Source organism: Chelon labrosus, assembly GCF_963514085.1.
Source record: "Chelon labrosus genome assembly, chromosome: 8".
Classification (NCBI taxonomy): domain Eukaryota; kingdom Metazoa; phylum Chordata; class Actinopteri; order Mugiliformes; family Mugilidae; genus Chelon; species Chelon labrosus.
In genome coordinates, this window is record NC_140358.1 from 26,069,579 (window position 1) to 26,141,667 (window position 72,089).

Consider the following 72,089-nt stretch of genomic DNA (forward strand, 5'->3'; position numbering starts at 1 on the left):
ATTAGCTGAAAAGATGTTAAAAACAGACAGACGGGGTTGGTTTCGACCTGGGAGAAAAAAAGTTGCACGGTCAACAGGACGACAATGCAACGGTTAGGTCGCTAGTTGGATAAATCCGATAACTGCTGGAATCATTGCACTGTTTTATCACTATTGGGATCTTTAAACCAGAAATGTAAGCTCTTGGGTGTAAAGAGGGCCACCAAAATTGGTATGATGGATCATCTGGCGGCCATGAATGTCTTTGCCACTCCATAAAGTAGACAGTGTAGGCTTTATATGACACAATTTATCCTCTGGGGACCTTAAATATCGACCAGTTACTAACAATGTCTTTAAAATCATCCACTTGTTTTAATATTTCTCCAAACTGGTGGATCGACTCATCTAAAAACTTCTTAACATGTCAGTATATTTTTGGCCTGTAATTTATATTATGTTGAGTAGCATTGCATTTTTTTTTTATCAACTGAGAACTTGTGTGAGGAACATAGAAATAATAAATGAGTCCCTAGTCCGTGTTATGTTTTTTTAAGGTAAAAATATACCCGACCAGTGTATGAAAATGTATTAGCTTTGCCACCACAGGGAGAAACTCTAGATCTCCTCCTGCCAACCGTGCAGATCGGTCCATCCTGCTCCCCTGGCACTTCTTCTTGGTCATTCATCGACAGACTCTCCCTCGGCAGGCTGCCATGGTTCCTAATGAGGTCACGCTGCTGCCTGCTCGGCTGCCCTGATCGCCGCTATGTGTGTCAATATGTGAGGGTGTATGCTGGAGACGGGGATAAAGCAAACAGAAACTCGGAGAGCGTGTCAGGGGGAAGATGGGACGGAGGGTATGCGTGTAGGGGGAGTTCTCTATTTGCCATAGGTAATGACCTGGAATAGGGTTCGTGCTAATGAGGAAAGGGAGAGAATGACAGAGAAATGTGAGGGGAAGTTCAGGGTTGCCAGGTCAGGCCTAATTCACATTAAGGTGGGTGGGGGTGTGGAGGGGTGTCCTCATTTGAAATGTCATGCACCGCTTGTGTTGAATAGCAGCTACTTTCAAGGACTGGTGTCACACACAAAAGCCTGGGCGGTGATTTGAATGGCAGCCCGTGAATGTCCAGGGGCCAGAAGCCCAGCGGCAACCTTTACTAATACTGTAGCAACGGCGTAGCAACTTAAAGACTTGACTGTACAAAAGAGTCTCTGAGGTAAACATTCTAATTAAAGCTGAACACACATTGAATACACAAATAGTTGTGTTAGTTTATCCCAAATGGTCTCCACTTTAAAACATCTCACATATGGAAAGGATCAGCGCATTGTGTTAGCCACTCCGCTAGCATCTAGCGTCTGAATGCAAACGTTAGCACAGATTGCACCGAAAATAAATTATGCTCTTTTAGCATCTAGCATTTTCACCCTTGACAAAATGTAACATAACTAATATATGACAAGATAAACGTGCCAGTGTGTTGCCCTTATCACGGAGCTAGCATGAACTTTTAGCTACGTTTTCATCTGTTTAGGGGAATATCTGGCAAATTAGGCAACTAAATGCTTCACTACATTCACCAGCTACTCTCTTATTATGTCCTCCTGCTGTTTGGACCTGGGCAGATGTATTATAGTCTTCTTCGAGATTCTCACCGAAAATTAGGTGTACTGGCCCGCCACCATAAGCGTAATACAATGAAGCCTAAAGGGAATTAGCTGTTGATGTATCTTGGATTAAAGTGGATTTTCTTTTGGTCGAACCGATGTTGATGGAAAGGCAGGGTTACCAAAGGGACTAAGGATAGATTTCATGTAAATATATTCAGTAGGTGTTGAAATATTTCAGCCTAAGTGTTGGAGAAGGCAGTCAACATGGCCAGCATTACCCTCCCCGGAGAAATGCTGCTAGAATAGTGAATCATACCGGTTGAGTCCAGTTCTTAATGTTGCAAACCAAGCAGACTTTATTTTTGCTGCTGATTTCCTTTCATGTTGTTGTGTCACTGTCATGTCGTCATTGTTGTGTAAAATCCGACTCCTTCACATTTCACCCCTCTCGTTCGCTGTGCGCAGAAAAGTCTGAAGACACGCCGAATAACATCTGCTGCAAAAGTCAAATCAGGTCAAATCTGTTAAGCACTCTTGACAAAACAAATTTAAATATTGGCAGAAGCAAGGCGGTGCAAACAGATCGCAAAATTGCAGCCAAGACGGTTAGATTTGTGCCAGTTTGTTTTTTTTCTTTCTTCCTCATGCGCAAAAAAAAATAAAAACAGTTGAACTGCATCAATTTGTGATATCATGCGGGACCACAGTCTTAGCCTGCCTTGTCATTTCAATATTTCTTCCTATTCTTTTGTGTTGCCAGTGGAACTCGGAGAATGTCTTTGTTTTTTTTTTTGTCTTCACTGTTCTCCGTCTGTCCCCGGGCCCCGTTACACCCAAGACATTGATTCGACAAACGGTGCGTGTGCAGCAGGAGCAACAGCAACAGCAGCAACAGCAGCAACGGCAGCGAGCTTTTGTCCTGAGATGAACCCTGCAACAGCCGCGGTGAGGGCTGCTCGCTGCTGGCGGGGGGAGGAAACGGAGGGAGGGAGAGCAAAAGGCAGGGGAGGGCGAGGAACAGACAGAGGAGGCGGACATGACAAATCGGAGAAAGAAGCGAAGTCTGAAAGAGAAAGAAAACAAAACTCGTGAATGATCGAATAAGCAGCACATGAGTGAGTGACACAAGCAGAGAGAGAGAGAGAGAGACTGAGCCACGAAGAAGCCGAACAACAGGAAAACAGTACAGAGACAAAGAGAAACACAGGAAAAAAGGAAAAGGATGGGGGTATTGGAAAAAAAAAGAGAATGGCCGAGACAAGGAAAAGGAGAGATAAATCAAGATGAAAGGCTGGCAGGGGGGTGAAAAACACGACGGAGAGTGAAAAACAAAGACAGTGATCAGGGAGAGAATGACAGGAAGAAATCCAGAGACTGAAAACAAGTAGACAAGGCTTGAAAAAAAAGAAAAGAAGAAGGGAAACAGAGCCAAGGAGAGAGAGAGAGAGAGAGAGAGAGAGAACAGAGAGCCAGGTAGCGAGAGGAGGGAGCGAAAAAAGAGAAAATCTTTGCCAAGGCAGAAATTTCCTCAACTCCTGGCGATAATAGCTGTGCATAATAAGCCGATTTAGCAGCTCAGAGCCAATAAAACACCCAGGTGGTGCTCACTTTTCTCAGCTTTACGGACAAACACTGCATTTAAGCAAATCTGCTTCTCATTGTTCTGTTTGTGCTGAACTCGTAAAGTTCACCTACAGTAAAAGCAAGGAGGAAGGGGCTTTGGGGGGGAGGGTCATATGACACCAGTGACTACACCAGCTTAGATGAAAATGAACATTGTGCTGTTGTTGTGTTTACTGATCTGTCTAGGTGTTTGATAAAGTACAACCAAAAATAAATAAATAAATAAATTACATTTAAAGGAAATGTCAGAATTTGGCCAAATTCGTAATAATCTGAGTTTAAGTAGTTCCTCAAGGTTCATCCTTGGGTCCCGTTCTTTTCTGACAGTCTGTTATAAACAATGGTTGTTAATGGGTGTAAAACTTGTATCCAGTTGGTTATATTCTGCACAGCAGCAGATGGAAAACTCAAACAGCATACAAATAAATAAATAAATAAAGCTGCACTGATGCAAAGTTGGGAAATTTCATTCATAAATATCGTACTCATTAAAAGGGGTTGAAAACAGCCATTTGCCTTAGCGGGCTACTCGTCACTGTGCCCTAAAATCCTTCGAGCATGTTTGCTAAGGACACTAAAATGTCTCACCATGTGGTTAATTACTGATAAGATCATGCTGATGTATTGCTAGCCACATGGAGTTAAGTGCATTTCCTGAATAATGACTGGAGTCTTTATTTACCTTTTTTATTTTATTTTTTTTTGCCACCGGTTCAAACAACACAGCAGTGAATATGTGGCCTGTATGGAAGTTTTTTAGGGTTCAGGTTATAATCTGAGATTTGTGCAGGTCTGTAAAATAACTGATGTCATGTTGGAGATCAATATATGAAAAAGAACTTAACATGTGCACATTTAGTGAGAGACAGCGTCTTCACAGCTAGCTTAAAAATAGCTAACATTTCCCCAAGTCATGACGCACACACAACAAACAGCTGTTGGTGGTTCAGCTAATATTTTACTGCGCCCCAAATGATGTTGGTGTCTATTTGCGTACAGAACCTGAAACTGAGATTGAATCTCAAGTGCGGGTTGGGGACACATTATAATGCCAGGAGTGACTGCTAGCATGCTAACACGCTTATACTGATGACGGTGACATTCTGAATGTTTGCTATCTGAGTTTAGCATGTTAGCATGCTAACAGACCTGTTGATACTGGAAGACAAGTTCATCATCTGTGGTCAGCGTGAATGTCTGTGTCAAATTTCACCATCTCTTCATTATTATTCAGACTTTTTAATCTGAACCTAAATATTTCAACCTGGATTTGTCCCTACGTTAGCCAGGGGATCACTAGTGGCATTAGGACACGTTGCCTGCGGCATTTATCCCATATTTAATTGGATGAATATTATCTTGATTTGAAGAAAAGCCAGAGGATTTAGTGTCTCTACTTAATTTTTTGGCAATACATTCAGTACGTTCATAAATGCCACAAGTATTTGGCACTTTCATTGGTTCATTGAATCTCTGTCAGTGCACTGACTGACACCGCCAGAGCCAGCCTGCTAAAATATTATTATTTTTTTTGTCTTATTGGTGCAAATAGTGCTGCAAACCCTTCCATTTAAGACTTCCAAGAAAAGCCATTTATTGCATCTTACTAGACTCTTTCACTTCTAAAGTTTAATGTGACTGCCAATTTCAGCAATTTGGAAATTCTTGGGGGGTCGTGGAAAATTGGCTTTCAGTTTCTTTGTCCCTCAGAAATGGAATAACAACCAGAAAGCTATTGGACCTGGCACGTTGGGTATCTCACAGTCACTGAAACATTGCCTCAAGCCAATCGTAGCCGCTTTCATTTTTATTTCTCTGCGTTTTCGTCTTTAAATAATACGTTCACTCTCTGGTTTGTAATGCTTCTTCTTTCAGTCTCGTAGCTGCATCTTGTTTACCTCTCAGTTCCCAGCTGCTTCTTTCGGATTCCGCTTTTTCTGCATGTCATCACTCCCAACAGTTATGAATCGGTGGGGGGATTACATGCCTTAATGTGTTGGGAAAGTTTCTGACCCCATGGGTTTTAGGAATTCGACACAAAAGCCCTGACTGTTCTCAAAGCTGGATTGTCTTGCTATAAACAATGTCATTTTTCTTACTTCTTCCAAAGCTGACATTTTGGAGATGCAAGGTTTGCATGTGTAAGTGACTGATGGAAAGAGAGCGTGAAGCTATGAAATACTTGACTCTGAGGTTTGCAGGCTTTTGTCTCCTACCAGAATATCTCAGTGTTTGGAGCTACAGGTTTTTGTTTTTTTTTTAGTGTAGAGCTTGAGTCCATTTATTGTCCTTGGCTTTAACCGTAATGATTAATGATGCTTTGTATGCCGGTGCACTTAAGCTCAAAGGAGGGGCTGTGTTTCAGTGTTTTGCCTCTGCAGAGCCAGGCTTTTTTGACTTGGAAGATTTTTACTGTCAGGTGTTGCTGCATACCCTGTTCGGTGTTTAGTGAAAGTGGAACACCTGTATCCACGCCGGGGCCCCTGGGTTGAGTTTCAAAGAAGAAAACAGGTTTTCCACGGAGAGCTGATGAAAGCTTTTCATCCAGCCTCCTTGATGAGAGACTAGGGATTATGTAAACAGGCAACAAAGAGGAATACAGTATGGCGGTAATCTCTCATTCTCCAGCTTTGTTGCCACTGAGTTGCTGCATTGTTGTCGAGCGGAGGCCGCTTTCAAAGCCGCTTTTTACCCTCAAATTTTAATTCAACTTTTTTACTTAACGCTGCCCTGTGGCTGATATTGGGGGAAAAAAAAAAATACTCTTTGAAATTCCTCCTTGTGTATAATGTGCAATTCTAAAAGTGCATTCAGTGATTTTGAGGGATCTCAGAGCTGTATGTGCGTTAAACCATGTTATATACGGATCCGGGAAGGCCCCTGAATGCTCCCCGTCCCCACCTGCTGCGTTAAACTGACACAAATCCAAACTAGAATGGCCCCGTTCAACTCAAATGCTCTCTGTTTGAACTGTTGCCAGTAAAGAGCATAAAATTCAGTAGGCCGGCTGTCACAAGAGCATCTGAAACCGACTCTGTGATTACAGCTTGTTGGCATTGTGGGAGTCCAAAAACTTTATAGGTAGCTATAACCCAGATTTATGCTGCCCCGCGGCATTAAGTGATCATAATGTATCTGCAGGATCATGATGGGGTTTTAGATCAATACCGGTGGCTCAGTGGCTCAGTGACTACGTCCAGAGGTTCAGAATTATCAGGGTTTTAAAGCCTCTACAAACTCTACAAGTCCCGTTGCCTTTTTTTGAACCTTTGTTGGATACAAGATGGGATGCGTTGTGAGTTCCCAAATCTCACAAGAATCCAACTGACTCACGAGTTAACAGGTTCACAGAAGCCTTCTTTCCAAAGAGCTGCAGATGTGGCTGTATAATTTTGTAAACAAGAGAAGTTGGAATATTTGAACTGACTTGAACAATCTACTAAAGGACTCTCATTACAGACTTGTGATTTAGATTTGGGACAAAAAACAATTCTTTTATTCTGACTTAATCATCACCGCTCCACAGGTGGTATTTATCAGATAACTGTAAGCTAATAGTGGTGGAGCTGGAGAGTTTGAGGGATCAATTTGTCATTTTATGCGAATCAATGAGTTGTTTCTTTCCTTAGTTGTTATGTAATGTCTCGTTAAGAGCAGCTGCTTAGTGGAAAATGTGTGAATTCGAAGCAAGACTTTGCTAATGGCAGGTTAACAGAATTCAAAATAGCATCTCTAAAGGATAGGACTCTAGCCTAACTTCTAAATAGTGTATAAAAAATATAGCACTCTTATAACACCATTCAAGTCCAACTACATGTAACTGATGTGACTTTATTTAGTTCACAGTTTGAACAGCGGCTCCAGCCAATCTAATTTGAAAGCCGGTATGATGAAGGGCTCTGCATGGCTGCACTCGTGTCATTATAAAAATGGATGGACAGATTTAAATACCCCTTTATAAAATGTCTCCCCGAGTCTGCCACTTGGCTGCCTACTCACCAAATCACTGCTGGCAGCGATCCCCTGAATTTGACCATTTATGCTTGTACAAATGCCCGTTTCCCAGAAGAGCCGTTAACGTTGGGAGAATAAAAATGTTCTGACAAGATCACTTTTATGGCCAATAGCAAAGTTTTAACTTCTCAAACTCATAAACGCTGTCAAAAACTGTCAAACCGAGTGGACAGATGTTCATCTAACTGATTAGTATACTACATGAATAATTATTTGATGTGTGACAATGTCATATGCATATTTTTTTTTGCCCCATTTAACAAAACTTTCCAACTATCACAAGATTAAATCTGAAAACCCGTATTCGAAGAAGGTATTTTTGAAAATCCAGGTCTCATACCGAAGCTGCAGTACAAACTGGCTTGTCAAAACGTCTAAATGTACTATTGTCTTGGGATAACATCTGTACCGGGATCAACTAAAGCGCAGCACATGTGATCACAGAGCAGTTTAGGAGTTTAGAAGATGCCAGAAGCACAGGCCTGCCAAACTGAGACGAAATCCTTTCAGTGTTTGCATTCTTGGGAAGATCTTCCATCCCAGGGGAATCTGGAAAATCTGTTCCACACAAGGACACGAGAATCAACTTTGTTTTTCTTTTTTTTTTGATTTGACAATTAACTTACAGCTGCCAGCTCAGAATCATACACCGATCAGCCACAACATTAAAACCACTGGCAGGAGGAGTGAATAACATTGACCATCTTGTGACAACACAATGTTATGTTGGGAAACTTCTAGACCTGGCATTCATTGGTGTGGATGTTCCTTAGACATGTAGCACCCACCTAGACCAGACCAGACCAGGCCCCCCCACCCCATAGCAATGACACTCCTTGATGGCAGCAGCCATCCCCAGCAGGATGCAGGCAAAAAACTTTTAAGAAAGGCAACTGGACTCATCCAAGTAGCTTCTTCAGGTCTAAGGGACTGTTGGGAAGTTGTGGTCTAAATAGGAACATCTTAGCCCATTCGAAATTTGCTTGACTGTTAATGACCAGAAACTGGCACACCTAGTGTCCATTTATGGCTAGACACCTATCCTCCAAATTCACTAGATCCCAAACTGATCAAGTATCTGTGGGATGATCCACAGAGGCCCCTCCCCTCAAAGGTCCCCCCACTAACAACATCCTGTTCCCAGACACCACAGGACCCCCTCAGAAGTTCCCATGTCCATTCTCTGATGAATCACCACAAGGGAAACCTACACAGTATTTGGCAGGTGGTCATAATGTTATGCCTGATCGGTGTAAAAGGCAATTTAAGCATAGCTGATTTGGGTCACTGGAATAACTAGTCTATTCAGAAAATTGTTTGACACTAGATAAAGAAGCTAAGACAAATTCCACCTAACGTGTGTGTCTTGAATTTTATTTTAATCTCAGATATGAGGTGTTTGTGTGTAAAGCCTCATTTTTAATTTCAAGAAGAGCTGTCCGGGTCTTGCTTGATTCCCTTTCACAACAGAAGTCAACAAACTGTTTTGGAGGCACAACGGAGACCTGCAGCAACATTAGGAAGGTGGTCATAATGTTATGCCTGATTGGTGTAGTATTCCAACATTAAATCTGCTGGCTAAAGTGCTAATCAGATAAATCTAAATCTTTCCCTCAAGTGTTTTTCTGGATTGAGACCCGGCGCACAGACGAAGGCCACCGGGTTTTAAAAAAAACCAAAAAGGCCTCTGGAACAAGCTGGCCGCGACCGTCGCCACGCTGTGTACATCGCGAGGCAGCTTGTTAGCGCTGTATCCAAAACAAGGGCATGGGTGGAGAAGAACCAGATGTGGCCATTGGCGGCGGCGGCGGGTTCAGGAGCAGATCCTCCAAGCTTGGACAGTGCACACTACATGACATCAGAACCAGATGGCTCGCTCATTAACACCCACCCTCTGAAAACATAGAGAGGAAAAGAAGAAAAAAATAAAAAAAAAGGGGGGGGGCTGCGCCGAAGGTCCAAGAGTATAAACGCGTCCTCGACTGCTCCGTGGTGCTTTTATGTCATGAAATATTGGGTGGTGGAAATTAAGCCCAATTAGTCGATCTCTGTAACTTTGCCAGGTTTTCAGTCAAATGCAGCTAATTCAGTTAAATGCTTTTGAAACACAGCTGAAGATTGTCCCTAAATGCTCTCCGTCTATTTTGAATCTTAATAAGGATAATTCAAAAGAGGAAGCCCGTAAAAGTATCCTGAAGTGTAAAACTATAAAACACAATCTCCGTTTGATCTCTCTTGCAGCCCTGCTTTCGACTCAGATGAACCGAGTGAACTGGAGGGAAGTGGGGGGCGGGGGCAGCGACGGCACTTGGCACACTTGTCTGTTCCACTTCAGTTTGATCCATGTGTTGTGATGCCTGCAGTGTCCTGGTATGGCCCCCGCGCGTCAAGTGACCAACGGTGGAGTAAGTATTAACGGCACAAGCTGTGGTTTCAGAATGCATTGGGGTTGGGTTATAAAAAAAGAAACATTTGCAAACACTTATATGATTTGTCAGTTCCTGGTAGTCGTCCCTCCCCCTCCTATCTTTCTTTAAACGACCATTTTATTATGTGTTCAAAAAAATCCCCTCAACTGTTGTTGCTAACACAACACAAGTCAGTCTGACGGCTTTGGATTTAAAATCTCAGGCAATGAAACTAGAAAGAGACTAGAAGAACAAACATTAACTCAAATGCCTCCGTAATTAAAAAAGAATTAAGCCGCCATAGCATTACATCATTGCCGTCCTTGGTTCTATGTGTTCAGACATAGACTGTATATAAATATGGACAATGCATCCCCGCGTCCTTGCATTGGCCAAACTGACGCTACTTTCCAGGGGATACTGTCGGCGCAATCTTGCAAGTTTGGAGACTGAGTCTGATCAGTACGGTCCGAGGGTGGAGCCATGAGGAGTTGTAATATCGATGCCCCGCCCACATTTCCTCTAGACTCACTTGCGTATTTGTTTAATTATTATAACGCTCTGCTCTACCTCCACCAGTTACAAGGAAATGTTGGATTATACACTGTACTTATTTTTTTAAAACACTCACGGGCTTTACGGAGCGGTTGGCATAGCAACTGGTAGTCGCCATTATGTCACATCCTGTTTACATACGGTCAGATAACCAACTAAAACGAAACTTATCCAAACGATACGATACTTCCTAAAATGACAGAAACCATCCTTGAAAACAAATTGCTTGACGTGTATTTTAGTGTTTTAGTTTGGCCCAAGTCCCGCCCACTAACATGGAGGGGGTGGAGCTTATGACTTATACTGCAGCCAGCCACCGGGGGGAGCTCTACTTGCTTTGGCTTCACTTTTTTTAGAGCAGCTCCGCCTTCCATATTTATACAGTCTATGACTTCACATCCATCTTTGTTTAAGAGTCAATAAATTACAGTTTTTCCTTTTTTTTTTCAGCAGTAAAGCAAATATGTTTATTAAGCACTTTAATATACATCAGAAAATTCCACTTCATATAATACAGGAATTCTTTTTAAATGAAAGATGAATGTACATGGGAAGCTATTTACAATCCAAATCACTGACAGTCAAATCAAAGATGACGGACAAAACACGGTCAAGACAAACAAAGAGAACGGCTCTATAAGACTGTACAGTGTGTTTCCTCCCAGCACTGCTTCTAGACCTGCCTTGAATCCTTCTATTGACCCTTTTCGCGGCATACGATTGAGCTACTGTAGTACTGAAGAGCTGTGAGCTTTCACTAGGGTTTAGAAGTGTTTGTGCATGCGATAGGTTTCTACTAACTCCCCCCCCTCCACCCTCCCTCCTCATGATCCCGGCTCTTGGCAAAAAATAGCTCACTGTTAACATTATGAAAAGCCTGCAAAAATATGACACAGCCTGTAAACGCTAACGCAGCTCCACGCAGTTCATGAGAAACAGATGTTACAGTTCCCCTCAGTGTCACAGCCGAGCACTCCGTCCTCCAACCTCCGTCTCCCGCGGGAGTTCAGTCCCGTTCAACTGATACTCGTGGGGGCAGGAGGTGGAACGCAGTATGTTGTTTCAACTTTGGCTTTACAAATCTGCATTTCAAACACTAACAGCTAGGAGTTGTCTTAATGGCTGAACCCTTTTTTTTTTTGTGTGTGTGTGTGTGTGTGTGTGTATATGCATGTGTGTGTCATGCCCCTGAAAAGTCCAGCAGGAATTACTGTAAATGAACCACACGACAATAAGGAAAGCTCTGGTTTTGTTTGTTGCGGTGCAGTAGGCTTATAACTCTGCAGACAAATGCATTTTTAAATTTTTTTTTTTTAAATCACTGCTTTCACTTGAAATCATTGCGTTTAGCACCAAACCTCTGCCGACGGTACACGATGAGTTATTTAAATATTCTTTATGCACACGCGGAAACATAAACACACAACACGACAACTGAAAAATCCCATAGGGACAAAATGAAAGTTGTTTTTTTTTTTCCTTTTCTCTTTAACATTTTCAATGAATGTCCCTCTTTCTTAGATAATAATACACAAACGCACAAAGCCAACAAAATCAGGTGTCCGAAAATAACTGCAGGCAACTTCTGAACACAGCACCATGGTAGAACGTAATGCAAAAGAAAAAAAATGCAACAAAAGTGGCTTTTTTCCAAAAAAATAAATACGCTTGTATATACTCGTGAAGTAAATTGCCATAGCTATTAACATATCACACACAACATAGGTTTAGCACACTGATCAAAGTTAACACAGATTATTTGGGGTCTCTAGAAAGGCAGACTATCAATGCGCTTTAATTCTTTTGCCATGGCATCGGTTGCTGTTAAGTCCTCTGTATTGTGACAATGTACGCAGTGGCACATCGCTGTCAGTGTTAAAAAGACGACAGAACAAACATAATAATAATATAAAAAAAAAAAAAAAAAGCATTGGTATGTTTCAAACTTTGATAAAACATGGATGGGATACAAAGTGAATAAAACAAATGCATGTCTGTCATTTTTGCTCTTTTAAAAGTGCATACACTGTTTATTAAATAGCATTACATTAAATTAAAAATGATAGTTTGCATGAATACATGAAGAAGGCTGTAACAGATGTAGGCACGTCGAAGTATCAGTTCACATAAGCCTCAGGCAGCGATCAACAATCCTCCCTAGGTATTATTTTTGAGGTCTCCCACAGATGGAAAAAAAAAAAAAAAAAAAACAATGATCTAGGATATTTATGCAGATGAAAACAGTTGCTTTGGCACATTCCCTCCAACGTCTGCATGACGAATGGCATTCAAGACATCTGAAACAGCACAGGAATGATTTGGGTTAAGGTTTTGTTTTGGAGGAAAACATCTGCTTGTCCAGATTGAAGCATTCTTCACGTAGGTCTGATTTAACTCTTCTAATGACGGTTCTATAGAGTGCAACTGTATTTTTAGACTTATTAACCTGTGAATGACCAGACAAGCCAAAAGCGTACGCTATCACCCCTGCATCGATTTACACGTCTATACACATGCTTGATGTATTTCAACAACAGCCCATACTGAAGGATTATTTTTTTGAAAGCGTCTCTTACCAGCTATAATGGAGTCTCCTTTTTGTAGTTAAACCCAGGGTCCGATCCTTCAATCTGCAGTTTCAGGGCTTGTTTAAGGCTTAGCTCTGTTTCCCCTATGGGATAGTTCTCTAGAACATCCTGGTGGCCTCTGTTCTGCACAGTCCGTGGAACTGACACCCTACTCAAGAAAACCTGATTGCCCTGTAGGTGATAGTTGGGGTTGGTCATGATCCCATTTCTCCTCTTCTCAGAACAGCTCTGCTGCTGGATGAAGAACTGATCTTGGCATTGCCCCCTTTCCTGCTGAATCGAACTACCGATCATGATCTTACAATGAGGGTCCTTTACTGCAATGTGGGCTACTGATTTGTTCAGGGCGATCCTCTTGTCAAACTGCGTCATCTCGTACTCCAAAACCTGACCTTGGGTTGAGCCGCTGTTCTTGACTTTCTTCTTGTCTCCCAGTGCTGCTTTGCTATTCGACGTCCCGTTGCCGGTTTTAGTTCCCTTTGCTGACTTCAGACTAGGTTTCAACTGAGACCAGTCAAAGTCACTGGATGGAGATGACGGTTGCTGACCGATGGATTTTGTCGTAGAGGAAGGGGACACAATAGACTGTCTGCTCCGGCTGCGAGGCAGTGAGTGCTGCTGAATTTGTTCTGTAAATGTCAGTCCATGAAAACTGTCAATCGGCACAGTCTGCGCTGTGGCTGTAGACGACGTGGTTCTCAACGACGAGTTCTTTGAGCTCTTGAGGGAGTTATTTGACAGGGAGGATTTCTGTCTATCAACGGTTGAGTCAGGAGATTCTGATGGTGAGCTGAACGCATGGACAGGCCCGTTGGTTAGACCGCGTCCAGTCGACTGCATATCTCCTGCCCCAGTGCTGCCAGAACTACTTGATTTGATGGTGAGGGACTGCATTTTACCAGTCACTGCCAATGGTGTTTTCTCTTCCATGGTATGTACTGGGGAGGGGTTGCAGCCGTTAAGGGTTGTGGCTCCATATTTTTCCAGAAGTTTTATGATCATTGAATGGCCACCTTTGGCTGCCACCCTCATTGCTGTTCGTCCAAACTGATCCGCGTGGTTGGGGTCTGCGCCGTTTTCCAGAAGTATCTGCACAACTTCGATGTGACCCTCCTGGGCAGCTATGCCTAGTGCTGTCGCTCCCTGGTTGCATGTATGATCCACATGGGTGCCATTCTCTATCAAAAACTGCACGACTTTTGTGTGGCCTTGCCACGCAGCCGACTGGAGGGCAGATCGCTTCTCATTGTCACAGGCATTCACATCAGCATGATAGTTAATCAGCAGCCTCGCCATTTCAACATGCCCTTGCCAGCAGGATACGTGGAGGGCTGTTCTCCCCTCAGTGTCACAAGCCTCCACATTTGCTCCATTTTCAAGGAAATACTCTGTCATGGCCAGCTGATTTTCAAGTGCCAGTATGTAGAGTGTTGGGCGTCCGTCTGCATCTTTGTAATCTATATCAGCATCGTGGCTCAGTAGCAGTTCAACAATGTCCCTGTGACCTTCTAGTGCAGCTACCCTGAGAGCATTCCTCCCATCATACCCCCTCTGGTCGATGCATGACTTGTTTTCCAGAAGAATTTGCACACAGTCGTAGTGTCCCTCTTGTGCAGCTAATATCAGGGGTATTCTACCATCATTATCTACCTCCGTGCAACGAGCTCCTTGTTCAATAAGGGCATCGCACACTTGGCGGTGGCCCTCAAACGAAGCCATGTGTAGCGGGGTCCAGCCTGCATCGTCCCTGTGATTCTCATCCAGACCTCTGTCCAGCAGAGTTCTGACCACCTCCACGTTTCCCTGAGCAGACGCAATGCTCAGCACAGTCCTTCCCTCACTGTCGATGCTATCAACAGCAGCCCCCCAGAATAGTAATGTGTTGACGACAGATGCGTGGCCCATTGACGCTGCAGCCAGAAGAGGGGTGCGGCCATTGTTATCAGTGTGATCAACATCGGCTCCACCTTCCAAAAGCAGATCTACTACATCTACATGTCCTTCATAGCCAGCCACGAGGAGAGGAGTCATGCAGTCTTTGTCACAGTGGTCAACCTCTGCTCCTCTGTCGATCAAAAGGCTCACAACTGACGCATGGCCTTTACTAGCGGGAACACAGAGAGCAGCGACTGAAAGGGCAGTCCGCCCATCGACATCTTCATGATTAACTTCGGCCCCGTGGTCCAGTAGGTGCTCAACAATCTCTCTGTGTCCCATGTACGCTGCAGCAATGAGAGCTGTTCTTCCTTCATTGTCTGCTTTGTTGACCTCAGCTCCATGCTGTAGAAGGTTCAACACTATGTCTTCATGGCCCCCCCAAGCGGCAGCTCTCAAAGCAGTTCTACCGTCAGCATCGGCACAGTCCACCTTGGCACCGGCATAAAGCAGAGCGGACACAACTTCTGAATGTCCGCCCCAAGCTGCTGAGCGCAGGGCGGTCCATCCATCGTGATCGGTGTGGTTTATGTTGGCCTCACAGCCAATTAAGCAGTTGACCACTTTGGTATGGCCCTGCCTTGCAGCAAGCGTAAGTGCCGTTTGTCCGTGGTTGTCTTCCAGCTCCATGTTTGCCCCTCTAGATATGAGCAAGTTAACCACGTCGAGGTTTCCACTGTACGCAGCATTGCCCAGCAACGTTCTTCCACTGGAGTCGCACTGATTCACAGATGCCCCGTTGTCAAGTAATGTCCGTATTGAGTCCTCTCTTTCTAGGGCCTGCTGTACAATACATGAAGCGTGGTCGTCCTCGTTGTTGACATGAGCTCCAGCTTTGACCAGAAGTTGCAGAACCTCCTGTTCTCTTGGTATAGAGGTGCTCAGGGAGTCTTTAGCAGGGGTCCCATTCCAAACCATCCAAAGAGCCAGATTAAATGGCTCAATCTGCAAATTAGAATTGACAAGGTGCAGTGCAAATTCCTGCACTTCGAGTGGTTTGAGCTGCTTTGCCCGGCAAGTGTAACTCATGGCCAACATTCGGTGTCCCTCTGCTGCATTGCACAAGTACTTCTGGGTGCAATGCTTAACATCCAGTAGCCACTCTGCAAAACTGTAGTGAAAAAGGATTTTAGTATTCCCAAGGCCATCAACCAACAACTTGGAGAGAATGTCCATCTTTTTCTGAAACTCTTCCATAGTCAGTGTCATGTTTTTGGTCCAGACTGCGTGGTACAGTTCCTTGACTGTGAGCGGCCGGCAAGTTGCAAGGATTACGTTGAGAATCGGTTGGACTTTGGCAAACTGTTTTCTGACAAATAGTCTCTGGCAGAGCCACAGGTAGAGGCCGTTGAGAGTGCCAGGGATGTCACGGATCTCGCGGAGCATGATAAAGTTCTCCACCACGCCGTCCAGCACACGCTCCAGGTACAGGAAACACCCGCTGCTTTTAATGTGAAGTTGGTTGAGCATCTCGGCTGTCTCCTTGGTCAGGTGCTGCCTCAGGGCCTCCTCCTGATCCAGCCTGTGAAGGATGTACTGCTGCACATCCTTGACGATGTAGGCCTTGCGCAGATCATCAAGGCTGATTTTGCGGAATCCTGAAATAAAAGAAAATTGCATTAGACGAGTCAGACAGAGAAATAAATTGGTCTGTATATATAAGACTGCAAAGGATAAATTTACCAATGACAGTGGTTGTAGTAATAACTGATGAGTACCGCTACTCTCCCCAATGCTGGGCACGTCTGACCTTGAGATCATACCCGGTATTTGTCCACTGATCATGTACCTTTGGATAATTAGGTTAAGCCAATTTTTAATTTCCTAAGCCATAAGATAATTAACAGTAAAGCCATGTTGTTAAAGGAAAGCCTTTCAGAGGAATTGAGAGCATAACCTCGCTGGCTGCTGGAAGCAAACATGATCAGCAGGTGTTCGCTATCAGCTCAGACCATAAAAACACAACGAAAACTAAATCATAGCAATTAGCGCACTGTACTATGTGTGCTGCAGGAGATATTGAGTTGTACTAATTTAGAATACGCCTGAGATAGGATTAGAAAATATATATATAAAAACATGAACACTGAATTTATGAATATTACATTAGGCTCTTCTTGGCTCACGCTCCCACTACACAAATGTATCATACTCATTATGAGAGAAAAAAAGAAAAAGGGAGCACCGGCCTTGGCAAAATGCTTACTAAAATAAATCAGAAACTGTCTAAAAGATAAAACATATAGTTTATTTCAACACTGAAACCAGCGTGATTGGTCATTCATTAACCGTAGAGTCGTAGAGTCAATCTGCTGTAGGCACTGAAGAACCAAAATGGAGGCGAGCAAGGGAGATATAATTTCCATGTCTGTAACACATCAGTGGGCTGTAAAACATTTCTCCAGTGTCTCACTTATTGTGCTACATGCTCCCACACAGACCTCTAGAAACCCTAGTGCAAAAAATAAATAAATAAATGATCACAGACGGTCTTAATGAATGATCTTTAATGGGAATTCCTCTCAGACGTGGAAAAATGGCTCCGTAATGGCCTCGGCTAATGGGCATAAAGTGAACTTTCCTCCATATTAAAACAATCTGTTCATGGTCTGTGCAGCCTGCAGCCCCGAGGGCAAGGACAGCATTTCTGCATACTTTTATTTACAGTTCCCATGGTTCTCGGGGGTTACTGGGACAGGAAAAAAATGTCACTAGAGGCCCTCTCAGTGTTGTTGACATACCGATTTTTTTCAAGCGGTCTACTATGGGAAAAGCATTTACTCCCAAAAATGGTGTGCTTCACCGCCATGCAGAGTTATCTAAACCAAGGTAATTACACATTTAATTTCTGGCTTCCTTATTATTCTCTCAACATTTTATGTACCGACAGGAGAGCCCTCGAAGATTTAGTTGGCAAGTAATGACAGGATTCGACACCAAGAACTTCATCGTCCTCAAATGTGATTGCTTTGATTATATAACAACTTATTCCCCCCGTACATAATATGAATCAGAGCCCATCACCGAGCCCGAGGCGCTGCTCTGTTCATCCGACTGCTATTGTGTGGGCCGAAAAGACTGTGAAATCTTATTCTGCACGGGCTCAGTGGTAACCACACACCTGGAAGCCAGATAACAAACCTGATGCGTTTAACAAGAGTTCCCAAGCAGGCGCTGACAGTTTGGACAACAGATCCTAGTAAACAGAAGGAGAGGTGGGTTTTCTTTATCACCTGCTTCTGAGTTTGTTTAAGATAAGCACACTCCCCTCACTAACAGCGCCTCACTATAATCTCTTTCCCTGTGTCCTTGGGGCCTTTGCTATATTTCAAACTGTGATGTGGAATTGGTTCCTAGATGAAATTAAAAGCATTCACACCTCAGATAAAATGAACATATTGAGTTGTAAACTCTGATACGTGACAAGAAGACAGAACAGTCACAGGTTGGACTTTAGGATAGGCACCGTGTAATAAAATATTTTATGTCGCAGATACTAGCCACAAGGGAGAACATATTAGCGGCTAATGACTTTATTGTTCTAGTACACAAACACATTTAAGCAGGATCTATGATCGACAAAGGGGGTTAATGGGTGTCCTGCCATCGGATGTCGCCCACTGATGTTGTACATAAATCAGGTTGTTTTGTGCTTTACATTCTCCACGGCAGCTTTGTCCACATTCTTTGTGGGCTACGCACAGATTTATTGATGTGGAACTACATCAAGTGACTTATAAGGTTTTTACCTGCGTTTGTTCCTACTGTTCATTCATTCATGCACACCAACAATCAAAGAGAGCAGGCGGTTTGCAGCGAAACAGTAAGATATAACAGAGAGTGTTCCTTAATGTTGCCCACGCTCAACAAACGCCACCACTTTGGGAAGGAAGTCAGGGAAAACACAGCCAGCCAGAGTCCTTGTTGCCCCCATGTGACTGTGCATATCCTTGACATTAGGCACTTTCGGACCACAAAGTTCGAGGGAACCTCTGAGGATAATTATCCACTGGGGAGATCCCCTGAGGGGGAAAAAAATAAAACATCCCTTCAAGGCCTACTGGTTGCTTTTGCACCACCAATAAGAATGCTTAAAAGATAAGAGCGGTTGTTTACACGGCTAACTGTTCCCAGTGTTTACACAGATATTTAAAGATGTGTTTGTCCAGTCACCAGACACTTATGTTACTCAAGGTTCCTCTTCTGCCTATTCTTAAATATCTCCCTAAAAGACCCTAAAATGGTCCTGCAGTGCAGACACACAGAAAGTTGAGTACTTTCCCCAAAATTTACACATACTATAAAAAAGTTACTGCAGTCTAACAAAGACCCTTAAGAACTACAATCATTCTCAGTTCCTGCAGTATGGACACAGAGAACAAGGGCTTTCTCCACACCTTACAGGAACTATGAAAAAGAAGTTTGTGCAGTCTAAAAATACACTGAAGAACTACAATCATTGTCAGTTCCTGCAGTATGCATACACAGAAATCAGGGGTACTTTCTTCACACCTTACCGGAACTATGAAAAAGTTCCTGCAGTCTACAGGATCCCAAAGAACTACAATCATTCTAAGTTCCCACAGTATGGATACACAGAAAAGGCGTACATTTTCCACACCCTACAGGAACTATGAAAAAGTTCCTGCAGTCTAAAAAAAGCTACAATAATTCTCAGTTCCTACAGTGCAGACACGCAGAAATAATTCGGCTACCTTCCCCAGATCTTACAGAAACAATGAAAAAGTTCCTGCAGTCTTAAAAAAAAAAAAAAAAAGCCCCCAAAGTACAACAATAATTTCCAGTTCCTGGCACATAGAAAGGGAGGTACTTTCTTCAGACCTTAAAATGTACTATATATTAAAAAAAAAGTTCCTGCAGTTTCTGTGGTCTAAAAGGACCTGAAGGACCTGAAGAACTACAATCATTCCTGCAGTATGGACACAGAAAAGGGGCTGCTTTTCTCAGGAACTATGAAAAAGTTCCTACAGTTCTACAATCTAGACTAGAACGAAATGTCCCAGTCAAAATCATTTTGTTAAAATATTTATATCTAGAGGCGTGAGTGAATATACCAGAAAGGATGGCTGTGGAAGTGGTTTGAACCAGTAAAGCCATAAAGAATCACTCCTGGCATTGCACCATGTAACTGCCTGATAATTACAGCAACTCAATGACCCTAACCCACTTTCAGTCTGCCATTGTTTTCAGCGACCGTGTGGACTTTGCACACTCCCTTCACCTTCTCTTCTGCAGCTACATGACCTCTTGTGCCAGCTCCCACTCCGACCCTGGAGGAGTCACTGACACTACAAGAAGCAGCTTTCACGGTGAGCATGCAAAGCACCGAGGTTGGTAAAATGACTGCAGCAGGAGTACAAAAACAAAAACAACAACAGTGAATATTCGGTTCATATTTCAAACCTTTGCTTTAAAACCCCGACTGATTACTCATCTTGACGGATCCTGGGAAGAATTATAATGGGCTATCACAATGTCTCTGAGGTTACCTTAAGTTTTATTTCAAAGGAAACTGCAACGATTGAAGGCACCACATGATCCTAAAGTGCATTCCAGCTCTCTGTGTACTCACTTCTCTGGCTCAGACTTCAAGCATTAAAGATCAAATTTCAGCCTATCACACTATCATCAGAGGATTTCTCTCCTCGTTTTCTCCACGCCTCGGTTTGATGTCAGGTTCTTAACGCTGTTTTGTTTTGCTTGAAGGATAAACCTGCTTCCTTCCCCGTTTATTGACACACGGTATCAAATGTATTCCAGCCTCTGTTTTAAGGCAGACATCTGAAGTTTTGTGCTATATCCTCGTCTATGACTTTCAGATTCTGACGTCAAATGGCCGGTCCTCACGCTTCTTCTGAACCAAATCCTTCTTTGGACATTCTGGGTTTGCTCCAGCTGGGACAGGAAACTCGCTAGCTCGGAAGGGGAAAGAGGCCACTAAAGGGAAAACTAAGGACAAAAAAAATAAAGACCTAAGGGGTGCAGAGGAGTACCTAACTCTAGCTAGTGACTCCAGCAAAGTGTGACATCTAATATCTTGTCTTGATTCCGATTTGTTTTATTTGCAGTGGGACAAAGGAAAAACATCGGGTGTGCATTACAGCCCAATTCTGGCGATGCTACTCTATCATGAATATTTTCTCTGGGGAACAGCAGAAAAATGCTTCTGCACTGTAGTTTATGATAAACAGTGTCTCCTACATTCCACGGTCGCTGACACACCAATTATGAAGATACAGTGAGAAGGAAAGCTGGAGGAGGAGATAGAAATTTGACTGCAGACACCATGAAATAAAGCACTTGCCTGGATTTATAAAAATCTATTCTACGGACGGTCACGTGATGACGCCGAGTAAGATGGCTGCTTAGGCTGAGAGCTGCGGCACCACCCTTTGACATTTTGTGTGAATATATCGGCTTTTGCATTTTTTTCCCACATTTTTCTCTCACAAATTGCCGATTGTAACTTTTTCCCACCACCGATATGCCGAATAACCGGAAAAATGATGCAAGTGCATCTCAACAACAACAGAGCACCAGGGCTAACGCTAGCCTTAGAGCTAACCCGGCCTCTCCTGTTGCGCCTGCCCGGCAGCCCGTGGATGAGTCAACTTCCATTGCTAAAATACATGAGCTTCTTCAGGAACTATCAGAGTCTCAAACGAAAATCCTCAACGACCAAACCAAACACTTTGCAGACATCCGCAAAGACGTGTCAGAAACGAGAAGAGCTGTCGAGGCGGTCGAAGCTAAATTAGCTGACGTGCTAACCAGGATGACTAGCGCCGAGGCTCGTTTGGACATGCTAGAAGAAGCAGAGAGGCAGCGGTGCGACTCGCCCCCGGCTGCGGCTTCTGAAGTTGAAAGGCTGAACGCCAAGCTAACTGAGTATGAGGACCGGGAAAGGCGAGTTAATCTACGCATTTATGGATTCCCAGAACGGGTTGAAGATAAAGATGCTATATCGTTTTTGAGAGATACCCTCCCTGAAATCCTCCGAGATGACTTCCAAGGGGGTCTGGATTTGGAGCGTGCCCATCGATCGTTATTGCCAGCTAAGCCCGGAGCCCCCCCAAGGCCTTTCATCGTGCGCTTCCTGAGGTTTCAACAGAAGGAGCGGGTGAGACAACTGGCGAGAGAAATCGGAGACGTCCGTTGGCAGAATCACAAAATAAGCTTCTATCAAGATTTCTCCAAGGCCACGCAGGAGCGACGACACTCCTTTCTGGAGTGTAAACGTCTGCTTCACTCAGCTAAAATCCCGTTTGGCATCGGGTATCCAGCTGTGCTTTCATTCACAACAGCAAGCGGGGTAAAGCATCGTTTTGATGACCCCAAGAAGGCTCTGAGATGCATCAAAAACCTGTAAGTGACACTGACTTCAAATGACCCCCCCCATCCCCCGTCAGGGTGACCTGGGTAAGACAACGTGATTTATGTTTATCTTCATATCTTCAGCCCCCTCTCTGATGGACATTTAGATGAACATTTTTCGTTTCATTATATTGAAGATGGGAATGTTTTGTTTTGTTTTGCTCCTTCATCCCAGCGTCATCACTATTGTTTTTATTGGCATAATCTATAGGCCATATGTGTACATCAGTAGGTGTGCATTCATACTGTATCTGTGCCTAGGCTACAAGTGATGTGGATCCACGGGGTGTGTATGTGGGATGGGGAGCTTGTCCAAAGATGTCACAGACTGCTAAAGGTGCCACATAATGTTTACAAACCAGATGTGTTATTGCTAGAAGAGGGGGGAAAAAAAAAAAAAAAAAAAGTTCACACTGCTGCTATTTTTGATATTTGATAATTGGTGGTGTTGCTGCCTTACTTGAGTGGCCAGAAACTCATAGTTCTCTGAGTTAGTTGTCCGGTTGTGGACTTGTCAGGAAGGTTTGAAAGTACTTTTCTTCTTCACCTTCCTTTGCTCTTTTTGGTGTTTTTGATGTTTTTTGTCCTTTCTTGTTTTGGGGTGTTTTTTTTTTTTTTTTTTTTTTTTTTTTTGGATCCAGACTTCTCTCTTACTACTATGGAGGCAACTTCATCTATTTTTTATTTTTTACAACTTCTTTTAGCGTATGACTGCTCTTAATCTCATTTCAGTCAATGCCAGGGGTCTTAACATTCCACATAAAAGAACTACTGTACTAGATTTTCTCCGCAAGAAAAATATAGATTTTGCTATGATTCAGGAATCACATCTTTTATCCAAAGATGCGGGTCGCTTAGCTAATAAGTTTTATCACCCCATTGCAACTTCTTCTGCATCTACTAAATGTAGAGGAGTAATGGTACTGTGTAAACGAAAACTGAAATTTGATATGATTGACTCTTGGGCAGACGATGCGGGTCGGATGGCCATTGCCAAAATCCGTATGGATGGGAAAAACATTGCACTTATTTCTGCTTATGCCCCTAACGCATTTGATGCCGCTTTTTATGGATTATTAACTAAAGCTTTGCTTGATCTCACAGGATTTCATTTAGTTCTAGGGGCAGATTTCAATGCGGTTTGGGACAGCAGTATGGACAAAACGGGCGGCATTGAGACCAGAGACCAACGTCTTGCATCCGAGGCGCTACGCCAGTGGGCAGCTGATACAGGCATGGTTGATATTTGGCGTATGTTAAACCCTTCTCTAAAAGACTTCTCATTTTACTCAGGGAGACATAAATCCTTTTCGAGGTTAGATTTTATCTTCGCCTCCCAAGATTTATTTCAAAATATTCAAAATGCGCATTATATTCCAGTTACCTGGTCTGACCACAAACCAATACATTGTTCGGTTACTGTTCGTCCATCTTCTACTAAAGCCCCTAGGTGGCGCTTTAACTCATCCTTACTTCGAGATGAAACATTTAAAACTCAGTTTGAAAGCAATTTTAGCGAATTTCTGGAGTTTAATGTCGGCTCTGTTTCTGATCCTAGAATACTTTGGGAGGCAGTGAAGGGCTTTATAAGAAGCAACACCACCTTATATGCCTCAACACGAAATAAGGAGCGCTCGGCCAAATTGGAGGCTTTAGAATTAAAATATGCAACTCTTGATGCCACCTTGCAACATAATTTTAATGATCATGCAGCCCTACAGAAAGAAATGATTAAAAAAGAGATTAACTCTCTTCTGAAACGCCGTTCAGAATTCCTCATGCACAAAACGAGGCAAACTTACTATTTTAACTCCTCTAAACCCAGTCATCTCCTAGCAATGAAGCTTCGAAAGGATGAGCACTTTGCTGATATTTTTTGCATTAAAGATAAAGATGGCATCATACAATCTGACCCAAAAAAAGTAAATGCTTCTCTTGCCTCCTTTTATCAGGAGCTGTATAGTTCGGAAAATCATTTTGATAAACATGCCTGCAATAATTTCTTAAATGACATTAAATTATCTCGCCTTAGCGAAGATGACTCTGTAAAACTAGATGCCTCTGTTACTTTACAGGAGTGTGAAGCAGCCGTCAGAGACATGCGTAAAGGTAGATCACCAGGGCCGGACGGAATCCCACCCGAATTTTATCTTACTTTCTGGCCTTTGATTGGTCCACTGCTAGTGGACATGATCCAATATTCAATAGAAGTGGGTTCATTTTCGAGAGATGTTAATTCGGCTTTAATCTCACTCCTTCTTAAAAAGGGAAAGGATCCGGTCGAGTGCTCCAGTTACAGGCCCCTTTCACTTTTAAATGCAGATTTAAAGGTTTTTGCCAAATTACTGGCCCGGCGGCTTCAAGGCCATATGACAGAGTTGGTTCACAGTGACCAAACAGGGTTTATAAAGTCTAGATTGGCAACGGATAACGTTAGACGACTATTGCATGCTATAGATGGTGCTCAAACCTTGAGTTCCCCTGCTGCTGTTCTTTCACTAGATGCGATGAAGGCCTTCGACCGCCTCGAGTGGCCCTTTCTATGGTCAGTGCTTGAGTTTATGGGATTTGGCATGCCGTTCATTAATATGATTAAGGTGCTGTATAAAAACCCAACAGCCGTGGTGCTTTCAGGCAAAACTAGCTCTCCTCCCTTTGCTATATCGAGGGGATCGAGGCAGGGCTGTCCTCTCAGCCCTCTGTTATTCGCCCTTTCTCTTGAACCACTGGCACAGGCCATCCGTATATCTCCCACAATTTCTCCAATTACCATTAGAGGAACACACCATCACATTTCGCTTTATGCTGATGATGTTTTATTGTATTTAAACAACCCAGTGCAATGTATCCCACATGTTTTGTCAACCTTTGAAGATTATGGCAAGCTTTCCGGTTTTAAAATAAATTGGCAGAAATCAGCCTTGCTCCCTTTGAATCAGGCCATGTGTAATGTTTCTATCCCTGCATCCATTCCAGTTTCTAAAAACTTTATTTATCTGGGGATTGATATCTACTCTTCTGTACAGACAATAGCTAAAAACAATTTTGGTAATACACTTAATAAAATCATTGCAGATCTGGACAGGTGGTCTAACCTGCCAAATTCACTCCGTGGCAGGGTAGCTATAATTAAAATGAATATTCTGCCCAGAGTCAATTTTGTGAGCTCAATGCTCCCCCTTCCTCCGCCCCCTCAATATTGGTGTAAATTACAATCAGCTATAACAAAATTTATTTGGCGTGGTAGACGACCCCGCATTAATCTCACCACAATGCAGCGAGAAAGACAAGCCGGCGGTTTGTCTCTCCCAAACTTTAAAATTTATAAGTGGGCCTTTACACTTCGACCTTTATTAACTTGGTTTCAACCTAATGCTCAGGTATCATGGCGTGCCCTAGAGGAGCAGATACTAGCCCCATATTCGTTTGCTAGCTTTTTGCATTCTAACATTTCAGTCCACCAATGTCGTTTAAGATTTGGTTCCATAATTTCATATTTATTATTTGTATGGAGGAGGGTGGAGAAGTTAGTTGGTTGTTCTTCTGGATGGGGCCCACATACTCCAATATTTAACAATGATAGATTGTTGATCGGAGGTCAACACATTCGTTTTCCTGACTGGGAAAGAAAAAACATTTGTACACTTAACGATATCTTTGGGGAAAAGGGGTTACTTACCTTTCAGGACATTTGTATTAAATATGGTATAACGTGTACCTCCTTTTTCTTTTATTTGCAACTGAGATCTACCTTAAAAAACAATGGTATTTCATTACAGAGCCCTCTTGTAACACACCCAATCCGCAAATTGTTCGACTCTGCTAGAAATACAAGTGGTTTTGTTTCAAGACTTTATTGGTTTGTGTTGCGACACTCTTACAGACCTCTGGCATTAGATAAAACATGGAGGAAAGATATCCCAAATTTGAAAGCTACATTTAATTGGGATAGAGTATGGGTTGATGTAAGTTTAGCATCCAGAAATCCTGACCATCAACAAATACACTATAATTATATACATAGAATATACTTTACTCCTAGGAAGCTTCATTTGATGAAAGTTATAAATGATCCTACATGTACGTTATGTTCTTCCAAAGTGATCGGCAGTTATTTTCACATGTTCTGGGAGTGCACACCAGTGGCGGAATACGTTTATAAGTATGGGTATATATGAATACGTGGCTTATGATTTATTGTTGTATTATTGACTTGTACCTGTAAGTTTTTTCAGTATAAAAAATAAAATAAAAAGTTGATCACAAAAAAAAAAAAAAAATCTATTCTACGAGCAAGAAATAAACGAACAGACCGGCCGAGAGCCTCCAGTCAGAACGCAGCCGAAAGACTTTTTCCTTCGCTAACCGTACATGGAGGGAGATGACCTACAATTTCCACTTAAGTCATGAATAGATATCACTTCACTGGATGTCAACTGTGAAGTCGTGGCATTATTACTGCCCCACTCCTGCCGATAAAGCACTAAAACAACCGCAGGGTGAAGTCATCCAATCTGCAATGGATGACTGTGGTGTAACAGGAACTACTATTAAGTACTACACAAGAATGCATGAACTCTCATTGGCTACGAATGCCCAGGCGCCTTCCAAGAAACATTTTCTATCCAAATCCCCGGCAGTTATGGAGGCCTTCATTTTGCATCTTTGAAAGTAGGCTACGCAAACTCCAGCAGGGCACTGTGCGTGTTTGGACCATTGGTGTTTGCGCGAGGGGACGGTCTCAGGCCCAGAACAAAAGCGACTGCAAAACAAGCAACAAATGACACATTCATCAGGGTGAGGGATGCAGCTCCCGAGTACAGGCCTCGGAGCCAGCTGCTGCTCGTTACAGAACTGGATACCAGCCACGAGAGACAGGGCCTCACGTACAAAAGACGGACTGTTTGCTTTCTAGATTAATTTTTTCAGATGACAAACGAGACGGCGTGCGTGCTCGTCGAGGAGCTGGACGTCCGAGCTCGTCGGCCGGGGGACGTCGGAGCGGCCGCTTCTCGGACTGGGGCATTCAGAGACACCATCTTAAGTCACTGGATCCGTAAAGAACACAGAAACCCAAGCCTCGCTGCCCTCTCCTCAGGCTCTCCAGTAAACCCGCGCTCCACAAACGTCTGTTCGACAGCTGCAGCGTGCCCTGCTCCAAAAAACACGAGAGCGCCAACCTCCTAAACACAAGTATGTGGATGAGAGTCAGCTCCAACGGTCTGCAAACAACAGGCCTTTGAAAAGTATTTAAGCTCTGAAAGAATACTCTCAAGCTCTTGTTTAATTTTGCACAAACTCTTAAGACAACACTTTCTGTTTTAACTTGGACAAATGCGGCTTATTTGCAAATGAGAAAAGTCAAGAAGTGAGAACGTTTAACTCTAATTGGACCCTGACACGTCTCCGAGAAGGAAACTGTTGCGAGGGAAAATCATTTCAGATCACCAGCTACATTTTCTGCCGTGTTTAACGACCACCGGGCGAGGCACTGAAATTATTACACTTAAACAATTAATTCATGTTAGCTAGAGGCAGAGCACATGAATAGGCTCGTGCCCAAACATGCCTCTTGCGGAGTTTCAAATGGGATGTGAAAAGGTTTCCAGTCAAACCTGTTGAACAGGGCTCATGCGGTGAGGGGGGGGTGGGGTTTACAGGAACACGTTCAGCAAACTCTTCAGCGAGGGCGCGTTCTGATAAACTCTCAAACCACCTGTGCCTAAAGAATAATCCATCAATTACACGATCATGCATTTAAAACACTGAGTAGAAGTGTTTTTTTCTTGCCAACAAAGAGCTTCGCTTCTCATTCTGAATGACAGAAGCTCATTAAGTCGGTGACAAGAGACTGAGTCAAAGGCAGTGCACCTGGTCACATATGTACGCCTTCACTCACTGGATCTCATAATGGATGTCTGCACTAAGAGTTGTCACTCTGCGTCAGGGGGAGCTTCTTGCAGCTGCACAGATGGCTGGAAATTTCATCCAAGTGAAAAGAAACTGAAGAACTGAAGTAATGATTCATTAGGGAAAAAAGCAAATAAATTCATTCAAACTGCACATTTACCAATATCTGTGGTCAGGGAAACAGTCTCTTTTTTATGTAAACATGTTTCATAATTCTCATAAAAATCGATTCTTAAGCAAGAAACTGAAGCCGAGCCTCCCCTGCCCCGCTGAAGATCAAATTCCCTCAATTTCAGCTCATGTTTTTGTTCGCCACGACACCGTCTGACCTCCCGCTGACCTCATTTGGCCCCACCGCCACATGTTTCCATTCACCTGCATAAGAAACCACTCAGTATAAGCTTTTTTTTCTCAGGCATCACGTCAAACAAGCCATTATCTGCCGTCAACACGCGGAGCCAGGAAAGGAAGGGCCTGGAACCATTTTGGAAAGATTTCACGTGGAAATGCCCAGACTGCAGATTGAGCACGAGGGAAGCTGTGACAGCTCGCTGCGGAATCAGGTACCTGCAAAGTCATCCTTGGCATGCAGGTCAAGAAACAGAGGTATAACCCTCCCCGTCTTTACTTAAGAGGACTTTTCCACCCTGCAGCAAAACCAGCCAGAGAGAAATGTCTCAGGAATTCTGCAGCCAAAGTCGAATTAAGACTTAATTAAAACGCCCTTCAATTAAACCAAAAACTGACAAGTCTTGCTCTGCACTGCAGCCTTGAAAGAAAACTCTTAAGATCATAAAAAAATGTGGCAGAGGCATGCCACATACCAAACGGCATCACGTCGGGAGGCAGGAGGCCAGCGGCTTTGTTCGCCATCTTCAGAGTCATGTTACTGAAGTGCAGCACCCAAGGTGTTACAGATACAGACATGGTAGACCTGTAATTTGCCCGGCTGTCAGACTGCATGGTGGTAAATTACAGTATTCAGCCGGGATTATGGTCTTCAGCTCATCCAAAGTGAGGCTCAACATGCAGCCTCGCAGACGACAACTCATACATGAATGTGGACATAAATCAGCTTGTCTGTGTAAGCCATTTTAAAGAAGGGGAGGGTGAGCTAATTAAATATGTCATCCTTGCTCTTGTTGACCGGGAGTTGTGGCACAGAGGCAATCAATACTGAAAACTAAGAGAAGGGGACAGAAAGGGCTTCATTGTGTTTTAGTAGAAGCAGGGGGTTTGTTAAATATGCTTTTGTTTAGTGGTTTGCGCAGCAGTCAGTCTGGTAAAGGCCAAAAAAAATAATATGTTGGAATTAGTTTAATACTTAAAGGGGAACTACTGTTTTTTACAACTTGGACCTTATTTCTGGCATAAAATTTGATCGTTTACTCACCCACATAACTTTTGTGTAATTTGTAGTCGTTGGGGAGATATTTAGATCTGCGTGTATCCATATAGTGGGAGTGACTGGGGCACCGAAACGCAGCCTCTAAATAACGCATTATCTGCTGCGAAACTTGTTCAATTCACCAATATTTTGTTATCGTACGCTAGTGCTATTACCCGTTGAGTCTGGAGTTACCCGTTATCATCATCCGGGGTCTGTAGGTCAATCTACAGATGATCGCAACGGTCTGCTTGTTTACCTGTAATTTGCTACTGCTGTGGTTCGTCCACAACCTCAGAATCGGAAAAATATTCGGCCATGTTGCAAAAAACTAGTTTCAAATTACAGGTAAACAGAAACCGGTTGATTAGAACAGGTAACTCCGGACTCAACGGACATATCACTAGCGTACGATAACAAAATATTGGAGTTTCGCGGCAGATAATGCGTTATTTACAGGCTGCGTTTCCGGTGCCCCATTCACTCCCACTATATGGATATACACAGATCTAAATATCTCCCGAATGACTACAAATTACACGAAAGTTATATGGGTGAGTAAACGATCGTATTTTATGCCAGAAATAAGGTCCAGGTTGTAAAAAACAAAGGGATTTTTCTTATTTATAGGTTATTTTGCTTTTACGTTACCGGTCCGGCCCACCTTGAGAACAAATTAGGCTGTATGTGGCCCCCCGACTAAAATGCCTCTGCTATAAATGATTTTAATTTTCCGGTTAGCTCGCCCTACGTCCAGAGCGGAAACTCTCAGAAAACTTTACGTCACTGTCACGATTCAAACTCATCTGTTGCATTTGTACGAGCATGCATCCAACAGGTGGCCAGGTGATGCAGCAAAGTGTCATTTACTGGGGGGGTGTCGGTTAGATAGAGGCCGTCTTTGTCTCTCTTTAGGGAGCATTCCACAGCCTTAGAAGAAATAAACCATCCTCGCTGCTTTACGACTGTGTTTGTGTTGTCAGGCGGCCAGGAGATCTCGCGGACCCTCCAGAGAGAGAGAGAGAGAGGTCTCGAATTGGGCCAAAAAAGAAAGTATATCAAAAAACCCACACACATGCAGGGAGATGTTAAGAGTTTTGTTGACCTAGAGGGGGTCGGGGGGGGGGGGGGGGGCTGCTTTGCCCTGTGTCAGATTCACCCACAGGCCTGTGGACAAAGGGCCGCTCTGAGAAGTGGAGGAGGGCTCACGCCTTAAACAGGGCTGCTCTTTTCATTTGTGATCACTGGCGGTAAATCAGTTCTGTCTCGCGGCGAGCCGGGTAAAGAAGGCTCCATTCACCGCGGCCAGAGCCGAGGTGGAAGATGTGGTTCAGGTCCTTGATACGGTGGGATACCACCCCCCCCCCAAAAAAAAGAGACACAAATACAGGAAACAGAGACGCAGGCCCACCCCAGAGTCGCACCGTTTCCTGAAAGTGTAGCTTTTATTATGGAACAGCAGCGGAGTTTGCAATGACTTATCTATACACTGTGGGCTATGCTACGGATTACTTTTAGCTCGAGAACATGAGCAAATGTGTCATTTGAGGAAGGAAATGAGTAAAGCCCCCCCCCCCATCAAAATGCCTCACAGGATGAAGTGTCTTTTTTAACGGCCACGCTCTCCTGTAACATTCCTCAGACTGAGGGAGGGACAGGACCGTGTTAATTAAAGCTGTGATTCATAACCATGAGGGGCTTTTATGTGGTTATATGGTGTGGCTGTTTTCCAGCTTTTCTTTTTTTTTTTTTGGTGCCTGTAGAACCTCCTTAACGCTGGCCAAGTGGCCTGTAGACACTACTAAGAATAAAACTGAGGAAAATGATTATGCCTTTTTTTTTTTTTTTTTACGATAGTGGGAATCAAACTAATTGAAGTTGCTGTAACTCTGAAGAGGAGGAACATGTTGGTTTAAAAGGGAGACAATGACACCGCGCTACTGCGACAAAGCCGTACCTTCTCCTCATCCCTCGCTCTAGTTGGCATCTCTCTCTAAGTCCTAAACACAGCCTGCACGAGGTTTTGTTTTGCATTTCCTTTACACCGCGCGGTATCATTGTCATCTACCTCTGTCTGTATTCGAGGATTAGTCATGAGGTGCTTCCACGCGGGAGGAGATTTGAGCAGCAGTGCTCTGTTCACTCTGATTATATCTGATCTTAACAGGTGCTTTCTTTTTTTACCTCGGTGCAGGGCTGCTTTCTGATAGCTGGCAGTATTTTTAATCCAGTTAGAAGTTGGTTGAAGGGCAGAATTTGTTAAAAGATTCAGAATATTATTTCTTGTTAAAATAAAATATTACATAAATGGAAAAAGAAAATTACCATTTGTTATTTGATTATCTACTTCAATAATTGGTCTAGTAACACTGCAATCAAACTCTCTGCATTTGTCGTTAACAGGAATATTTTCAGGGGTTTTACACCGATCAGCCACAACATTAAGACTACTGACAGGAGAAGTAAATAACATTGACCATCTTGTGATAATTCAGTGTTCTGCTGGGAAACTTTTGGACCTGGCATTCATTGGTGTAGATGTTACTTAGACATGTAGCACCCACCTAGACCAGACCAGGCACCCCCACCCCATAGCAATGACACTCCTTGATGGCTGCAGCCATCCCCAGCAAGATGCAGCCACAAAAACACTTTAGGAACAACTAAAAAAAAAACAACATGAAGAACAGCACAAGGTGTTGACCTGGCCTCCAAATTCACTAGATCCCAAACTGATCAAGTATCTGTGGGATGATCCACAGAGGCCCCTCCCTTCAAAAGCCCCAGCCCCCCCCACTAACAACATTATGTTGCCAGACACCACAGGACACCCTCAGAAGGCCCATGTCCATTCTCTGATGAGTCTGAAACTGTTTTTGAGGCACAAGGGAGACCTGCACAATATTAGGAAGGTGGTCATAATGTTATGCCTGTGACCTTAGATGACCTTTTCAATTTGAAAACAGGAAAGCAGGTCATTTCTATTTCTGGCGTTATTTGAAGCTGCTAGTCACAAGCACTCTTTGAACACCTAAACCTAACACAATTAAATATCAATATCATATTAATTCACTACAGTTGAGGTCAGTTAGTTTGTGGCCGACTGGTTTAATCCTTTGCACTTTCAAAAATGGAAATTCCTCCCTCACTAATAGAAATAATTACCAGCCTCTTCTAACTGGACACTCTTAAGTATTCTGTGCAGTAGTGGCTACACAAACCCACCGCTTGATAAACAGTGACTTTGACAAGCATGAATCATAAACAATACCTGGCAGATGGTCGCTATTACAGTTCAGTGATGCCTCCACGCGATAAAAAAAGATCACACACACTAGGCTGGATCAAACGCTACGAGGGGATTACGATTAAAACGAGCTGGTAATTATTTCAGCGAGGCCCGTATGCAAAGTGATTTCTGCCCCTCCATCCAAAGTAAGCCAGCACTTGAATAACAAACCTGGGTGATTTGGAAGTGGAGGCGACACGGGAGGCCAAGACAAAACATCTGTCAGTTTTATCATCTTTACAAATGAGAATACGATGATGGATCGAGGTGTGAGCCGTTAAAAAAATAAATACATGCACGTCTGAAAGGCTGTTTCTATTTAAACACCCGTCCCCTCCAGTCTCCCACCTCCACCCCGCCCTCTCTCCCTTTTCCCTTGCTCCGCCGTCTGCCCGAGGCCTTGTTAAATTGGCACAGGCTCTACCCGGCTCCCCACCAAAATCGCTGCCTAAGTGTTTCCACTCTGCAACCCCTATCATGCCCTTACAGTAGCGCAGCTCATAGCGGGGGTAAGCACAGGGGAAAGCTAGCTTTGCCTCCACACGGGAAATAATGAAGCGCCGCTGCTTGAGGTCGGTTTTTCCGCACGACCTCCATCTCAAGACAGATATTTTAATCCGAGCTGAGATAATAGAGGATGTCTGACTCTTAATCAAACCTGAGTGATCATATAATGTGAGTCAGCCAGGGGGATACTGTGCAAAATTCTTGTACTCCTCCGCGCAAACAGACCAGTCTTTGTTTGCGAGGCATTAGCCGAGCGGATGCGAGTGAGGCATTCTGCAGCAGAAGTCTGTATGCCTCCTTCTTCCTGCTCGGTCTCAGAGGTGTTGAAAACTTCCCAAAGCACATTCCACTCCGAGACAGACACAAGGAATAACAGTTGAGTAAGGAACGAGGAATTCAGAGTTTTTTTTTTTTTTTTTTTTCGTTTTTTTTTTGCTCCTGGGGAGAAAATAAAATACAAGGCATTTCAGCCAATGTAGTTGCTATGAATCAGACTCAAGAGAATGAAATCAAAGATAAAAGAAAATCCTTTCAGACGTTTTAAGAGTAGCTGACCAGACTTCTGGCCCAGCTAGTTTCCTTCAGTGTGACCTTGTGGTTAAGGGTCATTCTGCAAACTTTATCGACACTGTATTTACAAAACCACAGAGTTCCCATCACCACACACAAGAGCATACTGGGAAAACCACTCACCCTCCACCCCAGATAAGGTTTATTCTAGTCGGGCTTGTTAGCTAGCAGCTAGTCAGTTAATAGACTGCTCCATCTGGGACAGTACCTCCTGATTTCGTTCACCGTACCTCCTCACCTGCGTTAAGCATGTCACAGTTTTCTCAGACATCATCATCAGCATCATCAAGGACAACCCAACAAACAAAGGCAACTGGACGTTTCACTCCTTATCCAAGAAGCTTCTTCACTCCAAAGAGCGACTGGAGGTGCAGAAATTCAGAATTTTCTATTGGAATTATTATTTTGTTTTGCAAAACATAAATGCACAACCACTGCCACTTGCATGTGTAGAACTAAAACTGTAATTCTGTGCATGTTGGTGTAATTATTTGGCATGCTATTTTAATCCATGCATAGATTTTTGCTTGTGTTTTTAGTCACAATATTATCAGGAAATGCACAGGAATGTTTTTTAAAATTTCAACCTGGAGACTGTATAAATGTCCTAGGCTAGCTATGTAGCAGGTTAGCTAAACCATTGCTACAGTACCTCTCAAGTTAACTGTCTAAAGCTATTAAGCTAAATTCCTACATTTATTTCTGTTTCTATTTGTTGTGCATTTGTTCATATGCAAATTAAATGTTGTTCATTTTTTCACTTTTATTTTATTTTACTAGACTTTTACTTTTATTTTATTTTCATTTTATTTTACTAGATTTTTACTTTTATTTTACTAGATTTTTACTTTTATTTTATTTTATTTTACTAGATTTTTACTTATATTTTATTTTACTAGATTTTTACTTATATTTTATGTTATTTTACTAGATTTTTACTTATATTTTATTTCATTTTTAATTTATTCGATTGTTATTTTATTGTATTTATTTTTTTATTTTCATAGTGGTTGTCGAGTGTTTTTTTTTGTTTTTGTTTTTGGCATGTGCAGCTGAGCTACTGTGACCATGCAATTTCCCTTGTGGATGAATAAAGTCTGTCTAAGTCTAACCTATTTATTGCAGTCCAGGACTTTATGGAGGTTTTGAGGACTTGGAGCATGAGGGAGGTCAAGGTGAAGAAAAAATACTGCTGCAAAATCCTCACTCTGCCTAATTCACAATCTAGCATCTTAGACTAGTTGGACAAATATTCTAACAAGGAGCAACAGCCAAGGTTGTTAGCGTGAGTCAGACTTCAGTATCTTAAATTCCTTCAGACATCTTGAAAGTAGTGGACAAAACCTCTGGCCCAGCGAGCTTCCTTCGGTATGACCCTGTGGTTAAAGGTCATTTCTCAAACTTTATCGACACAAAACCACAAAGTTCCCACCACCACAGACCAGAGTATACTGGGAAACCCACACAACCTCCACCCCAGACAAAATAGGCCGCTCATATAAAATAAGAGTTGGCTTTGCACACAGCGTGAAAGTGGAGTCTTTTGGCAGGTCACTGCCATCTCTAACTTGTAAACAATATGGAGGATATTTTTAGTGGACACTTGGCCTCAATTTGATACTCTGCAGTCCTTTAGTCTATTTTAAGCCCAGTGCTGCGTGAATAAGGAGCATACACGGTGCCACATTCATAATAAGGCCAATGGAAGATAGGGTAAGTGGGTGAGTGTGTTTGTGTGCGAGTCTACATCTTCCGTCTATGTGTGAGGAGTAGAAAAAAAAAAAAAGCCGGTCTTGCAGAAGAATTTCCAGCCCTGAACTAAAAGCGGAAGACTGCATCTAGACAAAACAAAGAGGCAGCTAAAAGCATTAGCGAAAGGGAAAGGTCAGGGCTTATTGTAGTTCTGTAGCAGCACCTCAATGCACAAACTCAACGAATCACTGAAATAATAAAAGCATTATATCCAGAGCGGCATGTTCACAGAGACACGGCGAGTTTGCGTCCAAAAGAATAGGAAAAACAATCACATATGTCCTTCACTTATTTCAAACAAGGGCATCACATCTGATGTGCGAGCTCGTCTCTGTTCTCCTTTTCAAAAAGAGATTCATTTTTAAATTGCTGGGCAGTCGGACTCAAGAGCTCAACAAAAGCTTGGCCGCCACCAGAAAGGCAGTGAAAAGGGAGCCAGTCCAAAAAGAAAAAAGAAAAAGGAGGAAAGAAAGAAGATAACTGCTATTTATCAGATTGTTCCAAGATGAAATTCCCTTCAAACCATATCAAAAATAAAGAGAACAGACAGCTCATCAGCTACAAACATGAGAGGAGAAAAAGCAAACGGGACGTCACAGAACTCGCCAAGATACTCCGAGATAAAAAATTCCCATTAGCATTTACATCTGTAGCATATGCCTTATATATATTCCCCCGCCGAGTCCGCTGTCAAGTTAATGTGCAGCCCAAATAAAATGTGACGATTTAAATCTATGGTCTGGGCCAGACGCAGCAGACAGCACACGCAGGATAGACCAGAAAATAAGATTTAATGCAAATTGCTGCTGAAAGGAAATCAAATATAAAACTTCTTCCATCTGCGTTGTTTGTGGCCTAAAAGTTTTGGAAAATGCTGCGAGGACGCTCTATACTGCACTCTGATACCGACCCAGAATCTAATGTACCACGGGCACCCACGTGAAAGCTTTGATGTTAGAGGAAAGCGTGGGTGGGCATGTCGTTGCAATTACAAAGTGGGCAGCTCGCACCACAGTTGGTTTGTTGAATGAGATGCGTGACGCCCACAAACGGCTCAGAGTGAGTTTCTGGTGTCCTGAAATTCAACTCTCCTCTCACTGCCGCTGTCGCCACTGATCAGATCTACGCCGATCTGAGCTGCACTCACAGCAGCCTGACACCCACACTTAAGATTTCACTTAATCTCCAAGACGGGAGCCAATCATGTACAACCTCTTTTCAAACGATAGCGCCGAGCTCAAACGTAAACACGTGCCAATCACTTTAACAAGAGACAGGTGCTCTGACAGAGGTGGAATGCAATACTGTCAATTGTTTTATGTGTTTAGGCCAGCACCTAATAATTAATTAGCGAGGTAATTTGTTCATATGAAATTCTCCAGAGTCTATTTTGAGAATATTGGAAAACCTGGGTTCGCAGAACGGCTGACATTTCCAAAATCACTGCAATGATTAATTAATTAACATAATAATTGCTGATTAATTTTTGTGGTGGTTTACCTATTGATTAACTGACTAATTGTTTCAGCTCTAATCTTCTGGCACAGCACAATTCACGAGAAACCTTACAGGCAACCTTTAGACCCCTCAACTGTAAACTGCACAGCTAATCTGCTGCATCTAGTGTGGACATTGTTGCCTACACAGCTTGTTCGTTTAACTCCTAGCACACCTGCAAAATATCACTGCAATCTACTGCCAAAAAGTAAACACATCGCCCACCATAAGCCAAGTGCTGGTCAAACTTATTGTTGGAGCTACATATGAAAGAAGAACGCCTACACACAACAACAACTCACACATGCATAGAAATTTGTAGCATGGCTAATTGCTAAGCTAGTTGTTATACAAAAGCTTCTTTTAAATCTTTTAAACAAATTAGCAGGTTAGCTAATAGATTGCTAAAGAACTTTTTACGCCAACTAGCTTCCTAAAGGAACACATAAGGCTAGCACAGCTAATTTGAAGCTAACAAGCATACCTTGCAACTGTAGAAGAAGAAAAACACTGCTCTTGGCTCACAAGCTAGCATCTTTGGCTAGTTAGGTAAATACTCCAACAACAAGCAATTTGTGAGCATGGCTACTTGTGCTTGAAAAAAACCCCAAAAACATTAAGCTAACCTCATATGCCTGACTTGAGTGTCAGACTGAATTCCACCAGGTTCGTAGCAGGTTTTATGCTAACTAGCTAACCTTGGCTACTTCTAAGCTAACAAGCTAACCCTATTTTCATATATTTATGCAAATATGGGAGTTCATCGTGAGAAATGCTATTGTTGGCTGTGTGGAAACTTAAACACACAAATGTAATGCACAAACTAGCATCTTAGACTAGTTAGCTAAATATCCAAAAACGAGCCGTTTCCTAGTGTAGCTACTTTCTACTTGGAAAAACAATAATCGCTATACAAAATTTACTACCTAAGTTTTGTTTAATTATTACAGAAAATGTGGCAGGTTAGCTTTTCAGCTAACTTGCGATCTTTGGGAGCATGCCTAATTTGAAGCTAGTAAACTAGCCGTATTTTATGTTGATGACTTATGAGCAAGAAAACCACCATAAATTCTCACAAGGCCTAATTTAATGAACACATTTCTATAACACTAAAACATGACAGAATTGCTAGATGAAGATTATAGTTAACGCTACAGTTGTTTTGGGGACATTGGCGGGTCACTGCACTGCCATTTACGCAGAGGTAGAAGAAAAAACATCAAGTTTGTTCAACCTTAAACCTGGCTTCAAGCATCTCCTCAGTACTGAGCAGTGAACAGTGCCACTAATTTGTCTGCAGGGATATTACGCAACGGTGACGAGGTGAGCCGAGGGCATGAGGAGCTCCTACATTCAGTGGAAAGGTAGAGGTGGTAACGCATATCATCGTGAGCCTGCGGAGGAGACATCCTCCCACACAGTCAGGTTCTTGATTAATGCTACGCCAGCTCATCACCACGGAGCAGGCTGCTGGCCTGACAAGGGGATAATAGCAGCTGGTATGGAACAGTGTCATCGGACAGGGAAGCGCTGCGACTCTTTCCGAGGTCTGCAGTGGTGACCCTAATCTCTCCAGGCATGTCGTGATGTTGGAAGGCCTTTTACATGTGTGGAATTTAAAAGGCCGTGACAGAAAAGGAACCAAGCTGCAGGCTTTGTTTGTAACAGCATTTTCGGGTGAAATGTATCATATTAGGACAGAGAAATAGCTGCTGTCGAGCAGAAACAAGCACGAAGCAGTGGCGACGAATGCAAATATGATCTAATGTATGAAACTGCCTCAGTTCAGATGTAATAAAGACCTCACAGGGATTTTGACAATGATGTATGGATTTTTTTTTAAAAAATGCTAGATTTAAAACCGTAAAGGAAATTGCCTTTTCACTGATGTCCTTAATTGGGTACTGAGCAAAGCCAGACTGTTTACCTGTGAAGAGTTTGGTGATGGCCTTGTTCTGTCGTCTCGCGGAGCAGATGAGCAACAGCCAGGGAGGCAGGAACTCGTGGTGACTGGCCAGAAGCTCAGCGATGGTCCTGGCAGAACCAGGGGAGGACCTCTGCTCCCCTTCACCCAGCTGACAGCCCTCATCGATGGAGTCCACAAGCAGGAAGAGGGCCTGCTGAGGAGGCTTCGCACTCAGGAGAGGCAAGAGGACGCACCTGAGGGAAGAAGGAGGCAAGTGTTATCATGTATTCATCTCTTTGTGTTGCATTAATGAGTAACAAAAGTGTAGATTCACACAATTCCCATACGCCTGCAGCTTTTTTTGTCCATCTTACAATCCAAACTATTCAGTATGAACCAAATATTAATTGTTTTTCCTTGATTAGCAATTAAATTGATGAACAAATAGTCAAAATACTTATCTGTCAACAAACTCAGGTGTTTCAGTACACCTCTAAATATCAGCAGGCTAGCTATTAGCCTACTAGTTAGCCTATTAAGGTAGTTAGCTAAACATTCCAACGAGTAGCAAAATATGCTAGTATGGCTAATTTCTAAATAAAAAAATAAACTAACCTGGCCCTTATACGTCGCTTAAGTCTCAAATTTGCTTTGGTTGAATATTTAAGAAAATTAATCAGGTTAGCTAAAATATGGGAACAGGGCTATTTAAGTTAGCTAGCTTCCCTAGGGAGCATAGGCTAGCACGGCTAATTTGAAGCTAACAAGCTAACCTAGTTAATGTGGTGTGACTTTTTTTATTTCCCTACGTTCCTGCCATCTCTCAGTGTGCTGAAAAATTAAATATTAACCTGCACAGCAAAGACGCCACTGCAGCATAAACCTAATCCTACTAGTTTGTCTGGTATGACGCAACATCGGTACAACAACAACACAAGGCTGCGACCAACAAGAGAGTGCTTTTCTTGAGGCACGCCAATCTCAGCTCATCAGTTTCAACTGGGAGAGAGTGTAGGCGTTTAAATATGTCTCCATCCAACACAAATTGGACCCATTAACAGTCCCACTGTTGATGATCTGAGCTCAGAGACACATCCAGAGCAGATGCAGTCATTGTAATTCAGTGGGCCTTTTTGCTGGACGGAAAAAAAAAAAATAAATTAAAGAAAATACTTTGTCCTAGAGCTAAACACTCAGCCTTGATATTAAAGATGTGCAGAGAAATGTTTAGCAAATTTCATGACATCTAAACATGCAGGATATTTTTCAAGTATCCACAAATCTCCCTGCAACATTAATATTGATGCCTCGCCATGAATACCCATTAAAACCAGCCCCGTGGCATCCGATGATAAAACAAACACAGCCGACTGTGTCGAGCATCGCATCAATACCCAGCGGAGAGCAACATTTTAAACGCCACGTTGACCTTTTATCAACGCAGAACTGCCACCCAGACGTGGAATCTACTTGCTCCAGCGCTAATAAGTAACTTCACACATAAAGGCTCACTGAAGCGAGGCAGCAATTTTTTTTTCCCCTTTTCTCTTCAGTGGAGTCGTGTTTGCGCTCGGCTCCACCGTGACTGCCACCAACAGTTTAAAGCCCGCCCTAACACGTCCATTTGGGAAAATGTCATCCCCCAAGACTCATAAAATGACTTCCAGCTCAACTGGCTGCGATAAAGGATCTGATGATTTCATATTAGTGACATTTTAATCAAGGTCTAGGTTGATTAAACATTTAAAAATGGGTTTAACAAATCAATTAATCCACATAAAAACTTGATTCAAGAGTAGAGACATGGCTGCAGGGCATTTGAGGCTCTTCACGGTTAGCTGTCGCACAGATAAAAATCAGTCACCTTCCAGATGATGGGACAGTCCCTTTAACTACCACTCTTCCCTAATGGAACTGACATTGCTTGTAAGCTTTGTCATAAAACACTAAAATACTGTTTTAACGAGACTTCCTTTGGATGCTCAACAGCCTGTCACTAACCCTGTGGCTCCATAGCCATTCCCTTTTTAAGCATCTACCATTTTAGACTTAATTTTACCCCAAGTTCATTATCTTTAAGTACGTGGAAGCAGAAATGACTGGGGTGAAGGTCTGTGCGATTTCAGTCCATAATACATAAGAGGCCTTTTTTTAAAATGACTTTACCTTGGTTGGTGAAGAAACTTTTTGCAAACCACGTCACATAAACATTTCATGCTATGCATTAGTTGGAAAATAAAGTAAAAGAACGGAGAACTGCATGTGTATACAACAAATTGCAAGTATACAACTTAATTTCCTGTTTAGGAAATTTAGGCCTGTCAAAATTTTTTTATTTATTTTTTTAATCAAACTATCAAAACATTTTTCAACTTATTTTATCCATAGACTGTATAAAGATGGACGGCGGAACAGCTCCTCTAAACTGAAGCCAAAGCAAGTAGAGCTCCCCCTGGTGGCTGGCTGCAGTATAGGTCATAAGCCCCACCTCCTCCATATTACTGGGCGGGACATGTCAAATAAATGTTTTTTAAAAATGGTTTCACGTGTCAATTTTTTGGATACGTTTCGTTTTAGTTATTTGACGCTATATAAACAGGATGTGACATAACGGCGACTACCAGTAAATGTGTAGTAGGAAGAGAAAAGCGTAGCATTGATTAAACGAAAAGTGAGTCTGGAGGAAGTGTGGTTGGGTCATCAATATCGTGGCTCCACTCTCAGACCGTACTGACAAGACTCTGGCTCCAAACTCGCAAGATGGTGCCACCCCATCAGTTTGGACAACGCAAGGCAGTGGTGACACATTGTCCATATTTATATACAGTCTATGGTTTTATCATAGATACTGGTTTAACAAAAGCAAAACTCGCCAAAAGTCGATAGCAATGTCTCCAAATTACTTTTTTTGTCAGGCAAACAACCCTAAACCCTAAAATATTAAAAGCAGCAAAGTAGCTGGAATTAAAATGTTGTTGATCGTTCTCCATTGACTGGTTGTTTCAGGGCCTTATTAAATCACTCTGAAGAGGATGACTTGACAGTTAAACCTGGTTTCTGAACGGCTTCTAACAAAAACTTCAGCTTGTACTTAAAACTTTCCTCAGGCAGTCTGAACTCTCAGCAGGACAGAAAAGCTGTGTCAAAGCCTTATAACCTTCACACTCCACCATGATGTTGCTCAGCCTTTCAGAAAGCACAGTCAATCACTCCTTCTTACGGCCGCAGCCCACAGAGAACCTGCAGTGCCATCTGGGAGCCCTGCCAAAAGGAATGTCCATCCACAGGGGTGACTGTGTGTGAATAGTTGTGTCTGAGGCCATGCTGCCTACTGAGACAATCAAATCCACAGTGACAGCAAGTGGGCAAAACAAAGAGCCATTCTTCTCTCACAATTCAGCTACTTTCTGGCTGTCAAAGAGTCAAAAGACAAGGACTGCAGACAAAGAAAACTCAGCAGGATGTGGGAGATGGAGCTCAGGGAAAGCTGATTTGGTTTGCCAGCTGAACCTGCAGCATACCTGGACCAGAAAGCTTGGAGTAATTCGGCCTCACATGGTGGTCTTGGGCTTTTGTCCCAAGTATTTTGCTTCTCACTAAAGTCCTCAACACATGCCCGAGTTGATGCCAATCGCTATTTAAGACATGAAAAAAAAAAGAGGGGAAAGGGAATGAGGGAGGGCGAGGGGGAGCGAAATGCATCTAATGCACTCACCATCTGTCATGTTGTGTTTGCGACTGTAGCAGCCGCTGCTCCAAACACAAAGTGCAAAGTGAAGCTTTCAGTGTGACGTTCAGTGAAGATGTCTGGGCTCACGGGGCAGCGCCGGGCACCGAGCCAGCGCCTTACGAATTTACACGGCTCATTTTATAGAGCGGGCGCGGGGCCTGGAATCTACGCCACATACCCCAAACACCACCACACACAAACACTGACCGGGACGCAGCGAACAAACGCTGAAACGAATCCACATCTGGCAGTGACGCCGCTCTATTAATGGAAGAACGGTGTAGCAGGTGAGTGGACACACGTGCAAAGCTTTCCTGCATAATCGGTAAAAACCACAGTGAGGCCTTTTCATTCGAAGAGCTCACGTCCTCCTCATTCAGTCAATTTGGAGGAAGCCTGCTCAGCGTCTTTGCAGGAGACTCGGTAGATCTCGGTGCCACGGAGATGAACAGCTGACTCATGCACCGGCTCATCTGAACTGAAACAGACGACTATCTTGCAGATTGTTTCCTCCCTCTTTCCCATTCTTACATTATGCATAACATTACTGTAATCACGCCGTTCAAAGCAATCAGGCTGATGAGAACAGTAAGAGTCACTGGTGCCGAACAGCCAGGCTCAGACACTTTAACTGTATTCTTCCCGACACGTCAACCATATGCTCTCGTTTTCTCCTCAATCTGTTATCATCTCACTCCAGCTTCATCCGACTGGACGTAAACTCCGAGCCTGAGGATTTATTATCCTTTTAGCAAAAATGTGTAGGCGTTGAATAAAGCTTGTTTTTCTTTTTCTCCAAATCAAGGGTTTGATGCAGAGTGGCTACACGGGAGCGGAGCTGCAGTTACGTAAGCTGTGGACGGACATATTTACATTAATTGCCGCTGAGAGCCTTTCATTAAACAGATAATCCTCTGAGCATGTCAACCCTGCAGCAGTAAATTAGTTACTTTTGAAAAATACTGAAATGGCCATTATAATCATTTGTTCAAAACGACTGAGTGGAGAATTGGGCAACGTTTTCTTTAAAAAAAAAAATAGTCCTTATTAAGCTGCATCGTGTCTAGACACAAATGAGCTGAAAAACATGATTAAGTGCAGCGTTTATCATCTCCTCTGGCATGAAGCTACTCTGCCTGCATTTCACAGTTATGATAGTTACCAAGCTGGAGCTGGGTTTATAAGCAGTTCTTGGATTAAAGTGGCAGTCGAGAGGATTGATCCGTTTTGTCAGTTAAGTCGCCATTTATCAACAAAATGAGGTAACAAAATAGGGTTTGGGCCTAATGCACAGTGTTGAAATCGCATGCAAGACACGTCTGTGGAGACGTTCCCATGCAGAAATCCCAACGGGATCATAGTTAATGACGTGTGATTGGTCGCCCAGCAGTTATGCTTCTGCAACAGAGGGTAGGCTGAGCTAAAGTTCAACTAACTGACGATATTACAAAAGAAAAGAAGGAACCTTGACATTCTGATGAATCACAGACTAAATCCTTTATTTCAATTTAAGGCTTCCGTGTTAATCTTTCTCACTTATTATTTCTAAAAAAAATATTTCCCAATGGAGTGCTATGAAGTAAGCAAACAATGACTAAACATGAGAACTGGTATTACACAATCGTCTGATACATGCCATACACTGATCAGGCATAACATTATGACCACATTATGTCCTAATATTGTCTAGGTCTCCCTTGTGCCTCCAAAACAGTTGTGACTCATCAGAGAATGGACATGGGCATTCTGAGGGTGTCATGTGGTGTCTGGCAACAGGATGTTGTTAGTGGGGGGGCCTTTGAGGGGAGGGGCCTCTGTGGATCATCCCACAGATACTTGATCAGTTTGGGATCTAGTGAATTTGGAGGCCAGGTCAACACCTTCCTAAAGCGATTTTGTGCATGTTCCTCTGTCAGGCCACATCTTGCTGGGGATGGCTGCTGCCATCAAGGAGTATCATTGCTATGGGGTGGGGGTGTCTGGTCTGGTCTAGGTGGGTGCTACATGTCTAAGTAACATCCACACCAATGAATGCCAGGTCCAGAAGTTTCCCAGCAGAAAACTGAATTGTGACAAGATGGTCAATGTTCCTGTCAGTGGTTTTAATGTTGTGGCTCATCGGCGTACAGTGCCATCAAAGCAAAGCACCTGTAACAAAGTGCAGCTGAATAAGCAGCTGATACAGCTGTAGGCTGTATTATCTAACTGTTCAGGTAGCCTCTTAGTTAATACTTTGTGAAATTTGGTGTACTTGGCGGTGTACTTGCTTGCATAAAGGAAAATGTATTTCATTACTACATTTACGTCTGTAAGTAAAGCGTATCCTTGAGGCACTGCTGCGAAAGCTTTTTCTGGAAGACGATAAGCCTGACTCGTAGTAAGCCGAAACTCCACAACCTGTGAAAGGTAGATCACCTCACATGATGACATAAGACAAAAAAAAAAAAACAACCCAAAAACAAATACTTTCAAATGCTGCTGCAAGTATATAAGTAGTATAAAAAGTGCTTGTTCCAGCCGTTCTTTAAAACATGCTGGAAGATGCAAGAATTTGATCTGGGCTTAATGGATCTGCACAATCAATTCTGCGCTGGATCCCAAAGCAGACGAATGCCTCCAGTCGTCTGAGACTGCTTGGTCAGGGGGAAGTGAGGAGCTCGTGAGAGAACGATTTGAGAGGCTTACACACACAAAAACAACCATTTCTTTTTAAATGGTTGCCCAAAACGGTTCCCCATAATCAACCCTCCCTGATGTCCTAAAGTGACAAATTGAGGTTAATATCCAAAAGTCTTTGAGTCTTGTGATATTTTGGATTCTGAAGGGTGTCATGGGACTGATCACACACAGTGACCACATTGTCCGCCCAATCTGACCGTGGCGTCCATCTGAAATCTTCCCCGGCACAATCCTCAACTGAACCGCCCTTCTGAGTTGAGTCAACTTATTAAACTCCTTATATTTCAGTTCCAGTGACTCATAAAGGACCGAATTCTTTTTATAAGCATTAAACTAATGTCTCTTTATTCAACATCATACCTGATTACCTCTAAATGCTGCCTATTAATGATTTGCCAAAGTGTAAACACACTGCACACATGCCTCCTCACAGCCTAACTATTCCAAATCCCCAAAGCTCTTCCCAACCCAGACGAGGTGTGCATTCCTGGCCAGCTATCCAATACTGTCAAAGGAATCTGAAATTTCATCCTTTCCAACCCCCTCCCTCACGTCCCCATCTAACACTCTGCTCTGCTCCAGCTATGCTCGCACACAGACGTATGCACGGACACAAGGCGGTGTCCGGGTGCATCAGCCTCAACGCACCAAAAAATGCGTTTTGAAAAGGGGTTTCAACACCGTCAGGTAAACCTTGGAGCTGTCCTGTGCCAGCCAAAGACTGGATTTTGTACAGGGCTTTACCTCAGTTCAACAGATTTCTGGTAACAAAGGGCAGCAGTGTGAGCTCTCTGGCATGGGAGAGTCGAGCACACTGCTGCTGAAGCTTTAGGCCAACTGTCTGAAAACAAACCTTAATGTTTGATTAAAGGTGCTGGGAACGCGCAATTTCTCGGCTTCGCGAATGAAGCGTAAAACTTTCCGCCGAGAGACATTTCTGTTTTAATCTCTGGTTTTTCTCACCGGTTTGAAGCGAGTGTGACTAAGATGGAAAAAAGGCGATGGCGCATATTCACGTCCGCCAATCACGGTTTAGCAGTATTTGAATCAAAGTGTGATGACAGTTGAGGGGTTAATCGTTTGTGTAGCCAAGCTACTATAAATCAAATGAGATCAAAACCCACACACAGGCTGGAGTAGCTTCGTTTCTGACTTTTAATAAACTATTAATTAATAACAAGTGCTTAGCAAAAGTTAAAAGCCTCACGGTAGTATATGTAATCAGAGACAGATAGTTGTCAGAAAGTCAGGATTGTCCGTTTTGCTCCATTTTAAGTAAATTTGACAACTTGTGAGCACAAGGGGATAGAAAAATAAAGTACAAATTCAATCCCCAAAGACTTCAAAATGCTCCACTTTAAAAGTCATCTCCATAGTTAATTCACTAAATTATATCAAGGCTTGAAGTCATACATCATTCATCTCCTCTCACGCTCCAAATCATGGACAGTTTTTGGCATTAACAGAAAATGGGCGGAGTCAGGCACTGCCAAGATGCGATGGCCAGTGCTGCCCACGCTGAACTTCAAAACCCGCTCTTCAGGAAATCTGTGGGTGATGTGTTTGACTGTTTGCCGGCTCATGTAAAGATTTGACTTGATACTCCACAAACACACAATGAACAGTTTACACCACACTGAAATACTGTGTTCCCCAACTGTCGCCCTGCCTTCATGAATGAGTGTAAACTTGCAGCAACTCTTGCTTTGGGTTTATTTATCGAGTGGAATAACAATTAGCCGAGTTATGTATGCAGACGCATGCACACAAAGACAAATAAAACCCACTCAAAAATGCACACACATCGCCGATGGTGTGGAGACAGACGCCGGCATCAGATTGCTGAGTCATCGTTGCAGCCGCACCAGTGCTGCTGTTTCTCCTCATCTGCTCAACTGGAGTTGATGCGTCACACTGGGGAGCTGGGTTTTTTCTTTCCCCCCCGGTTTCTAAAATGTGGCCCTAATCTGCAGCGAGTTTTCCACAGCCGTGCACCACATGAAAGCCACCGGGCTGCTTTCATTTAACGTCCCTTAACCCCAATAAGCAGGGCCGCCCAGCGTGCACCAGTCAAAAAGTCAACACAAAGGGAAAAAAATAACCCACAAGTTCATAAAAAAAAATGTCCTGGTTGGCTTTAGTTTAGACTGAAATGTGTCTCTGTAAGAATTGTGTTCGAAATGAGGCTACGGCTTTCCACTAATTTCACATCACTTGAGGGTTTCTCTCATTTAAATCACAGGATGTCCAGTAAGCTTCGCAAAAAAGAAATCTTCATATTTATTTATATCTCTGGGTTTGTATTTCAAAGTTTCCTACATTTCCAGGAGCCGAGTGTCCTGCCGCTATTGTAAAGTGACCAACAAATATCCATAACTTCAACTTGAGACGACTAGGTTCGACCTAATCATGTGCTTCTGCTCTGATTAATGTCACCACTTATCCAAATTATCAACCGTTATTTGGAGCAAAGCAACCGGCAAAGTTTCACAAAGAAACGCTTGATGCGGCTGCCAGAAAATCACCATTTTTCGAGCCTCTTTTAGAAAAATCTCCGCAGTGCATCACGCAGACACGCAGAGGAAATAAAACGTGGCCAAAAAAAGTTCAGATCTTCCACACAAATTTAAGCCGCGGCCATTCATCATTCCTGAAGCCTGTGCCCTTTTCGAAGAAGTAAAAACAGCTGCGACTCAAACTCAACTCCCCGCTCGGTGCAGAGCAGCCCGACAAAAGATCCACATAAAGTCACACCTACACTAAAAGGCAGCTTTGTCCCATCAGCAGAAAAAAAAACAAAAAAAACTGATGCCTGTAGTTTGACCCACATGACTGGGTTAATTCCACCTATTCGAAGCCAGCTCTTTTGTCCTGAAGGGAGAAAGTGGGGCATGCTGGATGACAGGGCGCTGACTGGTTGTTTAAAACTCATGAACTGACTGAAACTCCAGTCAAAACATGAACGTGGCCTTTGGTTGCGCTAAGACACACACTAATGGAGCAACGATACAGACAGAGGAATGCGTTTTGGCTTCGTCTACGAGTAAAATCCTTGATGATACACTGCACAACTCAAGACAGCACTGATGGCAATGGATGTGTCCCATGCAAGCAGCCAATGATGTATCAGAGGTATCGAGTGTATTGTCTGAAACAAGACGTCGGCAGGAGCTGGTCGACTTCAAGCAGAAGAAAGGCAAGCTGAAAGGTGAAACTGCCTTTTATCTGGAGAACTGTGGCTCATGACCTTTGCTGGCAGGCATTTGTCCTCCTAATGCATCACATTACTTTCTGTAACGCACAAATTAAAAGGGCTTTATAGGAAGGCGGGCTGAAATCAATATCACAACGTTCAGGCAGATATTTTTTGGTTCTATTGTATTAAAACTAAGGCCGCAGCTAATTGCTGTCTTCATTATCCGCCTATTGACAGATGATATTCTCATTTATATCGATTACCGTTTGTCAGAGAGTCAGAAGGACCAGAAAATTGTTGTTTACAGAATTGGTGCCAATTAATTTTCTGTCATTGGACCAACAACCAACCAATCTTTTCGGGTCTGAAAATGTAAGTGTTATAAAATAGCAGCAGCATAAAATATATGCAACACAAAAACTACAACATGCTAGTGGTGGTAGTTTCTAAGAATACTGTAATTTTGCCAATTTAAATATGTACTACGCTGCAATATGGTCACATCCACACAATATAATTCATCTTTAAGTGTAAACATTAAGCTAGCTAGATTAGGTCATCAGTTAGTGCCACTTGAGAATTTCCATTTTATGTTTTTCTAATCGTCGACTAGATTTCAGAGGGGGATGTCCTCCTTTTTTACCAAACTGCTGAACAAGCAAACAGTAAAGAGTCATTTTTGAGACTTTAGTTTAAATATGTGCATTAATCTGTTGCCTAATGAGAAGCCAAAGTTACGAAATTACTTTAAAATCCTTGCACTTTCTGTTGAGACATTCCTGCGCCACGCAAAGAGGAGATGCATGATCCGTCTCCTAGCAGTTATCTTTCCGCCAGCAGACAGCAGACAGAGTTCACACAGTCAGCGCTATTTAGACCTCTAGGAAACTGAAAATGAGATCTTAAGAGACTTCCGCTTCAAAGCTATCACTCCAGTTAAGACATACTTTGCTTCTTAATACTACTAAAACTCGGTTACACTGCATATCTTAAAGCAAAGCTGTTTGCTTTTACAAATTCAACCACAGAAACTGATCAAAAACTGCAAAACTCTTCTTTGATCGTGGCTGATAATGCACGAAGACGTATTAGAAGAGCGCCGATCAACTTGCAGAGCCGGGACGTAAACCCATGTCTGAACCAGTTTCACTGTATTAACACATGACTGGTGATTACTACCAACAAACAGACTTGTTTGTCTTTGACTGGGCTAAAGAATTTGGCAGGGGCCTCTTGCACTCACTCACTAGCTTAAGGTTTAAAATCACAGCTGGAAGGTTGATGTGGGGGGTGGCGGTCAAAAGCTCCCACCCCAAAAAAAGAAAAAAAGAAAACACAGCGTTAAACGAGACTCTTATCTGAATGAAACTCATATAACTTTTATGGAGTAGAGCCTGAATCGGTTAAATCGAAACAAGCACCCCTCTGTGAATTTTTATTCCTGGTGTAAATTAGTGGCCATGATGCTGGAATAACTGTAAAGTTTTACACTACTCCACATCCTGCTCTTGTTTCTCCTTTTTGTTTTTTATGCTGCTGCCAGATCGAACCGCCGATCTTGGCTTCCCGAAAGCAGATAGCATCTTGCGCGGCAGGGGAGCCGTTAAGATTATTTGCGCACAACAGCGCCCGGGATGCTTTCACACCTGAGACGGCGATAAGGCGTTTCGCCGAAGTGCTTATTTGGACGGCGAACCCAAACAGACGACGACAATAAGCCTTTTTTTTTTTCTTCTTCTTTTCTCCTTTTTCTGCAGATTTAGGGGCCTCGAGTGTTACAGTCGGTTCGCGGAACGAGCGTGACACAGAGCAGAGCTGAAGCGAGACGTCTGTCCCCGCTGGGTTCAGCCTCTGTTTACGTCCCCAACCACAACCTGCCTTTTATCCGAGAGGGGGTCAAACTGAAGTCAGAGCCGTCGGTAAGAGGCCGCATGATTACGAGCAGATGACAGGAAGAGCGCTCACTTCCTTGAGAGCGAGCGTGTTTAGATATATATATATTTTTTATAGTGTAAAGAAAAAAAAAAACACTAAAAGAAAGTGTGGGTTGAGTTGTTGACTCTGGTGAGCATTTAAAAAATCATTTACCTTGCTGAACGTTTGACCTACTTTTTCACCCCGGTGTGTGTGCGTGTGTGATGCTGGGATGGTGCAATAAGTGTCACCAGATGGCCAGACAAGAAGCGTGTGTGTGTGTGTGTGTGTGTGTGTGTGTGTGTGTGTGTGTTCAGTGCTGCATTCCAGCCTGCGTTGAATAGACATCCCAAACTATATACTGTGCAGACAAGTCGTGCAAGCAAAAGCCCTACATGCTCTCACACACACACACATTGTCACGTGCAGCACCTTTTAAGGCCTCTGCCTACAATAACAGTCCATCTTGATCGTGTTACATGCCCGGGCAGGGCGCTGGGAGTCCGCTAGGCTTACTGTACTTCGCCTCTTACGTGCGCTCGCCGCTTCATCTTTCAGCGGCGCAGCCACTCGGGTCAGCGAGTCACGTCGCCTGGTTCGCAGGCTCCTTCCACCTGAGCCGAGGCCGCCGCCGCCGCCGCTTTAAAAATATCTGACCTTTCTTGAATCGGAAGCCGAGCAGGCACGGTCCCACCCGGAATCCCACACCGGGAGGGGGGGGTGGGGGGGGGGACTAACAAAAAGCAATGACATCAAATAGGTGGAGAGGGCTGCTGCTGAGGCGGAGCTATGTGATGAGTGTGAGGAGCAGGGGAAAAGAAAAAAAAATAAAAATGGGGGAGGGGTACATGAGGGTCAGGAGGTGGAGAGGGTTGGGAGAGAGGGAGGGGGAGGGGCCGGCTTCACATTTTGCATTTCTAGGCAAACCGAATTCCTAGATTTCCACCATTACCTGGAAGCAGAAGTCTTTACACAAGGTGTAATAAATAATCCCATAAAGCTGTCAAAGAGAGGTCAGGAAGGACAGGGAGCAGCAAAATAAACAAATAAATAAATGGGATTCTGTTAAGAGCTGCAACTAGCAAGTGTTTAAATAAGACATCTGTCAGGGAATTATGTTTGAATCTATAAAATACCGCAAATATTCCTCATGTCACCTTCAGACGTCTCGCTTTGTCTGACTGTTTACCCAAAAATTCAATGACAACTAATAAATAACAATATAAAAACAGAGAAAAGCACTTAATCCTCTGATGACGGGAGCTGCTGCCGTTGCTTTATTGCTTGATAATTGATTAAACAACAGAATGAGGTCCTGTCGACATGGATTACTTATCCATCTCCGCGTGCTAATCAGCGAAATCATCTGGTTGTGGTGAGATTCAGAGGAGCCCCCGAGACAACGGGAAGACCGTCACGCTCACGAGTGTGTGCCCTTACCTCTTGAAAGCCTCTGTGGGGTTCCTCTCGCACTCCCCGGGCTGCAAAGTGCTCTGCACGGCCGGGTCGCGCACCTTCTCCTCGTAGCCCGGCACCAGCCCGCCGCGGCAAATCTGAGCCACCAGGCCCCGGATGAAGCCGCCGACGCACAGCGTGTCCGAGTCGTCCGCCCGGCAGAAGTGGAAGGCCAGGCTCTGCTGGTGCAGGCCGCGGTGGGTGCCCTGGGCCGACGTGGGCCACAGCAGCTCCGTGCACAGTGCAGTTTTCCCGCTGCCCGGCCCTCCCACCAACAGCACACCCCAGGAGCTACCCGACTTTGCGGATCCCGCCGTGAGGGTGCCGGGGTTGGACGCACCCCCGCCGGGCGCCAGCGGGGGCTGCTTGCTGGGAGTGCTGGTCACTCCGCTGAGGCTGTTGGTTTTCTCCTGGAGGCAATGCTGGATCTTGTGGAAGACCCACTCCCGGCAGTAAAAGCGCTTCCCCTGCAGCAAACTGGTTTGGGCCATTTTGATCTAGTGCTGCTGCTGCTGCTGCTGTTCCACCTCCTCTTCATAGGGGTCCCTTCATCCCGTGCGGCGCCCCCCCTCACCCCCTCACATTTTCAACTCCAACAGAGGCCCGGCTGTGAATTCGAACATCCATTTTGTGAGCTGCGAATCTCGGAAAGCGGCCGCCCTCGACGCCGGTGTTTAAGAGGGAGCCAGGGTGAACGCCACTTGAGCAGAAAGTAGTAGCAGAGCTGCAGCAGATGGCAGGAAAAGCAGCCGAGGCTTCGGTCGGGCGCGTTACAGAATATCTAGGTCAAAATAAAAAAGTTGAAAAAAAAAAAAAAAAAAGAGAGGGGGGAAATCAAAATCGAGGCTCACACCATAGATTTTCCACCAACTTTTTCCACAGCTTTCCCACCGGTTGAACCGAGTGCTCCTTGTTGTTGTGAACGTGTTGCCTTAGCATGGCGCTGGGCATGGCAGGGCGGCCGGCTCCTGGGCGCATCCACTGGCAAACTCAAGACGCCACTTGATACGATTAGCCATGGGAGTTACCGATATATTTCCGCTGATGCATTTCAGACGCCGCCGACCAGAAGCGTGTTTCCATTACATTGACATGGAAAAGGGGGCTGCCAGTGCAGGAGTCAGTTTCTCCAATAACACAGCAAGCCCGGCTGCTCTCGCTCTCACTCTCTCTCTCTCTCTCTCCCCCCTGGAAAACAGAGACACAAATTAACATCAAGCTTCAGGATGCATGCTCGTGCACAGCTAACGCTTTTCAATCACAGAAGAGGAAACGGCCGCCAGCAGACACGGGTGCATTTGCAAACACTTTGACACCATTTACAAGCATGCACGCCACTGTTAAAACATATTTTCCAGCCTCTGCTCTTGTTTCTGCAGCTACAAGAGGTGGGCATGCTTTTTTTTTTTTTCTCCTTTTTCTGAGCTTTCATCCTCCAACAACCCACGCCAGCGCCTGAGAGCCCTGCAACTAAATTCTTGGCAGGGGGTTCGTCCAGTTTCTCTAGTCTATCCGCTGATCCCCCCCTTCCTTCCTATGTGGCTTTAAATCCCAAACAGTCCACATCCGTCCTGAACTATGGAGAGGAGGGGGCATTAAAAAAAAAAAAAAAAAAAAGTCCAAATGAGAGCAAACCCCTTGTTTTTCCTGCACAGTGAAAAAAAAATCTTTTGATATGATGTGTGCACTGACGGTGGAGCTTTAAAAGAGGAAAATGGCATAAAATTAAAGCCATTTATCTGATTTAAGCTATAAAAATACCTCCCCCTCCTCGTCAAGAACACACACAAACACACAGTCTTGGTGGTTACTTTGAAACGCTGCCAAATAACACGGTTATTTAATTATTATTATTTTTTTAACACGGGCTGCGATAAATTTCCATCTTTTTAGTTTGTTTTTTTCTAATCCGCTCACTGCCTCAGACACAAATCAAATGCATCAAGGTCTCAGTTGTGCTTTGAGACGGAAGGCGACCCAAAAAAAAATAGAAAATAAATAAAAAAAATGTACCAGAGCCAGCGACACCGATTCACTTCAGATGACTGTGAAGGCAGCACAAGTCTTTTGTATGGCCAGACAAACCTCACCCATTTCACATGGGGGTAACAATTTACACCTATGAGGAGGGGGCGGGGGTTAAATCAAATAAAAATAATAATACTAATAATAATGATAATAAAGCAGCCCTGCTAACAGCTTCACAGAGACAATAAAAAAACAGATGAATGTAGCCACTGCAGCCCACCACAACTGTTCCTTCAACTTCAATTTAGCCAATTGTGGAGCGGTTCAGTGTTTTCGCTACAGTTTCAAACGTCTCCCTCAGCCCCAAACGCTTTTCCTCTCACCTCTTCTCCGATTCCTTTTGCTGTTTTTTTTTTTCTTCCTTTTTCTTTTTTTGGAGGGTCTCCGTGTCCGCTGGTCAACCAACCAAACCAACACCCTTTCTGTCCACGCTTCCCCGTGAAACCGTCCGACCGTAATTCCAACCGGCAGCAATTCAAAGCCCAGTTTTGTGCATTCGCTCGCCGTTGGTGTCTTTCTTTGAATCGGTCTCTTCTGTCGGTGTCGGCTCCTCCTGCTGCCCGACACAGCTCCACAGCCGAGCCGACTGACTCTCCGCCTACAAACACTCTACATTTCTCCCACTGCATGCAGAGCACACGCCAGCGGGCGGCGCAAGGCCTTGTGGGACTTGGAGTTTTGAACTTTTTTTTTTGGGAGGGGGGGGTCGCCATTAGTGAAGTACGAACAGGTGGTCCAATATTTAATTATGATAAAGGATGTCATTTGTCATTTATCCTATTATATCTTATTCGTTGCGGTATTTACCAATTGTATATATATATAGATAGATAGATAGATAGATAGATAGATACTTTATTGATCCCGAAGGAAAGTCAAGCATCCAGTAGCAGTAACATACATTGAACATACAATACAAAAACTATATAAAAAATAGGAAGTAACTAGAAATAAAAATGTTTTTATACAACTATAAACTATGTTAAAAATAGAAAGTGGCATGTTAAAAATATAATGTGTATATATGTATGTATGTATGTATGTATGTGTATAAAATAATCTATACAATTAATATATATCTCTCTATATAAACATATATCTATATATGTATATATAGATATACTGTATATCTGTATATAGATAGATAGATAGATAGATAATGTATATGATATATACAAAGTACAATATTACAACAATATGGAAATAGGAGGTATGTGTGTCATATATATGTAGTGTACGTAAATATATGTAAAATAATCATATATAATTATATAATGTATATAATGTATGTGATGAGTATAATACATTATATACATGTGTATATACATATATATGTGGAATTATACTACCTATTCCTCATATACTCATTTATATTTTTTATATATACATATACATTTATGTCTGTTAAGGTTCTCAGTCATCCAGGTCATGGTATATCCAACAAAGTTTAAAAAAAGGCAACTGGACTTATAGAGTTTTTTTTTGAGAAGACATTTCACCACTCATCCAAGTAGCTTCTTCAGTTCTAGGGGACTGATGGGAAGTCTGAGGTTTAAATAGGAACTCCTCCTGAAAAAAACTTATATATATATATATAGTATGTCTACCATAAAGAGGTATTATTACTGTAGTAATAAGATATATGAATTATGTGTAAGATATATAATAGTAGTCTAGTTATGTTCTAATGGACCAATAACAAATAAATCAAACTCCAGCCTGTTGTCAATGAAAGGTATATAATATGGATAAAGTCAGTTAAAGTTGTGCCTTTGTATTTTAGTTTTTATCATAGATATCTGAAAGGTGATTGACCTAAAACTGTTCCTTTTTTATTATTATTATTTGAAAGCTGAATGCTGAAATATGTATGTATGCCTGTAAAGTTAATTACGATGAGCGTTTGGCCTTCGGTTATATGACAAAAGAGATCAGATGTGACCCCTACACACAAAATGTTTTAGTAGTGTTATTTTGTTTAACACAGTAGAAAAAAATCAGTTTTTACAAAACTAAAATAGTTTGTCAAATTATATGAAGGTGCGACCTTGTCTATGTACCAAGAACTCTTTAGAAAGCATTCCTAGTACCAAACGGCTTGTCCTGGTAAAAAAAGAAAAAGAAAAGAAAATTGACTGAACTGACTGAAACGTCTTTGAGTGTTTGACCATCGACAAACTCCTCTTGAAAAGCAGAATGAGAATGAGAATGCCGCCTCTGGCTTTCAGCTTTCAAGCCCCGAACACTGGCCTGAACGCGTGACACAGACATGATTCCTGCACACGAATCTGAGCCGTGGATCATTTTCTCGTCGCTTGCGTTGGCACGCTGCGACAGGTTGTCATGCGGATGATGTGATGCTTGCAAAGCTTGTCTAACATGCACCTGAAAAACAATCAGGTCGGCACAGTGGTGATGTGATCTGGTGGTTAGCACTGATGCCTCACAGCAAGAAGGTTCTGGGTTCTAATCCATCGGCCGACTGGGACCTTTCTGCGTGGAGTTTGCATGTTCTCCCTGTAGCGTGGTTTCTCTCCGGGTACTCCAGCTATCACCCACCGTCCAAAGGCATGTTCATTGGGTTCACTGATTCTAAATTGGCCGTAGGTGTGCATGTGAATGGTTGTGTCTCTCCGTGTTAGCCCTGTGATAGACTGGAGACCTGTCCAGGGTGTACCCCGTCTCTCACCTGATGACATCTGAGATCCAGCCACCCCATGTGATCCTCCAGAGGACAAGTCGTTACAGAAAATGAATGAATGTATTTCCAGGAAAGCTACGTAAAATGATCTGCATGTTCAGTCACAGTAGAACCTTTTTTTGACACGAGCAAAGCCGTTCTGCCCGCTGTGGAGCATCAGCACTGCTGTAAATACAACGAACGAACAAGAAGTTCTTGCCATCCCATCTTTATTGACAACACTGAATTCATTTTCAGTCGAAGACGACGACCCAGATGGAGCCACGGTTGCAGCCCACATGGATTCCGGCTTCGTTCATCTCCTCTGATTTGCTACCTCCACGTGGGGCAAACACACGCATGAAAAAAGTGGATTTATTCCAAATAGAGAGAAACAAGTGTTTGCTTGGTCATTAGGAGCTGATATTTATCTCTGAATCAGGCCAGGCCAGTCTCTTCTGATTGAGGTGGATCCACGAGGATGTTTTTATTCTGATTGGGTTATTATAACGATTACTAGTGGTTTACTAGTATCCATGTAAAAGCAGACATTGTTGATGAGAAGACAGCAGGTGAGTGATTGGGGAATCAGTGTGTACTTTTGACTCTATTTTGAGCAGAATTCCTTATTTGTCAGTCTCACGTTATGGTCACTGATTAAGTTGGGCATCTGTCACGTCATGTCCGTTTTTTTGTCTTTTCTCCCACGCTGCTGTGACGCCACATGCATAACAGCCTGCCTTTAAATAAAATAGCTTTTTAAAATGAAGTGAAGTTTGCTGATTTTCAACCAAAAAGATAAATAAATAACTAAATAATTCTTACGTAAGCGTTTCCTGAAGTTTTTCTCCCTTCCAGCAGGGAAGTTCACGGGGCTTTCAGGTTGATGCGTTTTGATCTAACCGGATGCTGCTGATCGTACAACTCATTTATCGCTCCCCGAAGAATTACTTCAGGGACTGTTACTTTGAGGCTGCATCTGCAGAAAGGCCGTGGAGCAGCTGACGGTGTGCTAGCGGCTGATGTTGTCTGAGCTCAGCATTGAGATAATTCAGCCCGGTCGGTGCTGGTCTCGGCCTCCACTTCAGATCTGGTTTCCTGTAATAGAATAACTGGCTAATTTAAATCGTGGATAGGCGTCGCAGAAAAAGTGACAGTGATTGAGAGTATATAAAAAGTGCATGCTGATTTTACCCAATAGTGTCATATGTAAGCTATAATTCCTCATATTTAAAGATGCAGATAAGGTTGTAATATCACAGAGGAACTGTAGGGCAACTCGTGCATGTCAAAAAACAGCAACAAGGGTCCATAAATAGACTCAGCTCCACAAACACATTACACGTCCCAATAGGAATATTACAGGAAAATGATCTTTTTGATAGGGTTTTTCTGGTGCAACATAAGCATTCCACTGAGATAATAACAGCGTCGGAAAAAATACCATCTAACAGTAGGAAACCTGCCGACTGGGGATGGGGGGGCAACAAAACACTCCCTCCACACTTACCAGCTGCTCTGTAACCTCTAGGTGTGATCACGCAGAGCGGGGAACGCGGAGGTACCCCCCATGGATGCGCAGAGGAGATAAACAAATCAATATATATTGAACTAGCCTCCGGAGAAATCACAGATCAACCTTAGACGATACTCTGTTGATTCCTGCCACCCCTAACGAATAAAGACAAGAGGAAGACGAGCAGCGGGAAGATGAGCTGTTCAAGTCTCGCTGTTCACCCCTTGCTGCAGATAATTGTAGGACTGAAAGCTGCAGCAAGCCACAATCCAGCACTGTTGCGCTATGTTAATAAACCACACTGAAGCGCGCCACACTTTTGGTTTTGTGTGGTGCAAAAGTATTTCGGGCAATTGTCACTTTAGCTTCTGCTGTTGAGCACCGTTGTGCACCGCTCCAAGGAGAAACCATTAGCTGCACAAAACAAGCGACGCTCATTACATCTCTGCTTTGTTTAGAACAACACTGGTTACATGTGGAAATCTCAATTTTCATTTTTTTTTTTGGACCAGAAAGTGCGCCCCCTCTCCCCCACAACAGTTATTTGGCTGCCCACGCAGTAAACAAGCAAACAAGACGGTGAACCAACGTATACCACACACCAAATTTGACTACCCGCCTCTGTTAGCGAATTAAAACTGCATATTCAGAGCAGATGCTGTAGTTCTCCTCAACAAAAAAAAAAAAAAAATGGAAACAAGATAAAAAGAAATCCATCTTGTTATATAGTGGGAGTGACTGGGGCACCGAAACGCAGCCTCGAAATAACGCATTATCTGCCGCGAAATTCGTTCATTTGACCAATATTTTGTTATGATACGTTAGTGCTATTCCCCGTTGAGTCCGGAGTTACCTGTTATCCATTCGAGGATGTGCAGCGGTTTGTTGTTCTTTGGCCAGCTGTTCCTCTCTCTGCCTCCGCATCCTCCTTTCAGCGAGCCCCTCATCCGTATACTCTGGCTCAAAACGGTAAGGATGTCCATCATAACTCCGGACTCAGCGGGGAATGAACGAGTTTCGTGGCAGATAATGCGTTATTTAGAGGCTGCGTTTCGGTGCCCCAGTCACTCCCACTATATGGATATATGCGGATCTAAATATCGTCCAAACGACTCCAAATGACACCAAAGTTATATGGGTGAGTAAACGATCATATTTTTTGCCAGAAATGTCCCGGTTGTCCAGGAAATAAGGTCCAGGTTGTAAAAAACGGTAATTCGCCTTTAACCTCAGGACAGTGCACATAACCATCAATGCTGCCAAGATAATAGGTCTCCCCACACCCAACCTCAATCAGAGCTCAATAAAAAGGCCTTTACACATATTACAATCACACTAGCACAGGGCATTACACATCCACTTAATGGCCACTTCACAATAATGGGCTCGCTTTGGCAAAGGGCTGGCACCTGCAGCCATAGCAGGCCTTAACAGAATGTGCCACATGTTTTCATCCCACATGCTGACCCCTGCCTTTTCTGCGTGGTGATGTGTAGAGGCATTGTGTGTACCTATTGTATACCTGTATGCTACGCTGTACATGCAAAGAAGAATTCTCCCCTGTCGACAGTCAGAGGCACAGCTGTTCAACGGGCAAAGCAGGAAACTGCTTGGGGCGCCAAGGCTGTAGAGTCGGGGCTCCAAGGGCTGACATACTTTAAACTACAGCAGTGGCAATGGCTTTAGCTTGGTTTATACTGCAACAGGTTATAGGGGGCTACGCCTATGAAAGAGTTTATATCAGTGTGTCAGCACTGTTGTGTAATTATGCCACTAAAGCACTAGTTGCAGCGACCAGTCAGCAGAATTTCACTCTGTACTGTAAATGTGGATCAACAGTAGAAAAGACGTTTCAGTGAATGGTGTGGAGGAGCTGTGATTGCAGACCAATCACAGCCGTTGCGGTCTGCGCCGCCACGGTGCGTAGTTACATTTCTGGGGAGGTGAACGTTAGGTTACGCCGCAGGCTTCAGCGTAGGCTCTGAAGTGACGTGCATCTATAAATTACGTACTGTATATAAATTAATCTTGAAAAGAACTCCCTAAGGGCCCCACAACCTGACACAGCTCTGCAAACCCACTCCTGTTATGTGTAGTTAAGTATGAAGTTACTAAAGAGCTAATTGAAGCTGCTAGCCTAGCTTTAACTATGCCGGAGAGACATTTAAGTAAAATGACCTCCACTAGCATCATATTATTTCTTTTTTTTTCTTTGATGGTTAATATTAGTTAACTTATCCAGCAGGGCTAAGCTCTGTTATCCATGACCAAATTTAGTGTTTTCACTCCGAGCAGGAACTGAGACGACACAACCAGTCGACTTGTTACCTTAGCCGGGAGGCTAAAAGAATGCCAAAAAGCTAGAAGTTAAAGTATTAACAACCAGTCAGCTTACGCACTCTTAGCAAAATACACATAGGGTAAACAAACTTTCTAGAGCTTTACCTGTTGTTTTATAGGTCACTAGAGGGGGTAAATAAGCTAAGTTGGCAATGACATAGCCTAATAATGCTAATGACACTTCCATTAGCTTTACTTTGTATTTGGTGCTAATTAATTAGCAATTGTTGGCATGATGACACACACTAAAGTAAGATGGTGATAATGGTAAACATTGTTTTGAACATCAAGGCCTCAATATGGCCCTTGTTAGCATGTTAGCATGCTGATTTCAGCATTTAGCTCAAAGCTCTGTGGTGTTTAGTTGTAGATGCGCAGTCTTCCTTGTGAGTTGGGTTAGGAAAAAGGTTTTATCTATCATGAAGACCTAGAATGTCTTATATTTTAGTCACAGCATAGACTGCGTATAAAAGAGTAGAAACCCCAGTCCATAGTACCATAGGTACCTTTTTAAGCCACATTGTGCATAGCTGGTAGAAAGTGCTCAGTAACACACTAATGCTCTCCAATCTGCCAGCCATCCCAGGATCAGCAGGAGCGACGTTACAAGATCATTCCTCCCCACAGGAAAACTGCAAAGCCGCATGTTGCCATTTATTCAGGTTTTTTTTTTTCACACTGTGCTTGATGTGTAGATTCACTTCCAGCCACACTCACCAATCTGCCGAATTCACATAATTACAGCAATGTTTTTGGTCTTTGTGTCGACTAAATACCAACCGGTCCAAGTCGTCGCCCTTGGGACTGGGGCTGAATCAGCTTGAGTTGCCATGATTGTTCCCCGTTTTGTGAATATTCAGAAATGTCCTCCACCTTGTTATTAAGACTATGATGACGCACGTTTGGTGATTGGGGTTTGGCTCAAGAGCTCTAGGTTTGCATTAGAAAATTGAGTTGGACTGGTCCATGTCTTCTATGTTTCACGTCTCTTCTCTCCGAGTTGGCTGCAGCTCCTGAGTGATGTAACCTGTGAATGCCAGTTGCGATGATTGCCTCGCATATTTGACAGAAGCTGCAGCTCAAGCTAAGATGATTTCACCCAACTGGTTCACATTAATCAGTTGTTTAGGGTTGGTGCTATTGGATTTGTTGTTATATCTGACTTTGGTATTAATCTTTTTGACGTACGCTATGGGAACATATCTGTTGTAATATCTTACTAAAAGAAAGCAGTTTCTGTATCTTTAGGAGGCTGATGGTTTATTAGACATTGACACCACACTAACTGATGGAAAACAAACATATTTAAACATGTTTAAATGCTCAAACCATTTGAACATCGTTTTCCCGAAGAGTGGTTTTGAAGCTCAGTGTGGTGCCTAAGGTGGTCGCCATCTTGGCAATGCCTCAGTCCCGGGCCAGTTAAAAACGTTATGTGGGAACTGACTCACACTCTTGCCATTCATTTCCATTGCCGTGTTTTTTCACAGATGCTGTCATAGTGGCCATTCCAGCAACTAGAGTTTTTTTTTGTGGCACTTTAGCGTTGGTTTCATTTTCCAGCCCCAGGCATTTACAACAACACAAAACACTGTCTTAAAGTGAGGGAAGTATGTACGTATATTCTCAGGCACGTAGCATGAATATTTGTGTGTATGCCTCTCAATAGTGAATCTCATGACTGACAATAGAAGGAGGTGAATGGACAGCACCACTTTAAAACAAATTCTGCCACCACCTCTCAAAAATGCTTGTGCACATCTCTGCAGGACGACTGCCGCGTTACATTTAAGGGAATGATTTCAACACAGTGACGAGCTAAATCAATATTTCACCACCCAGAATGATAATGTGACAATAATGAACAATGAGGATGCTGACCGTGATAACTCATGCAACAGCACTTCACTCAGCCTCTGAATAGAGGCTGAATAAAACATAATTGGCAATCATGGAACCTGAAGCTACAGGCCTGTAAGCGCTAATTTGCAATCACAGGATGGGGCAACGCTGGCACCCCGAGAGCTTCCTGTATGTGTGTGTGTGTGTGTGTGTGTGTTTGAGCTCATGACTCACAGAAATAACTCGGATGCATGATCAATTTCTGTTAACATGAGCGATGATAAACTCTGCGAGCACAGATTAAGCCTGGCGTGTACCGAGGTAGCACTCGCAACCGATTAGCGTGTCCATTTATTTATAGAATATTATTTCAGTGAAATGATTAGTGGCGGCACACACTCCATCCGTAAACCAGTGTTCAGCTCCCCTTGAATGCGAGGCTTTTGTACGTCAGCAGGTGAGAAAATTCGCTGTAAAAATCGATCTCACTGACATCGTGTTTAGCGGAAAGTCCTAAAAGTTTTAAGAAGAAAATGAACAAATCTATGTCAGTCTTGTAATGCAACGCTTACATCCATAAAATACAGATTTCAGGGATTAAAAATAAGAATTATATTTTTAGATTTTGTGTGTTGTTCTCATTGAACAGTTTATGTTTTTGCTGCCCAAATGTAAATCTTAATATTAATCATTTCTGATAACTTTCTTCTATAAACTCAAGAACATATTTGATTTTATGTATGTGCATGACTTTTACATACAACGTAAAAGAAAAATATACAGTATACCCTGCAACACTGGCTAGGCACAGCAAGTTCCACTATATGCTGACCTCACCAAACTGGCTAAAAATGTCCTCCTCAAGAACCTTACTGACTTAATCAATGAAAATCTCCATAAAATTTGGTACTGACATCATAAACTTTATTTCTCTTTTTCTCATGCAGCACCAATATGAAGTGACTTTATGATCCAATTTGCTTCATGTTTAATGCTAACTATAAAATGGAGGCTGGCATTTTAAATCACACGAGCACAGTGTTAGAGCCAAACCTCACCAGAAAAGTTGATTTTGGAAAGACGTTGAGATCGGAAACATCTTATGGCGTGCCGTGGCATATACCATTGTATATTTACGTGTGATGTTTGTGAGATGACAGAAATGTGAGTTCACATGTCTGAATGTTCCTCTACGTCCTGCTAAGGCAGTAAGCTATTAGCACTAGCCCAAGCTAGTGTTAGTCACAGTAACCAGTCTGACTATTTGAAAATCCAAATGTTGATGGCATGGTACGGCAAATACTGGTGCTGCATAGCCTGTTCCGTATGCTGCAGCATGCCATAAGCCACTTCGATCTCGGTGCTACTGTGGTTTTGTGAGCTGACTGTCACCATGAAAGCTAAAAAAAAAATGGAGGAGAAACTTGCTACAGAACAGCAAAGACTGCTCCATAACAAACCCTAGCAGAAAGTCCACCCAGCCCTCCACCTCAGAGAGGGGGGTCGCTCTTTATACTGCATCGCCACAAACTGGCCCTTTGTTGGTCTTGTGATTGGTCCACTGACCGCCAACCGGAGGGCTCCTAACCTTTTGACCATGTTTCTGTTGCTAGGTTAGACAAACAAAAGTTGGTGTGGAGGAGAGACAGCTAATGTTAGCAGCCATGCTAACGTTGGCAGACTGTGGAGAAAACACAAGTCTTTTCACCACTTCTATGTGGTGCTGGATGCTTCCGGTTATTTCCTTCGACTGTATGTTTAGAATCACAGTTAAGATTTTCAGTGCAAACTAAGTCTACAACTTTCCATGTTTTTCTATGGAAACGGACCCCCACATGGCTATTGTTTGTCTAACCAAGGAACAGTAGGAAGTCAGGTCTTGACAAAGTGTAGAAGCCCTCTGGTTGAAGGCCAACAAAGAGTCAGATTGGTCATGCATGTCGCCCCATTTGGGAGTCATTAACAATCAACCCCATTCGGTTGTTTTAGTATGAGTGTTGTGTAACTCAAAGCACTGCTGCAGATGTGACTTAATAAATGTAGATGTTGTGCAGAAACTCTTAATATTAAGCAACGTGAGACTAAGATTATTTCAGCTGTTGTCCTTGTTGTGCTCTGACAGGTGTTTTTATGTTAGACCACTCTCCCCTGTCAAAAGATGACCCTATCACGAACCGTATCTTTTTCTGAGTTTGCCTTTTACCCATGTCAGTTTTCAGAAAATGTTACTTTCCTATAACGACTGCAGTGCTCAAAACCCTTTTGGAGTAAATAGAGATTTTCTGTTTTTTTTTTGTTTTTTTTTCCCTGTCAGATTGGACAAGACCTCCCTGCTCAGTGTCCTCAGGCTCATACACAAACAGCTGACGGGCAAACTGCGTGATTCAGATGAGTGACCTGACGGAAAATGAGGGAGCGCACTTGGCAGTTTCAAGGCTACCGGGCTGCACGGCGACTGAAAGCAGAAAATCATGTTGTGTTTCGCAGCACAGCTTCCCTCGGATCAGAGTGATGCGGTGATAAATATGTCAGCGGTTTGGAAGCATATTTAGGGAGGGGGATGTGACGTGCGTGCTAAGAAGACCAAAATTAAGATGTCATATTATGAGTCTTTTCCGATTAGCTTAAGGTAATTTATGACTGAGATAACGCTCTACGGAAAAGATCCATCTGCAATCCCTCAATCTTACACTGACTCTTCAATCTTACTTTACTCAATTAATATTTATTCAATCGTTACGGTGTTAGCAGGATAAGACTTCACTTTTAAAAACAGCTCAACATTTCAACCGGCTGGCAGCTAATTTTAAGATTTTAAGTCTGAATAACTAGTTTTATGGCTCTATTATGTTACAATCAATATGAAAACACCCTAAGAGAAAGGCACATTGATATTAGTGTTGAAGTTGTTGTGATTGAGCATCTGGTGTCTTCATGAAGTCAGTGAGGCTAATTGATTTGATGGGAGTCAAGGGTCAAACTGTTGCAGATCTGAGATAATCCAGCAAGATCTCTTGAACGTTTTTATTCATTTTACGCCAAAATACCTCCTCTAGATGAAACAAAACACAAATTCATTATGTCAGATTGCTTTTATTGACTTTTATTTCATTTATATGGGTCATGAACCCGTGTCCCCATACTCTACAAACTGATGTCGGCTCTTTCGGGCTACGGGCTCGTGTCGGCCCAGCAGACTGAAACTAACAACAATTCTGAAATATTTATGTCTCCAGAGAGAATCTGTGGGTCTGTGTCTGTGTGTGAGTGTGTGTGCCACAACATAACATCTAAGCTAATGCACACACAGCATTAAAGCTAAGGTTTCTCCCCGTGTGCCTCTGGGCTGTTTCTTTCTCTGTCGCTGTCAGCAACACCTTGACTTCCTTTAGCTACTCGTTTTGTCGTTGACGCAAATCTTCAGGATTCCTAAGACATTTTGTCTAAAAAAAATGCCTGTGTTAGATTCTAAATGAAAAGCAGCCATAAAAATGCATCTGTTTACATCTTAAGGGATAACTCCAGGTCAATGGGAGTTTAATAACTACAACGTTTAACATCCAAAGTAATGACTGCAACATCAAGTAGGAAGTTCAGGCAACATGGCCTAAGCAGTTTTTCCTTTGTGAGGCAGCTGGCAGCTATGGTCAGATGTGATGGACTCTCCTATGAGTGTCTATTAAGCATTTTCTTACAGAGGCGACAAGAATTGTCCTCCTGCATGCTAATTAAGTACTATGGCTAATAGCACTGGCTGCTCGCTAATTTTCCAAGCTCCTCAGACGGCGGATTGCTGTGTTTAGCCAGTGATTGACGATTATAGACAGATGGTTTGTCCAATTATGAGCCACTTTTCTTTAAAGTGCTTACCCTTTTCCAAGCATGGTTCTGTTTGTGCTTTCTAATGCAGTCTTAGTCAGGACTTTTTAGTTGTAACACCTTTGCTGATGTTTTAAATGAGTTTTCTTCTGAAAGGATAATTCACCCGGCCGCTAGCTTGCTAATCTGTTAGCCTCCGTGGCTTTTAGATGCCGACAGTTGCCAAGCAGCGGTGTCCTCACGAAATTGACTCTTGAATGTCAAACCTTTATTGAGTTCCATTAGAACGCAGGTTACCATTTCTAACGTGTGATTATTCAGCTGCATCTAGATGGAATAAATTGGCACAAACCTCGGTTCAGACATTCATTGTTTGACGAAAATGTGTCATCAGTGATGACTTTGGTTTTCCTGGGACTTCCAGGTTAACATGTTTGACACAAAAGAAAAATATCTCAACAACTGTTAAGCCATGGAATTTTGGTAGATGTATTCAGACAACCGGGAGAAATACTTGGTGGTGATTCTCTTCCAGCAACATCAGGTCAAACGTTCAACCAGTTTGTTTTGATTTACGACCAAATACCTGCAAAACTTAAACAAAATGTCATTCCCATCAGCCTCAGGCGTACTTTGAGCTGGCTGGAAAACTTACTACATGCTGAATTTAACAAAGTAATAATACCAGATCTCAACTTTGACTTGAAAATCAATGCAAGGAAACGACAACTTTGGTTCCCACCCCCCAATGCACCATGCTGATAGTGGGCTTGGAGCATCAGGAGAACCAAGATGGAGCGACATTGTTGTCGATGGTATTTTCTTTTAAAAAGCTACAGGGTTGTTTGGGAAACAAAAGCCTGGCCTGTCCACTAGCGACAAGCGACTTTAAAGACTAACATCGACATGTAAACGTTGCCACAGCGAGTGTTTTAGCAAGCTTATGTTAGCATATAGCTAAAAACACAGTTAGCAGCTGTTAGCATAGCTGTAGGCTTATCATGCACAAACCAGAGTGAATTAACGTGTTAATGATGCAGCTCTTTAAGCGTGCTAGTCCAATTAAACAAATGCTGTCTTCCTTCCGAATACCATTACCGCAGTTTCCATTTTAAAATTCAACACAAACTTCTCATTGTAAATTCATAACCTCTCTGAATAATTTATCTTAAAAAAAAAAAAAAAAACAGGTAGAGGCGTCTACGTGTCATCTCGGGGAAATCTGGGACACGGAAATTGACTGGGTGAACACTCGTAAAACAGCTCATACAATTTGTGCATCATTAATGACAAATCTGTTGCAGGAGATGACAGAGGTGAGGGAGGCGTGTGATGTTGGCTCGTCTACCTCCGCGCAGGACTCGGTTTAAAAATATCACCGGGGTTTCTGTGTTACATAACCGGCAGCGCAGACAAGTTCCAGGCATCATTTCTTCTTCTGAACGCATAAGATCTGGAGCTGGAAGCAAGTGTTACTGCAAATGCCTTTTCACCCGGTGGAGCACTCAGTGACATTACAATGGTAGTTTTCTCTGATACCACACAGACGTAACATTGGCTTTTAGAACATTCATCTCAGGTTTCTCAGCTTCTTAAATCTTTATATTTGTACAACTAAGTGTCTGAACTTGTGTTTTCTCCAATGCTACATGAGCTGCATGTCCAGTGGACAATGGCAGGTTTCTCCTTACAGATGGAACGGGAAGAAGTTAAATGAAACTCCATAAAGTCTCAATACTGTTGATTCGTGCTTTACTGTTAATGTTGACGAGTTTGGTTTAGATTTTAAAATGCTTGTAGTCTCCAGATTTGCACTCATGCCAGGAAATACATTTTTTAATATAAAAACTGGATTACAAATCATTTTACAAATCATTCTTCCTGCAGATGGTTGGTTCGTTCCTCAACTTTCCCATTCCCCATTTCAAATTACAAATTGCACACTAATAATCACAATATCTACAAAGTGGAGCAGACTGAGGACATAGAACTGCTACGTGGGGTTTGTCCTGTGTTCACACACTAGCAAAGCTTGAGATTAGAGCTTCTATAAACAATCGTGTTCTCAATTAATCCATTAGTTATTCCTAAAGAACAATGATTTAACATGATATCCTTGAATGAAGAACCAACATTTACCCAATGGTGCCATTAAACATAAGCTCAGATTTATTCAGTGTTGACAGCGTTGAGTGCAATTAAATTATTTAATTGGAAATGCTGCTGTATTATATATCTGCTAAATTCAATTCAATTCAATTCAATTTTATTTATATAGCGTCAATAACAATACAAATCGTCTCAAGACGCTTTACAAAAACCCGGCCTGAAACCCCCAGAGCAAGCCTGAAGGCAACGGTGGCAAGGAAAAACTCCCTTTTAACAGGAAGAAACCTCGAGCAGAACCCAGCTCATATGGAGGGACCCATCTGCCTAAGGCCAGCCGGGTACAGACAGAAGAAAGAGAGAAGAGAACAGCAAAGAGAGAAGAGAAGAGAACAGCAAGATAAACATACATCTGTCATAGATACACATATCTGACTAAAGTGTACATGTGGAATCTTATGATACAAACTGATGATGTTACATGACAGTTTGAAAATGTAAGAGGAATCATAGGCAGGTTGGAGAATTGTTCTTACTTAGAGAGTAAGAGTTAATGGAAATCTGACATTTAGTCTTAAACAGAAACATGTAGCTTACAATTTGTAAATGTACTAGCGATCAGAGGGTCTTGGCTGACAAAACAGATGAGGACACAAGTGACCAGCAAACGCCAATCAGGTGAAAACTCAGCAGAGAGTCCAACGCTGCTGACCCCTTGATTTGATGTCAGATGTCAGATCTGCTGATTTTCACCAGATTTCAGTAAGAACCAAAGTAAAAGAAATCAAACAATATACGTCCATATGTTATGTGTAATGAAATGGAATGACACAAGGAAAACACACTTGTTGAAATTTGGCATCTTGGAAACAAGACGCCATCAGTTGGGACTGAAACAGCTGATTTTAATTTGCACTGACAAGGGGCAGGATTGCTTTCTATTTACTGATATATTTCAGCACCACCCTTTCTTCATGGGTTCAAAACTTTTTCCCTGTCATTTCACATTATTATCTATGCAATGTAAAACATTACAGCCCCATTAAGTTATGTGAGCGTTTTTCTTCTCTTTAACTCCAATAGGCATGACAAGTTTTTGATGTTGAACTCAGTTTAGTAAGTTTTCAAAACTTAAACTTAAACCAATCCATTGTCTTGACTTCATGTGATTTTTGTCTGTGTGGTCGATGTTCATTTAACTCACGTCTTTAATTTTTGAGTTGACAAATAGCAATGGGGGAGGAGGTACGGTGATATGATACGAATACTAGGAAATACAGAGGCTGCCGCCGTTTTCGCATTGTTTAATTAAGCTAGAACTGTTACTAAACTGGCGATACCTTTGAAAGAAGGCTCTACAAAACAGGATTAAACCACAACATTACAACTTCAGCAACCCATTTCCCTACCAGGAATTAATTCCTGAAGTGGTTGTTTTTGGTGGATAAAATTTTAATGTCCTCCTCTCTAAACGGCCCGAATAAAATAAATGTCAAATTTATGAACGAACAAGGTGTTAGCTGAATCTGTTTGAAGTTCAGGTAAAATTTAAAACTTGCCGTCAAGTTGTCAAGATGAGAAATCTAAGTAGGAAGAAAAACATTAGCGCTCTCAACTTCAAATGGTAAATCGGTATGAATGTATTTAAAATGATCTTAACTTGGAAATGTGAGTTGAAATAGTGAGTTCATTTGAAAAGATAACAGGAGTTTTCTCCTAATGTAACCTAATAATGTAACCTAATAAGTTGTTTTACCTCGTAGTATCAAGTTGAAACAAGAAATGATCGATCTGTTCTGTCTAATAGGCAGTTTAGGCTTCTGCGCCAATTTGAGAAACCCCAGAAATTTCAGAGAAAGTTTCAGTGTCACCATTGTTGAAAGTGAAGCAGGAAGTAGAAACAAAAAAAAAAAGACACAGCGCCAACTAGTGTTTGGGTGGTGTTTTTACAGAGCGAGTGCACAAGTATACGTACGTAGGTTACGTCGTCTAGTCCCACAGTACCTTCAGTGAGTTTTACTGACTTGAAATGTTTTACAGTGTGGTTTGATTTCTTTGCGTGTGTGGTTTGCATGGGTTGTTACCGACATCTGGTGAAAACTGCATGTGTACTGTGTGTTTTTACAAGATAAACATCATCAACAACATTAACATGTCATTGCGACCCCGGCAGAGATGCTTCCCACAGCTATAAAAACTTAAAAGGATTCAAATAAAAAATACTGAATTCTGTGTAACTGCAAAGAGACACACAATTACTGCTCCAAATTAAGGTTGTACCAAAATGTACAACTCTCGGTGGAAATATCCCAAAATGAGACTTTTTAAAATAGAACAAATGAACCTTTCTTCTTGTTGTCTAGCATTTGTCGACCTCTACTCTGTGTTTCTGCTCTGGTGTTTAGAGAGGAGCTCCGCTGTGTGAGTTTTATGGCCGTGATGCTGGTTGTTTAACACACACACACACAAACACACACCGTCCTCTCAGCTGAAACTGCAGTTTGTGTTTGTGGAGGCCGTAAAGACCATTACAGTGAGGTTTCACCAGGCTTTCTGCTTTAAACGACTTCCTCTGCGGGTACAGAGGGGATTTTTTTGCTGATTTGGTCTCGTAACGGTGCAAGAAAATACCGTCAAGTCGTTCATCCATCTGTTCGTTAAGTCAATTTTGGTCTTGAATGATTGATGGTTTCAACATGATCCAGGCACATCTTAAAAACAAGAAAATAATGTAAGAGAATGACACAAGATGTCTTTAAATTTGTCGATTCTTCTTGGGGACAAGTACATGGTATTGATTTAGTGAATGTTTTTTAATGCACAAAGACAAGCACAGACAAGCGATATTCCACAATATTTTTCCACAAATGCATTTCTGTCTACGACGCTCAACACAACAGATATCTTTTTGTGCTTCTGCTTCTCCGCCTGCAGCTCTTTGTGATTAAAAAAAGCTCCCATGCCGATAAAATCATGATTTTCTTTTTATTATCTATGTATGAACGATGGACGACGACTAAAACAAGTCCTCCTTTGTAAAATTATTATTTTCGAGCACTCGCAACGAAACCCTGACTCTTTTTCTTCTTTGGTCACGGCCGCTGATAACACGTTTTTTTTTAGTGGGGGGCTGGGGTTTGCTCTGCAGTGACCTTGCAACAAATGGCTCAATTATCCAAGGTACCAGAAGACTTGCATGCATTCTCTGGTTAACCCCCGTGCTGTCACACACAGTCACACTCACTCAAGTGTGCACAGGCCAAAGAGTTCAAAGGTCACTGCACTCCGAGCAGAAGCTCTTAACTTCTCTCTCTTCCACATGGACTAATTTGCGATGCCTCGCAGAAGGAGATGACTTGCACAAAGTTGCACGAGGGGGGCAGCTGGAGTCACGCGCACTTAAAACCTCTCATAAATGCCGGGCAAAGTGTATAGAAGCAATTAAATGCATCGTAAATATCCTCCGCAGCGGAGAGCGTTTGGATTAAACAAGGACTTCTTTATGCCGCGAAGGCTGTGTCTCGGTTCTCAGACGGCGTAAAGCGTCGCCTCAGTGTGTGAAAACCGAAATCTGTTTCATTGGTCCTAAAGTCTTTAAATAAATACATTTTTTTAAAAAAAAAGCCTCAGCCAACTCCCATACACTGCAAGAGGAGAGTGTGAGAATGTGAAATGAAAATCAATCATAAAATTCACTCTCTCTTTTTTTTTTTCACAGCATTCCTGTCACATGTTTGGTTTTATAACCAGGTCCTTTAAGATGACTTTGCTTTTAGAGCTGCATGCTTAAAAATGACAATATCAATAATTCAAAGACAGAGCGATCCATTTTATTCGATTTACATGAGGAGA

The 72,089-nt window shown here is 42.8% G+C and overlaps 1 protein-coding gene across 2 annotated transcripts; it reads right to left on the reverse strand.

Annotated features, from left to right (window-relative positions):
- Positions 1 to 12,371: 12,371 nt before the first annotated feature.
- ankrd50 (ankyrin repeat domain 50) lies at positions 12,372 to 54,525 on the reverse strand. Of its 2 annotated transcripts, XM_084549848.1 has the most exons (5): positions 54,258 to 54,525; positions 51,892 to 53,094; positions 38,954 to 39,186; positions 12,773 to 16,317; positions 12,372 to 12,493 (listed from the first exon to the last, which is right to left on the reverse strand). In XM_084549848.1, the coding sequence occupies exons 2-4, from the start codon at positions 52,395 to 52,397 to the stop codon at positions 12,776 to 12,778; spliced, it is 4,281 nt and encodes a 1,426-aa protein (XP_084405974.1). In that variant the 5' UTR covers positions 52,398 to 53,094; positions 54,258 to 54,525; the 3' UTR covers positions 12,372 to 12,493; positions 12,773 to 12,775. The 2 variants fall into 2 exon arrangements, with proteins under 2 accessions (XP_084405974.1, XP_084405973.1); XM_084549847.1 differs by having other exon boundaries at positions 12,372 to 16,317.
- Positions 54,526 to 72,089: the final 17,564 nt, after the last annotated feature.

Excerpts from the sequence above, each read along its gene's own strand:
- ankrd50 (XM_084549848.1), bottom strand. The coding sequence starts at position 52,397 with ATGGCCCAAACCAGTTTGCTGCAGGGGAAGCGCTTTTACTGCCGGGAG. Across the intron at positions 39,187-51,891 it reads CCCACAGAGGCTTTCAAGAG|GTGCGTCCTCTTGCCTCTCC; the intron begins GTAAGGGCACAC and ends TTCTTCCCTCAG. Across the intron at positions 16,318-38,953 it reads CATCACCAAACTCTTCACAG|GATTCCGCAAAATCAGCCTT; the intron begins GTAAACAGTCTG and ends CTTTTATTTCAG.